This window comes from Aquila chrysaetos, chromosome 18 (assembly GCF_900496995.4).
Source record: "Aquila chrysaetos chrysaetos chromosome 18, bAquChr1.4, whole genome shotgun sequence".
Taxonomy (NCBI): domain Eukaryota; kingdom Metazoa; phylum Chordata; class Aves; order Accipitriformes; family Accipitridae; genus Aquila; species Aquila chrysaetos.
In genome coordinates, this window is record NC_044021.1 from 23,327,111 (window position 1) to 23,399,199 (window position 72,089).

General features: G+C 40.0%; 2 long non-coding RNA genes across 2 annotated transcripts; both read left to right on the plus strand.

The window, feature by feature from the left end:
• Positions 1 to 19,803: 19,803 nt before the first annotated feature.
• On the plus strand, positions 19,804 to 24,681 carry LOC115353179. Its single transcript, XR_003927477.1, has 5 exons — positions 19,804 to 19,921; positions 20,003 to 20,075; positions 21,791 to 21,929; positions 24,375 to 24,477; positions 24,593 to 24,681. It is a non-coding gene; the product is annotated as an uncharacterized LOC115353179 (long non-coding RNA).
• A 17,255-nt stretch (positions 24,682 to 41,936) lies between these two features.
• Positions 41,937 to 55,125, plus strand: LOC115353180. The gene is made up of 3 exons (XR_003927478.1): positions 41,937 to 42,075; positions 42,910 to 43,053; positions 54,692 to 55,125. It is a non-coding gene; the product is annotated as an uncharacterized LOC115353180 (long non-coding RNA).
• Positions 55,126 to 72,089: the final 16,964 nt, after the last annotated feature.

A 72,089-nucleotide genomic window follows, 5' to 3' on the forward strand; every position in this document is an offset into this window, starting at 1 on the left:
TTCATTCCTGTGTTTTTCTTGCGTAGTAATGTGCGTTTCAATAGTGCCTACTCTCTGTAATTACTGTGTGGGAGTTGGCTCTGCTAGATGTTACACAGAAAAACCCCAAAGACACTCTTCATGTGCCTTCTGAAAACTGGGAAAAGTGGCAAGGATCGAATGATAACCCCAGGCACCTATTCTATGCATTCAGTCTTATAGCCTGAAGACTGCATTGAATTATGCAGTGCCTTATTATGATAAGTGAAATAAATGTATCTGAAAGGGAAAAGAAGTACAAAGATGTTGAAACCAGAAATATTTGTAAATGGACAAGTGCTCTTTTCTCACAAATCTTTCCTGTCCTAAGATCGTAGGGCTGTTTTTTCATCTACCAAAGGGCACCTGCAAAAATGTAAGCCAATATTTAAAAGAAATACTTAGAAGAACATTAGCAAGCAGAGCAAATAAATCATGCTGTCTTTCGATTCCAAACCACGCTTTAATTTTGCACATATATGTCATACTTTGCTATGTATTCCTTTTATATTTCCAACTGGAAATGAACCTAAATGCCACAGGCTTCCAGTAAGTGTGTGGGATTTCAGGCTTGCTAGAATCTGGACGTTCAGGAGCCTCTCCTTGCAGGTTGCTTGTTGCTGTGCCATGCTCCATGCGCTGCTCCTGAGGTGCCTCTTCTCTGATGCAGAGAGTAAGTGGTGTGGGAATCTGCCTGAACTCATGCCATTTTTATTACGGGGTAGAGAGAGCTTCTCCCCAGGCAGCTGGCAGGAGGAGGGCTGTGGCAGTGCCATCTGTTTCAGCGCTGCCTGCTAGAATTCTCCCCTTGCTTGATGTGCCGTCACCGTCTAATCAAGACATGGAAGTGGTTAATGTTAGAGGGGCTGTCATGAAAAATACTCTTTCTAGCCTGAAGAGCTGTCAGAAGCTGTAGCCATGACTATTCTTCAGCTGCTGGCCCTCTTGGTATTTTTTTCCACACCTCCTTTTTGAAAGACTTTGTTGTCTTGCTGATCTGTGAACCGTTGTGTGTAACTAGAGATCCATACGCTCAGAGAAACTGTTAAGTGACACTTTAGATAGACCCTGAAAGCATAAAATAATCTCCTCTTAATTTTTTTAAGCCTTGTAACAGCTTCCTGAGGTATACACAGGAACTGATTACCTCATGCAAGGCAAATGTGAAATCCCTCCCTCATCTCGCATAAATAATTTTCCACACAACTGTAGACACCGACATAGTTATCTGTGGGCCACAAAGGCTGAGGTCTTTGGCAGCAGCGGCGAGGGGTGAAAAACTGGAGAAAAAAAAGATGCAAAGTTCCTTTCCATCTCTTCCCCAGTTTACAGGGACTCATCTGGCTGCAGGCCACTGAATGATGGCGAGTATGCCCTCCAGGCAATTTGTTTTTTCATATAAGTGAACTACAAACAGTCACATTTGGGCACATGATAAATTCATTATCTTACTGTCTTCTCCAGGTTATAGGGGCCCCAGTTTGTGTATTTGACAGCTAGTTTAATCAAGAAGTGTGCTACAGAAAAGCTTATCGGGGAGAGTAGAAAGGTGTAAGCCAGGGGATTCCTTTGGCCTTTGGGATAGGCAACAGACTACATGGCAAAGTAGGGATGGTTGTCTAGGCATCCTTATACCCAGTAACCTGGATGTGGGGTTGAAAGTCAGCCTTTCCAACAGACCAGTCCTTTGGACTTCCTGGCAGGACGTGAGAAGACGGTATCACCTGCAAAATCAACAACACTGATGAGGAATGTGTTTTTTGCAGCCTCACATCCTGAAGAAATCGGAATATATCCATTATTGGGAGTGCAGTATCTGTGAATTCTTATTACGTTAATGACTTAAGATAATATGTGTCCAATTCCGCTTATTGCCGAACAACTTAGGCGGGACCTTCTGTGTGACAGTGTAGCATAACGTGATATGAGCATGGCAAGGTGGCTACCATTGGCTAGTCACTGCTTTATAATCACTAGCAACCATCAGGTGAAAAATACAAATTTTAAAAATGTAGCTTCCTTTCCAAGGATTAAAACAAAGAGCATGCCACTTGCTCTACTGAAGTTTTGAAAAGAAAGTGGAAACTTTTTAAGCATGAGGTTTTAGTACTGTCAGAACCTCATCACATCCTTTTCACAACATTAAGCCTTTTCCAAAGATGCCAAGTGGGACACCATCTGAGATAAAATTCACTAGTTTGCTGTACCCCTTCTGATTTTCTAAAAAAACACCCAGCAATGAACCAAATGAACCCAACTTTTTTTTTTTTTTTTTTTTTTTTAACTGTCTTGCTGACCTGCCTGCAACTCTTGTTTTCAACTTTTTACTGTTGCAACCTTAAATGTAGACTTCCTGCAGCCTTTCATGGATCTGGGCAGCAGGTGGACAGGAAGTCATCACTGAGGAACGGGAAACAGAAGCATTAGGAAACAGCCAAGGTCTACTCAGGCGTGATGTTAAAGGCAGCTACAAGTGTTCCCCAAAGTGAGAGGAACTTGTATCTCAGTGGGATCACCTGGACAATGTCATGGCAGTTAGAGTGCTGTGCAATTAGGCTGAGTCACCAGGAAAGTGTATTCTGCAACTAGGGAAATCTTCGATAATCATCACATTTTACCAACGGTTATCTGCCAGTGAGCCACACACATTTGTCGCAAGGCAGATCAAAGTGGAAAGGAGGTACTTCATGGTGGTGGAGAAATCTGAGGATGCAGGATGAGGATTTTGAGAGCTGTTGCTACAGATTGCAGGAGTTAAATTTGATCTACTCTTGATGTCACAGGGTCGTCATTATGAAATGCAGCAAACCAATTCTAATAACAATTTTCTTTTGTGCTTAACATCAATCCAATTGCAGTAGAAACCTTCTAGAGAGAAAGGTCTTGGTCCTTCTATGCTTCTGGTTTTTGTAAACAGAGTCACTTTTCTGTTGCTTTCAAGCTACTGTACCAAGTGGTTTGAGTATAGTTCAAAGTTGCTTGCGCGTAACATACTACTAAATGCCAGAGAGTTAAAAGCATTGTAGCATCATCTAGAGGCCAGACATAAACTACAGTGCATTGTTAGGCTTTGAGTTGAGTAAAGCACACAGATGGATGTTAAAAGATATGATTACAAGCAGGGTTTTCCAAAGAATATAAATACCAGAAAATAGATGTTTCACAATGAATTCCTTACCAGCAGAGTTACAGTGCATAAACACATATACCATGTATTAGTAGTTGTGTTTGGACAAATTTGCATTTACCCCCACATGTGTAAATAAATAATCAAAGGTGGTAGAATAATTTATAATCTGAGTTCCATCTATTTACAAATTTGATGGACAGCTGACAACTTGGATGAAAAGACAAGTACATATGCCCTGTTGTGTAGTTGCAGCATGTGACAGATTCGATTTGTGTAGGAACTATGTGACCCAAGATTCTCATTTTATTTAATATATGAAGAATAAACTTCCTTGTTTCCATTTGCCAGTTGGAAACTTTGTCTTTTTCTGAATGTATTTAATAGCCAGAGTACAAATGGCCTGTTTGAGAGTTTTATGAGGAATGTCTTGCCAGCAAAGTGCAGAGGCTTGAGAAGTTTATCAGAAGCGTGTGCATATGTGTGGGCAGGAAAAGTGACTTCAACAAAAATGCCTGAAGGATTTAGGTGTTCAACTTCCACTGCCATGCAATGGGATTTGGAAGATTTTCCTGAGGCTCATTTGAAATTTGTTTAAAATAAAATTTTAAAGCCAGCCTCTCTTCATTCAAGTAATTGAGAGTGCCTTACAAATGTCAGAAAGTTATGTCATTTTCCACTTTGCAGAACTGGAAACTGAGCAGTTTGCTGATTTAGTCGAACTGATTTGCTCAAATTGATACAGTGAATGGGCAACGCTGAAAGTGAAGATAGTTCCCTTGTGTCTTATACCCGTGTACTGAGTGAGGCCTGCTGGCCCCTCAAAGAGAAAGGTTGATACGGCTGACCAAATTAATTGTCTACAGATGTATATGAGACTAGAAATACAGATGCAGGAGTACTGGACTGTTGTACAGATTTACTGCCCTTTAAAGCGAATGTTTCTTTCTGGGACATAATGTCTGGCTCAAAGCAGAAAATCTCATGAGAAGTCAAGGCTGCAGATTGTTACATTGCACTGGCAATCTCCTGAGAAGATGGGCTTTTCCTTTTTCAGTCTGAACAAACAAAATAGGCCAGTTGAGATAGCAACCAATGAGCAATTACCAGATACGAGGAACTAGGGAGAAAAGAGGCAGACTAGCTGAAGTACTCTCCTAAGCACTTTTTGCTTTGTGTGCTATTGTAATTTCGGTGAATACCTCTGACGGGGTCAGTGGCAGGGGAGGTTCTTCTGCCTAAACCTCAGCAGTCACTAGGCATGTCAGTGCAGGAATAGGATTTGGGTTCTTTTGGAAGCCAAAGACCTGTCTCTGAAGTATTCTCCTCTCTAAATGCACAGTTTTCTTCAAAACAAATCTCATCAGCTGACACTATGTCTGCATCTCCCCAAAATGCAGGGTCCTGGGTTCAGATTTCAGATGCAAAAACTTTAATTTGAGACTTATTTCCCAGCAGGGATCTGTGCTTATGCCTGTATGCACGTTTGTTGAGCAACAGAGATTTGGTTTATATCTTGTGTGATGTTAGTTTGCCTAAAACTATCCTGTTTCAAGTATTAATACAAAATCTCTGAAAGCACTAGAATCCAGCAAAGTGAGATTATTAAACAAATAGCCATAGTTAAACTGAAGAGTTCGGAAGCCTGAGTTTATGAAAGATTAAGAGAATTTGAGCTTGTTACATATAATTACATCTATTTATAATTAAAATGATACATGCAAGTCTTTAGATATTCATGTTTAATCAGGTGTGTAAATATATTAAATAAAAGCTTACTTAGGGTTCTTGTTTAACACATGCTCTGTTTTGCTATATGTGGAGTGGCATTCAGAACAGTAAAAGCATGTGTTTATTTTAGAGATGTTTCTCCATATGTAGCGTTAATATACGAGTACCTTACAAAGAAAAATTAGAAGTAGAAATTAGATTCTAAAATTAACATTTCACTGATTTTATCCCATATCTTTTTCTTTCCTTGGGACATTCCCTTGGAAAATTCCATAATTAACCCTTTGCCATTTCAAATTAGATTTTGTACTAAAAAGCACAATATTAAATTAGAACAATTAAAGTGATAAAGCTTATCCAATAACACTTCCTAGACTAAGAATAGTAAAAGAAAGATAATGCAGAGAAGCTAGGCAATTAAAAATGTATATGCATTGGAAGTCAAGTAGTAAGAAGTACAGAGAGAACTGAAATAGCTGTTGCTGTTTCAAAAATACATGCATATAAATTATTACTTTCAAAATTTGGTGAGATCCATTGGTTTGAAATCGTTAACCCTCCAGTATGAAACCTCTATGTGGAAACAATGGGATGGTCCAATTTCATGTCCCATTTTGTACTTCCTCTATCACTTTTCTATTAGAGATGGACTGTGATTAGATTCTGGAGTAAAATTCAGATATTTGTCTGTGATGGCAGTTTGAGCCTGTTTTTATGATGGCCTTAATCCCACTGTGAAGCAGTCAGCTTGACCTTCGTGGAAATTATTGATTTGCAGCTTAAATTTCTGCCTTGACAGTTTTGAGAAGATGGATGCAGGATTTTGGTCTCAGTGTTCAGATTTCTGTGAAGAAGGATGCTGAAAACCCATTGGCAATTGGTTTTAACCACAAACTTTACAATTGCCACTGTATGTTACTGAGATGAGTGATAGTTTCGGAAGTGCCTGAAGCACTGCTCAGGTTCAAGGGTTTCTTCTTGTTGGTTCCCTCTTGTGGGTTTCCTCATTAGCAGCTCCATGAATGAGTCATTAGCAGTGTCTAAAAATTTGGTCTCGGCACCAGGCCCTGATGTGACTTTTCCTCAATCTACACAGGCATTGTTGAAGTCTCCTCATATTATTGTTTCCTGCCACTCCAATTTATCTTCTATCTATCAAAGTCAGTAACGTCAGCCTAGTGGATGGTCAGAAGGCTACTCACCTATTTGGAGCTAAAAGTTAGATGAAAAATACAATGATGTGCAAATATTTTCATTGTTTGAAAAATAAATGAGGAAAGGAAAGAAGCACGCACATTCACGCACAAGCACATGTGTATGTATATATCCATACATGTCCACACATGTACAAAGTAAATCACAAGGTTATACATTCTGTACCTAACAGTGCAGCTTTCGTAGGAGTACAGTACCGGTGTACATTCTTAGAAAAGAACTGACTTCACGTTCAGTGAATGTGACTTCAGTGAAAAAGTGCTTCTCTTTCAGAAATGAGACTCTAATCAGCTGGTGTCTTTACTTAGCCTTTTCTGATTTTATTTTAAAATATCAGCGCCAGAAATTGTCATTGGGTACGATGTAACACATTGCTGATACAAGCAAGTACTACCAGACCCAAGGACACTAACCTTCCAGAATAGAAACACAGTGTAAACTCTCTGTCCCAGTTCCTGCTGGCTTAACTGACTATAACACTTTTATTTGCCTACTCTAATATTTTTGGCCATCTCATTTTTGAATTCTATGGAATCTTTCTTCTCTACCATCTCCTAGGGTGTTTCTTTTTGCAGAAATTACATTCCTTAGTTTTACCACTTCAAATCCTACATCAGTTTAGCTAGACTGAGACTTCCTGGAAACTTGAATAATACTGGGAGGTCCTTGAATAGGTATGTATTTGTGGTGATATTTTTTTTTTTTTTTTTTTTTAATATTAGTGTAAAAGGTAACTCTGAAACATTCTTTAGGACCTCATTACCCAACAGGCTAGAACTGTAGAACATGTAAATATATATGTTAGTTAAGAACAAACTTTCCAATGTTGTTAAAACAATTAGATTAATATAGAACAACTGTAACATTGATGTGTTGAATGGCATTGATTCAAAAATGTTGTGCCAGACCTTAGATGGTTATAAATAATATTCCCTTCTATACACACACACATACACAGAAAAAAAAAAAAAATAGAAGCAGTTCCAATCATTGGAGTATTTGGTTAAACAGCACAGACATATGCTACTGTACTTAGGGTGTTCAAAACTCAAAGGACTCATAAAACATTTTCTAGTCTTGGGAACATTTTCAGAAAAAAGTGAATTACTTCAAATTGAGAGTGTAGCATTTCTCTGTTTTCATCTTATTTTCTAGACATTTTATTTTTAGAAGTCCCTGCTTCCCTCTTAACGTAACTCTGCCGTCTCCAGCTAAATATAATACTTACGCAAGAAATGACTGTCCTGCTATCTGAAGTCCCTGTGCAACAAGTTCAGTATAAATATTTCTCTTGCTGTGCTTTAAGAGCTGTAAAACTTGGCTGATGAGGCCATAAGCCAATCTTTAACTAGAATACATTTTCCCTTTGGGCACAGTTGCTTACTGGTAGCTGCTAACAAATGGCCAAAAAGATACATGCAGCTGAGTCTAAGTGAATTTGAAGTAGGAAACATCTTAAAATTTTCCTGGTTCTTTCCCTCCTCTTTTTATTCCTGGACTTTTGAGCACTGTGTGGCCTGTGCGTAACAGGCTTGGGCATTGGTAACACTCCACCCCATGTACCATTCATGGTGTCTCAAGCAAATAGACAGAAGCAAATACGATACAGTGTATGTAGGTTATTTTAATGAATGTGGTTTTGAATGGAGCTTTGCACTGGATGCAAGAGTTACTTGTGTTAAAATGTGCTTGGTGGTTATAGTCAATATTTGCAGGTATTGTCTTAAATGAGACCGCTCATATGCTTAAGCAGACCGTGTGTTTGGGCCTCTTAAGAAAAAAAAAAAATGTTAGGAATCATGAAGAAAGTTTTAGGTATGGGTGTTGCATAGGGATGTGTCTTCCATGCCTTGATACCTGGTTTTGTGACACTGAAGTCAACAACACTATTATCCATGAGAGCAGAAGTGGAATGTTTTAGTGCAGTAGCATAGTATCATAGAGCAAGACTAGTACTGTGAAGGATCCATCCCCTGTTACTCCTTAAAAATCTTAAACAGTATCTGTGAATAGGTGATGTAGCTGTTTAAATGATACCTATAATTGAGATAAATGGATGGATTGATACATTCCATTAAGTATCAGTAATGTGTAATAAAGTAAACAAAATCAATATCTCAAGGTACTTCCATTACTTTATGACTAATGCTGAGTTAATAGAAAGTGTAGTAGCACAGGAAAACTAGATTGTGCCTTGTGGGAGAATAACATCACCTGAAGAATTATGCTTAAACTCTGATTTTTATAAGTTGTTAGACTTGACTAATACTATGTTTTGCAATATCTAGAGAATTAAATAGAGGCCTCTTAACAATTAAGATAAAATACATCTATTAGAAAAATTCTTCAGCTGAATATTTTAAGAGAAAAATAAAATTGGAAGAGAATGGAACCAAAACTGTTTTAAATACATGAGCTGGATCATGCAATGGAAAACTACATAAAAATGGGGTCTTATTGCTACATATCATTCCAGACATATGCTTTTTCCATTTCTGAGATTCGTGTAATAAAATATTAATGGGGGAATGAAGTGACTCCTTGAGGGAAAGGAAGGACGTTCCGTATGAGAACTAACTTTACAATGCTGTGAGACCTTGGGGGCAGTTTTGCCCCTGACTTCACATGAGTAGGTCATGGACAAAGCCTCTCCGAGGGCTGCTGAGCTCAGGAATCTGTTCTGCATGAAGCAAACTACAAGATCATGAACCTTCCCTAGAAAAATGAGGAGCAAAGTCTGCTGAGGTTTATACGCATCAAGAGAGGCATAGGCTCTTTTTCTCCTAGATCCTCTAACAATGTATACCAGTATAATTTGTATCTTAGTACTATAACCCCTTGATCTTTTACTTGCCTGGGTTATTCCACCCATGGATTTGGAAGCAGCTTCTGTTGTCGGTGTTCTTCATGGAATTGCTAGTGTTTAATGAAGGCACTCACTGCAGAACACCAGCAAGCTTCGAGCTGTATCAGCATTCTCTGACCGAAGCTCCACAGTGAGGTAGCTGGCCATGAACACTTACATATTGGAGCATTCTGAAAAAGAAAAAATTCCCCATTCCTCTGGAATGCCATGTTTTTACCTGGGGTTTAAAGATCTCTCTTTTTTTAATTTTAGAATCATGTGAATATCTTTATTGAGATCTGTTTAATCAGAAGATGGTACTAGACGCTTTCAGATTTTACTGACTGCATGTTGCTATGCCTTCTCTCTGCTGTAAAAAAAAAAAAAAAAAAAAAAAAAAAAATCAAGACAGTTCCCATGGGAAATGAGATGTAAATTAGCAAGAGTGAACCACTGGACCAGATTATACAAATTTACCATCTTTTGGAATTCCTAATATGTTCCTAAAAGATAAAAAGTCTATGGAGATAACTCTAGTTCTAGTCAGTTGATCATAATTGTCTCATTATCATAATATTCCCTACGAGGCCCTACAGTAGTCATAACCTGCGCTTTCTGTAATACAAAACTTGCATCCCTCAATGGGTAACTTCTGTGTAGAGGTGGCACTATATCTAATCCTTCATCTCAGTGCATTCAGCATTGGAGGATGCTCCCAGACCTGCAGTATAATGTGAAAAAACTTTGAGGTCTGAAAATGCTGTTATCAAACTTTTAAATAGGAAAAGACATTCAGTATTCTAAATTCTTGAATTGTGCATTCTCATTATAGAAAGTAGGTATATGAATTGTACTTAACTCAGTGATTATTGTTTTAAAGAGATTATTTCTTCAGTAATGGTGCCCTAAAAGTAATTTCTTAGGTATAAATAGTAATCTAATTATACTGAGGAGAGATTTATAGCTCTGATTACTATCACTTTAAAATTTCAAAGGGACTGACATGAGCAATCAACACATCCCATACTGTGAATTCATCTTGCTATTGTAAAAACTACCTGCCAATTGCTTGTCTGCAGAATGATATGCCATGCTGCACATATTATTTCAGGAATTAGTGATACATGTGCATAATGTATGCATTTTGTTCAATGCTAAGGCATAAAGCCTGAATACTCTGTAATAGAAGAGCTTATATTTCCAGTCCTATAGTTGTTTCTTTTGTTTTGTTTCTTCAGATGGTTTTTTGGTCTCTTGGATTTGTTGACCAACTTATTATGCAGGGCTTGGTGTCCCTATATGAATTACACAACGCACAGACAAATGATGCTAAAAGCACATTATTGAAGTTTCCAATACAAGTACATTTATTTGGAAACACCAGTTCTGAAGATGCTGCCCTATGTATACATGATGATGTTTTTTATTTACATAACACAAACTTTTTGCATGGAGTTCTAGTCTTATTGGCTACACTTATTCTACTAAATGAAACAGTGAAAGTATATGAGCTTAAGCATGGGATTACGGGTCTCCATACTGTGTAATTTTTAGCATGACCCCCTTGGTGTGTTTTTTTTTTTTTTCAGGCAGCAGAACACCTGCACAGTCAATGCCTGGACACAAGCTGGGGACCCAGGTCATTTCCTAAAAGATAGTTTAGATGCAGCTAGTCTGTTTTGGGGGTGAGGGGAAGAGTTTAGCCATGTAGATCTGTACTGTGCTGTCACTCACTCTCAGCCAAAGAACAGTGCCTGGCTTATTTTTTTTCAGTAGCATAGGCACAGGTGCACACATTATTTTGGGGAATTAACAAGGACTGTTACAGGAAAAGGGGTTTGTTCATAGAATTCTGCCTCTCCTCCTCTGCATTTGCTGCAAGAGTAGAAAGTGAACAGGAAAAAAAAGGACAGAACAGTCAACTGCAGGAAACAAGAAATCCAGGAAAAAAACAAAAATGTTGAAGAGTAGTGTGTTAGTTCAGAACTGATGCATCCTGATTCTGGATTAAGATAAAGGCAGTCTGCAAACAGTATATGTTTGTCCTAATGCATCTGCACGAGAAGCTTATACAAGATAGATATAGCCTTGATTCTAGCATTTCCTTTTTCCTAAGTGTTTGACTTTGCAAATTTAGCAGTACTTACTGAGTATTCTTTGTGTACATGTATCATTTGTCCTTGTTTTGAAACTAAGAGCAATGGTCTTCTAGAGTGGTTAATCATAATGTTTTAGGTGAACTGCTCAGATTTCTGCTGCTTGAGTTAAGGAATAATTGATTGTAAGGTGTTGTCCTGTGTGAATGGTCATCCCTAGATGAGCATAAGGTATTTTGATAATGTCATTTGTAATGGTCAAACGAAGTGGGATGCCGTGCTTCATTTCAGGCTCTGCAGGAGCACATTCTCTGCTGGGCACAAACTTTTCTACTCATTTCCTTTCCAGCTTGATCCCTTTTTCTCTTTCTCCTCTAAACTGCTTCTGTCATGTCTCCATTTCCTTGCTAGGCATCTTCTCCAGACTCAAACTCTCTTAGCTCATGTGAGTAATTTTCTCCATCTTTTGCTTCCCCACATTCTCCCAGTTCGTAATATATTTGCCTAGACATATCTTTATGCCTGTTTTTCTTGTGCCCCACTCCCCTGGCTTTACTACTCAGTTTTTCCTCTTATCCTTCCTGCATTAGAATGAGATGGTTTCCTGCCATATACTGCTAGCGGGGGGATTAGTGGGAGGGGTGGAGAGACAGGTTCTTGGTCACAGTTCCAGCCATTACAGTGAAATTCTGGCTCTGCCAGCCACAGCAGCCTTGGGCTGGAGCGTATCCGTTCGGGATGCACATGTGCAGCCTGACGAGCCTGGGGAGCTCTGAGGGAATGGAACATACTCACTCACCCTCAGGGGGAGGCACATTTGCAGCCTAGGAAGCAGTCGCTACTGGGAACGGTGAGAGCCTCAAGCACATTTAATGCAGAGAAGATCTTCAGGGATTTTTAGCTGAGAGAATCTAAAGTTTCTAACTACCCTGTGTAAGCTGGGGTTTTTCTTCTCCCTCCATCCCTGGGCTTGTATCTTTGTTGAAGCAACAACAGAGGGCACAGCACTATTCCAGTGAGTGGGGCCCTTTTAAAAAAACTGTATCCGCAGGATTTTTTAATATTGCAAATAAATTTCTTCATTGCTGGAAGCAGCTAAATATTTTTAGGGTAGGTTCCCATTCCCTCCTTCCTGCAAGTAATATGGCTGGCCTTTGCTGCATTCCATTTGGGGAAAAATTTATTTCCTGGCCTTGTCAGACCATCTCATAAACTTTTAAAGGGATTTAATTAAGTAACTTTGTTCTTATAATAAAATTACCTAACTTCCTTCATGTCCTCCCATCTAACTTCAGTGTGCTCTCAGATTTCTTGTGTGCTGCCACTCTTTGGGCTGTGTGGTCATTAGGAGAGGTGATGTATTGGTATGATTAAGTGAAATGCACATAGTTGATTAGCTTTTCATTGGGCAGCCACCCAGAGCACTGAAACTATAGAGTGGGAATGTAATACTGAGGAAAACTTTGCCTAGATATTCCAAAACGGAGAAAAGGAGCTGCCAAGTGTAAATGAAAACCATTTGGTCTGAATATTGGGGATAATTGTCTCCTTCATTCACCAGGTTTAGATAGAGTCTGCATTGCTTGGATGTTTATTTTGTATCATATTCTGGTTCCACCATTAGGCCATTATGTGCAAGTCTCATTGAGCATGCTTGTTGAATAGTCTTACTCACCCTTGTGGAACAAATCTTCAGATCAATAGTTCTTCATATATTACTATAATCATACAAAGATTTGTTTCTCTTGTCAGGTCAGTTTTATATTGCTGTCATTTTGCTGCATTCAGTGCCACGTGTAGATGTAAATGAGACAAGAACTATGCCAACTGCCTTTTCAAAAAAAAAAAAAAAGCCCCTTCACATTTACATTTGTACCTCTCTAAACCTGCGGTACTTTGGGAGAAAAAGGTGGGCAAGAATACCAGCATTAAAGCATCCCTGGATACTAGCCATCCTACATGCTCCAACCCTTTATACTATTCAGGCTCAGTGGAGGGAAATCTTTGTTAAAAGTTTTTAAAACTAAATTTCAGATAGTTAAGGACACCACATTCACACGGGAATGTGTATAAACACAGGCTTGTACATGTACATGCATGCATGTATGAAGGTATGTATGTGCTCACACAAAGTTATGTGAGTGCACGCACACACACACTCAGTCAAAGACTTGGAGAAGCTGCCCGTCTGCCAGTTTTTATGTTAGCTTCTTCTATGACTAGCAGAGGAGCTCTTCTACAGCCCTTCTGACAAAAGATACAGAGGACAATTCTGTTCTCATAGACTCAGAGACACAACAACAGAAAGAGACCATAAGATCTTACTCGTTTATCCCAATCCTAAGGAAGGATCTTACAGTGTTCTCGCCCTTATTTCTCTTTTTTTTTTTTTTTTTAAACACCTTATTATTAGAAACATTTTCTTAATGTTTATTCTGCATCTTCGCAACTGGAGTTCAAACCTCTTATTTTTGTCCTAGCCCTGGTGGATAAAGAGAACAGCTGGTTCTTTTGTGGTAATTTTTACCATATTTTAAGACAATCACGTTTCTTCATAAGGCCCTCTTCTCCAGACTGAAGAATCCCCTTCTTTCTTTACAGTGCATGTTGTTCTCCTCTGGACACTCGGTGGCTGCTGTCCTGCTAGAAGAGTGCTCCTACAGCTGACACGATGCCCAGCTGTGGGACTAGAAAAAGTGAGAGGATTCCTTAGGTTGCCTTTCTTATAATGTTCCTATTTTTACATCTTTAACTGGTGTATGGTATGTTTTTGAAACGGCCTGACTTAGCTGACTCATACGCAGTTTGGAATCCCCCAGCTCCTTTTCTGCAAAGCTTCTGATCAGCTGGATTTTCCCCCTATTATATTTATAGAGTTGTTAATTCTGATTTAAGTACAGGAGTTTGCACTACTCCTTTCTGACCTTGTCTGTATTTCAGAGTATTGCTCCAGTGGACAAAGATCTTTTCCATTCTAGTCTTATTTTCAGAAGTGCCTGTTACCCACCCTGTTTGATGCTGTTTTCAAAGGTGACAAAGGTTTTCTTTACTCCATTTGTTAATGAAACTATATAATACAATGGACTTCAGGAGGTCATATTTAATAAATATGTCCTGTTTGACTGTGAATGCTGATGACCACATTTTAAATACAGCTTTCAGCTAACTGTGCACCCATCGCAGACTAATTTAATCTAGGCTGTATTCCCTAGTGCACTTGAAGGAGTTTAGTAAGAGATTGACAAAGTTCTTACCAAAGGCGAGATCTGTGGCTTTTCACGGGCATTTGTTGAGACAGTGTCTGTTGCCTGTCCCGGTCCATCAGACCCCACTGATCTGTTTGTCACCAAAGGGTGGGTGCATTACAGAAGACTTACATTATTGATAGGGGTACTTTAATAGCCTCATTGCCAAAGCTGGAAAAACAGTTTCAGTGTTTATGCGATATCTGTGTCTGTTAATAGAACCAACCTTGAGGTCTCGGTATATGAATGCACGTGTTGTTTCACATTACAGACACTGTTGGGCACTTTTGTTGGCATTCTGTTAGCAACACTAAATTGACAAACACCTAGCTTTGAAATCATTGCTGGATTTGATCCAGTCACTCATGGAGTACCAGCATTGTAGAGTGGTCTAATTCTTGCTGTCTCTTCAAAAATTTGTGGTAGGGTTAGCGATGTAAATACATCAGAGCGTCACACGAGGAACTCCTGCTGGTGTCACTGACTAGCCTGTCTATGGAGAACTCTCAGGGAAGGGCCTTTTACTTGATAAGTCAATTAAGAAGACTTCAGTTAGGGTGTGCTAAAAATAGTCAAAAAGTCACATTAATAGGGCGGGAGAGAAAGAGTATTCTGCCCATGCTTAATGTCTCCTTTTTTCTTTTTGAATTAACAACTGAAAAACTTAAGATACTTAGAGGGGCCTATGAAAGTACAAAATGTAAGCACTAGATATTGCAGAAGAGTGGGGTTTTTTTTTTACATGATGAGGCTTGGGGTTCACTAGTTTTGTTCACATTGAAGTTCATTGCTAAATTATGTTCTTGTAATAAACATTCTTCTATGCTGATATTAATGATTGCAGGTGGCAGTGAAACTTCTTTGGCTTCAATTTCTTATGCAGGTATAAGTGAGAAAAGAATGAGACTGATTAGTTTTGGTTTTTTTTTTTTTAAAGCACTCGCTTTTGCTGCTGGGCTTATGAAATGCAGGCCTTTTGTACTTACATACACAAGTAACACCTGACACTTCATGCTGCAGATAACAGAAACCTCTTGTTTGTACTTCAGGTTCATTTGCTGCCAATTGGGAAGTCTGGTTCAGCAAACTGAGACCTTGATTTGGTGAAGTGCTTTAATTTGTGCATCATTTAAAGTCTGTGAATAGGCCAATTTTCCCCAGTGGGGTTATTTGTATTTTTAAAGGATGTTAAGTATGTGTTCCTTCATGTGCTTTGCTGAGGTGAACTATTGCTCTTCTCAAATGAGGAAAGATGCGATTGAAATTAGCCATTTTGTTTATAAAGCAGACATTTGATCGTAGAAGTATTCTCATATTCTTGATCACTTTGAAGTTTGTGTCTCCACTGGCAAAAGGCCAGTTCTTTTTGACGAAATGTGCTCTGGAGGATAATGATGGGATAATTTTAAGTCCTTTGTTTTCTGATCCTCAAATTCTTTGAGTTGGTGCAAAGCCCTTTCTTGGTTAGTTCTGTGGAGGCGTAATCTCTAGTGGGGAGGCTTAGTTTTCACATGCTTTACTGTATGTCCTCACTTTGCAACTTACTGTATACTGAGCCCATCACATGGCTGGTGGAACAGTTTGTTTACATTTGTTGGTTCCTGGGACTGGATTTCAGTGTGACTCAAAAACGCTTTGTCTGCGGACTTTGAGTCATGGATACTTTTTCTTTATGTCTGGCACAATGTTAAATTCCATTCTTGACTGCTGGCTCAGTATTTTTGGAGAGCTAGAGATCAAGCACCAGACATAAATTTTAAATGATCTAGAGGTTTGGGATGCAAGGCCTAGTAGTATACTTCCCGCTATTCATAAGATTAACGTGTGCATATGGATGATGTCAGTATTTTAAATCTCCTTGACTGTATTCCCTCATTTCGTGGAAGCACTACTGAACTGGTGGGATTTTCAGCTGCTGAGCTTTCCTTCTTCCTCAGTGTGCTGTATTCATAGAATCATAGAATAGCTTGGGTTGGAAGGGACCTCTAAAGGTCATCTAGTCCAACCCCCCTGCAATGAGCAGGGACATCTTTGACCAGATCAGGTTGCTCAGAGCCCCGTCCAACCTGACCTTGAATGCTTCCAGGGATGGGGCATCTACCGCCTCTCTGGGCAACTTGTTCCAGTGTTTTGCCACCCTCAGAGTAAAAAATTTCTTCCTTATATCTAGTCTAAATCTACCCTCTTTTAGTTTAAAACCATTACCCCTTCTCCTATTGCAACAAGCCCTACTAAAAAGTTTGTCCTCATCTTTCTTATAAGTGCCCTTTAAGTATTGAAAGGCTGCTATAAGGTCTCCCCAGACCTTTTCTTATAGGAGAGGTGTTCCATCCTTCTGATCATTTTTGTGGCCCTCCTCTGGACCCACTCCAACAGGTCCATGTCCTTCTGATGTTGGGGGCCCCAGAGCTGGACACAGCACTGCAGGTGGGGTCTCACCAGAGCGGAGCAGAGGGGCAAAATCCCCTCCCTCGACCTGCTGGTCACGCTTCTTTTGATGCAGCCCAGGATACGGTTATCTTTCTGGGCTGTGAGCACACATTGCCGGCTCATGTCCAGCTTTTCATCCACCAGTACCCTCAAGTCCTTCTCCACAAGGCTGCTCTCAATCCCTTCATCCCCAGCCTGTGCTGATACCCAGGAGTGCCCCAACCCAGGTGCAGGACCTTGCACTTGGCCTTGTTGAACCTCATGAGGTTCATGTGGGCCCACTTCTTGAGCTTATGGGATTATTTCATTGCTTCTCACACCTGAAATAAATTAACCTCAGAAAAACCAATATATTTTTATATTGTTTGGAACAAATGGAACAAGCCATTTTTCTATCATAAAGAGGGATGACTACTGGTTTCCTAGTGATAGCTGAAAATTCTTCATCTTACTGGAAGCACTGGATACAGTGAACAGCTAGCACCTCTTCTAGGGAATTCAGTGGCAGCCTTGGACAAGTTTTCTTCTGAAATTCAGTCAGCCTTAAAGGCTCTTAGTGTTCTTGTTCTATGTTATTTCTAAATAGAAATTCTTGCCTTGTTACAGCCTTTCACCTTCTATTCCAAAACTGTTTAAAGATGAAAGGTGTTGCCACTCCTGTTGATGCAAAGTTGTCTTTTGCACTGCTCTTCTATTCTCCTTAGAACCCCAAGCTGCTGACAGTGTCAAAATGCCCTAAAATCTAGCAAGCATATGATGAAGTTTCTGTTTTCTTCTTGTTTTCACCTGAAAAATGAAAGACTTGTCCTCATTTGGCTTGCCAAAATTGTTTTATTTTCATATTTGGACCTAAAGTTATTAAGAAGACAAACTGAAAGGTCTGCTCAAATGGATATTGGATGCACTACAACCCCAAGTGGTATTAAAAAAAGGACTGGTCCTTTTGGTAGTGTTCAACCATGTATATGGAAGAGTCATTTGGTTCATGAGATCAGATGAAAGTAAAACCCATGAACTGCATACAAGGTAGAGGTGTCAGCAGTGACAGCTTCAATTGATTTTCTACTCTGTCATATCACTTGCTAACATATAGCTGGTGACTGGTGCTTTCTTGTTCTTGGAAGCTCTTCTTTTTGTTGATTAAATCATGATATTACCCTGATACCTCTGAGAACCAATAAAGTTCTAATAGCCACCATCTTTTCCTAATAGCCACCATCTTTTCCTAATAGCCAAGTACGACATACTTTAGCAAGTCCAAATTATTTGAGGCTGCTCACATGTATCAAAAATGCTTCCAACAAGGATCACGCAAGGCATAAAGTGTGAGTTAGCTTTAGCCGCTGTCAGTTAAATCTATTAAACTTTCAGGTGCTCAAATCAACTTTGTCAAGATTATATCGGAGACTCTTCTTTAATCTTGTATTCTTGTCATTCCCTTTGGTCTCACTTGATTGATCTCTTTGAGGATTCTTCATGAAGTTCTTAAATAGTTCATTATTCATGAGGGTCAGACAGGCTTCTTCAAACCAGAGAGACCCTGATTCCAGAACAGACGATGCATACAAGCATTTTTAAGTGATACAGTAGTGGTTTTTTGTGTGTTGGAAATTAAACACCATTTTATAAGACACTGCTGTAGATGCTTTGCCCTGTTTTAATCATGAAAGATGACTATGGCATGCTTTCTACATTTGAGTTATAACAAGATGACTGTTACATGTCTGGACTAGGTAGTATACAGGACAGAACTGGAGCTTATAAATTTGTGATAGGGCTCACACTGTGCTGGGGCTTAGGCGGGAGGATGTGTATCTAAAGTAGAACAGTCATACAGCTTTCAAAGAAGAAGGAACTGGCTGCCCTACTTATGACCCTTCCCTGTTGGCTGGGTGAGAAGGAAAAGAAACTTATAAAGTCTACCTTCCTAACTTCAAAGTAGAGAGGAACTGGGAAAAGGACAGAAGAAGGAAAAAGAACACAGGAATTAAGGGGAGCACCCAAATATATTCAAAGTGCTGATCCCCGCCTTCGGGAACTTGTTTTACTGCTTTGGTTAGCTGAATCATGAGGTTGTTTTTATATATTCCCCCAAGACATTCAAGCTCTTAAAAATTCTTGGCAGAATGCCAGTTATTCTCCAGAAATCTTTTCCACTCTGCCTCTAAGATTTCAGCATGGGATTTGCTGTCAGATTTTTAGGGCCTGATTCATAACAAATTTTCACATTCCTTACATAGGACACTTTAAGAATTTACCCAGAGAGAGAGAGTGGATATATGTAGGGTAGCAGCAGGAGACAGACATTTCTCAACTTCGTTTAGAGGAGAGAGGGACAGGGAATATTCATAAGAAATCATTTCTCTAATGACTCCATGTATTGACTTCTGTACTGCTCAATACCTGTGCAAGTCCTCACCGCACAGTGAGTGTGCAGTGCCTTAATTGCCTTGTTAGTGAAGAGAGGAATCTCTCCACAGCTGAAAAGCATGAATTCTTGCAAGCATCTCATACTATATTAAAGGTATTGGATACCTTAGTACTGTAATTATTTGCCTTGCCTGCTTGAAGGCTCACTAATAGGTTTTTCTTAGATAACTCAATCATTCTGTACTTTAAACCTCACATCAAGTTCTGACATGGATGGTCTGAACTTGCAGTCAAACATCTGCCCTGGAAAGCCATCAGTCTCATTCTCAAGTATCTTAGCTGTAGGTTCATCTGTCTTGTCAGAGTTCAAAGGAGCACCACGTTGTTTTTTTCCCCTTCTTGCTCTTGCCTCACCTAAAACCCATTCCTTGTAATTCTACTTGAATTTTTGACTCTCTGACAGAGGCTCCTGATATTGTCATCACAGTCTTTCTCTCTACTGTATTTCCCCAAATAAATGAGAAAAAGGAACCTGGAGGTATTAATCTAAAAAAAATTCCAAACTAGCTGTCTCTGTGACTCCAGACTACTGAATTTCATAAATGTTGACAGAAATACATAATAAAGCTTAACTGAACATTTGCACCTGCAATTCTATGCTGAATGCCTTTTTTTGGTTCTGTGTAACTGTGTGGGTTTTTTTTTTCTTTCCCAGTGACTGCTTTTTGGAGGAACAATATCCTATATGAAGCACACAGATAGACACAGTGAAAATGTGTACTTGCATGTAAACCCCAAGCAAGAATAAAAAAGTGAAGAAGTAGTCTGGATTTTATATTAGAGTGTAAGCTCATTCTCTGAGGACAACATTGCCTCGGCTTTGGGGAAAACATTCTTGTAAATTCATTGTTTCTTCACTTTCTAGGGTCTTTTATACCTACCTGGTGAAGTATCTCCAGAGTTTTCTTTGATGTGCATAGAAAAAATTCTAAGATAGGGTAAGTAGAAGTTATGTCACACATTTCATCATCACTGTCCTTAATAGACAGTGGTGGTGGGTTGTTTATTTTACAAACAGGGAAGTTATACAGATCTCTCTCCACACACTGTTCCCATGTCCACACCTACACAAAATCTGCTGTCTTGTTTTGACCGGGAAATGTCAATTATCCAGTGGTTTGGGGCTGGCAGTTCATTTGAGTTGTCAGTAAATTACAGACCACTAGTATACTACCAGCATAGATGCTTGCCAATCCCCATCACAAACCACACACCCCATCACACCAAGCATGCAGAAATTAGGGGATAGGTGAGGGGTCACTGTTAGTGTTAACCAACATGCATCAAGTTTCTACAGTTAAAAAAAAAAAACAATCAATTGCTTATTCAGTGGTATCTACTATGGTTTGAGTTACCCTAAAGTTTCCTACCTGGCTCACAGCGAGGTTGTTGTAGATTTCTTTCAGCTCCTGTGCAATGTCTGCTATTCCTATCTGGATGTCTTAGACACCCTAGGACATCTTAAATGTTCTAGGCACTATATGCCACATGTGGACAATTGAAGCAGGTCCTTGGTGTTCAGATTTCTGAAAATACGAGAAATAATTTATTTAATGTATTACAGGCTTAATATTATGTGTTAGTATATAAGATGTATCACTCTGTAGGCTTTCAAACCCTTCTGGGAGTCAGTGTACTTTGTAGCCAGCTCAGGCTGAAACATGTAAAGGTGTCAGGTGCCATCTGAGGCATCCTAGCACCTGAAACTTTCCCATGGGGCTGACAGATGAGGTGTCAGACCTACGAGAGACCCCCGCCCCGCAACACACACACGTTTTCTGGTTTGGCAGTGGGATGCCCTTGGGCATCTAAAATGGCACCGTGTTTAGGCAGCTGGATCCCACTGCGCAGCTTAACTTCAGGAGAATTCGGGTCCCCGAACTGGGAGTCATTCAGAGGATCCCGACTGTGGCTGTGTCGTTCAAAGGATGGTACGGTGCGAGGAGCACCTCATGCCCCTGGGGTGCCCTCCATCTCGGCACCCTCAAGGAAATGCTCTGCCTTCCTGGATTTCTAAGAAACTCCCCTGGTAAGGACACAGAAAGGAATTTCTGGGTCAACGGCTCTGGTGCCCTGCTCACCCGAGAGCACAGCGTTGCAATCCCTTTCCAAAGCCGTGCGGTCCTTTTCATGGACCAGAGGAAGCATTCCGCATCTCTCTTCCCGCTGCCCCGTTCAACTGTGGCCCACTCCTTATCTTCCCACTCCACTCAGCTTCCTGGACTCCTGCCCCAAGACATTTCCCCCCGGTCTCTTTAGCAGTTGAAGTCAGAAGAAGGTCAGCTCACAGTGTAAATGTTTACACAATAAACTTTGCTCTTTCTGTACTTAAAGATAACTCTCCACGTTTTTAACCTCCCAGTGAACCTCTCAATACTACTAAGAAGTCTGTCTTCTCAGTGAGGCCTAGAAAAAAGAAGAGGAATATGTATGTAGGTCAGGCTGGTTTAGAGAGCCTGTGAGCTCAAGCAAACAACTACCTCAGGCATCAGTGTAAGACAGACCATTTTCCAATTCTCCTGCACTAGAAAATCTGATTATTTGCATCGTGAGGTTTGTGGTATTTGATGCCTTTGTTAAAGTTTTCCCTCCTGGAGTCCTGTGATGTTGCTTTTCATTGAAAAATAAATTAACTTCTCAGCTTTTATTATAGAATGGGAAAGCTGGAAGACATGAAACTCAGAGGTTCGAGATTTTGAAAGGAGATTGAAGATATAACCTATTTGTTAGTATTTTGTGAAGGGTGGAGAAGAGATGGAGAAGATTGAGTCAAGATTTTTGAAAGCGACAAGGTAACTCTGTTCCCCATACTTTTCTACTAAGCCCACCCAACAACTTTTTTTTTTTAAATAGAAATAGCCACTATATATTTTAAACATTTCTGTGTTCCATTTGCTGGCCTTTTATTTTCCTGTCTCTGAAATTGTCTTGCTTTTGGGTTTTTTTTCTTTTGTTTTGTTTTTGCTTTGCACATCATAGCACAGAATATTTTCAAGGTGAGATTTGAAAACAGATAATGCGTAAGTGCTGTTGGTGTTGACAGGAAGTCTCTTATATGTGAAGGGCAGCATAAGATAAAACTGTTGTTTTTTTCAGTTTCCAAACAAGTGGCTGATAGAGGCTAGTCTCTCATATTGAAGGGAAGTAGTTGACATGATTTTAAAGCAAAGACGGGGGATTTGGGGCTCAAGATGGAAAGCTGTGTTTTAAGCACTCTGAGATTCAGTATAGCTATTTACTGACTGGGAAATGTGAGAGGGAAAGCTCAAGAAGAGAAAAGGAGAAGATCCGGGTTTCCCCCAGAAGACTAATCTAAGTTAACAGCAATCAAAAATTGCTATCAGAACAGAATAGCCAGTTGGCCTGGTTTTGCATCTGGAGGCAAGCGTGTGAACAGCTACCCTTGCAATGGACTCGGGGTGGCTGGGAGAGGGCTTGGGGGGAAGCAGAGGGCACGCACCAGGGACTGTCTGTTAGTTCATCGAGCTCATTCCGCAAAGGCATGGTTATGGAAGTCTCTGTTCTCTTGACTGCGTAGATAATATCGGGATTTGAGCTTCCAAGTCTGCCCTTCCATCGCTTCCCATGAACGGTGTTTTCATGCAGAAACAGGTGAAGAAAAGTCAAAGAAGCCCATGCACATGTGTATTTGCTTATGGGTAAAGCTATTTTGAGTTAGTTGTTTTTCATGGGTAAGCAGGATATCCAAGTTAGTTTTCTATGATTTATAGTGGGATTTTTATATAAAAAGCCACACTATTTCTGTAAAGTATTATACATTTCCTTTAGGGAAGGCTAAATCACCCATATTAATTCAGCTAAATTCAGACTTCTGTGATAAATGAGGGAAATATGTTTTAGATAGTCATAGGAAATCTGTCCAGCAGTGTTATGATAGTCAAATGGACAAATAAAAAAAAATTGGTTGAAGCTGAATAATAGAGAGTCTGTCACAGCAGTATAATATAGTGGCAAACAAGGAAAACAAATGTGTTTATTTTGAGACGTTACTATAAATCACCAGTAGACCTAGAAATATTTCTCTGAAGAGGGCACTGAAAGAAGTAAGGTTGTATGAAAACATATGCATAACAGGTTGAAGCAAATCAAAGGCTTTGAAGCAAAAAGGAGGAGCTCTAGCAAAGCCCCAGGGAATTGTTACCCTACTCTACTCTCAGTTGTTTCTTGGACCATATGGTTTTATACTAAGGCATCGCTTCTGTATGTGCTAATGCAAAACCTAAAAGAAAATTTGAAGCTTCTATCTGTGAACACATGACAGCTCAGACATATGAATATGAAAGCTCAGCACAGGAAGGAACACCAGTGTAAAGCTACTACAATATACTCACTGTTAACTACTGATATAAGAATGCCTATTTTTTGTTGTTACCAAATTTCAGTTTGTTTCATTACATGTAAAAACATGTGTAATTGTCAGAAAGCTGATACAGTTGATACACTGGCATCTATGAAATAATCTTCCGTCCGTTCTCACCCCTTTCGTCCAGCTGAACACCTTAATAAGATGAAACTGAAGTTTGTTAAATGGAGCTTTTATTGTTTGCACCGATCTCCAAAATACAGTTTTACCACAGTTATTTTTTTAGTATCCTCTGTGTTGCAACTGCAGTTAACAATGACACACTCATGTTATGAATCTACAGTGGTTTGTCATTTCTACAGCAGCAGACTTTGGTAAAAACCTATTTGTGGTGTTTACAAGAATTACAACAGCACCAGGGATTTGGACATACAAACCAGAGGCAGATAGAGTTTCTTAGACTGGCTGGAATTTAATTTCAAATAACGAACAAAAACATTTGGTGTTTTTAATGGGTTGAATTTAGCAGAGTGTGTTTTGAAGAAGCTTGCATCAGCTTAAAAGAATAGCCACTGCAGTCTTCCTGATGCAGTTTTGCTACAGCATACCAAAAATCCAGCATGGTATACGGAGTTATACGTTAAAAGCGGAGCTGGAACACTGAAACCAAAAATGGTGCCAAAATGCAAGAGCTCGGTGTCTGTGGCAGTGCCCCTGGCAGCACTGTGGGCTCCCCAGGCTCCATTCTCACTGGAATTTCCCTTTGCTACCAGGTGGCTCCGTTCTGCCATCCTGTGATGGATATTATGGGTTCACTAGTGGAGATACTGGGGGAATATGGTTGTATAACACAAGGGTGGTGGGCGATACCAATCCTGGGCTGCTAAAGTGCCTTAAAATTGTTTTATTCTAGTTCTTTGCATTTTCTGTAAGTGAAGTCGTGAGGCCCTAGTCCTGAGTGTGCCATAGCCCATCAGAAAAGGAAGCTTGCCTGTTCTTTCACCTGCGGACACCAGGTATGTTTCTAGAAGCACTCTAGAATAAGCTGACCTTGTTCTCCTTCCGTGGAAGCACAAGTTAGATCCATTTCTTCTGTTTCTATCCCTTCCTTTTTATTAATCTCTCTCAAAGAAAAAAAGAATAAAACAGTGTTGACACATCTCTTTGGCTTTCCTGGAAGTACTCAGACACAGCATATCAGGACCTGTCATGTGGCTGTCCCATTACTGGGTACCACCACATGACCAGTTGAAGCGTATCAGGTCGTACGATGGGAGTGTTCATACGTGTGAAGTAGTGTGTAGAGGCTGCTCGAATGTACTATCGTAACAAAATACAGGGGGTGAGTGAGATTAATGCCTTTTACGTGATGTGCCATGCTCATATACTCGGCTACGTATATGTACACAGCCTTGATAGAAAACAGCAAATGCCTGCCTTTTGGTCACTGTGACGGTAGAGAGGACACGGGGCTTTTGGGAGAGAGAGTGCCAGGCGGCGTATCAAAGGCTAGTTGCATAATTTTGGCAGGTAGGCTTTGGCCTGCAGGTTAAGCACTCCTGGTGTAAAACGTAATGGAGAACTGCAAGATTTAGAAATGGGAGGTTTCTAGGTAAAGCCTGAAAATGGAAGTTAAATGAGAGCAAAAGAGCAAGTTATAGAACTGGGGAGCTAGAACAACACGGGAGGTACAGTTTCTTAATGTTGCTTCTGGAGACAATATTTATTACAAATTAAACCCCAGTCTCTTGGTACTGAATTTTGGTCAAGCAGGGGTGGCTGATATCTATAAATCCTAAAGCTGGTAAATATCTTAAACCGGCAATCTGCACGTTATTCAAACTTCAAAAATTTCCTTGTTGCACTTTGAAATTTTAAATGACTCTGTAGGCTAGAAAAAAAAGCAGTGTGTAGGATGTTGCCTCAGCTGTAAGTCCCCACTCTGAGTGAAGCAGAGCTGGCATTTGCAATGAGATGCTCCAGATAACTTCCCTGAGCAGCCTGTGAATAGCTGCTCTCACTGTGTGCAATGGTCTCCTTTACTTTGAGCAGATGCATTGTACATAGCTAAAAAGGTGTGGTCCATTCCCACGGAAAGTTTTGGTTCTGATGAATAGAAATTATCCCCACAAAAAGTAATCAAGGAAAAAAAAAAACCACCAGAAAACATTTCCTGAGACTTTTCCCAACTGCCTCTGTGGAGTAGTTTTAATTTCAACAGTCCCCCAAACTATTTTTAATTTGTGCCACCCAAGAAGGAGCACAGGAAGAAGAAAATAGCAATGGCTCTGTCTGATGCATGTTAATAGCTAGAACGTCCCGGGCTTAAATGTGGAGTCTGAACAATGTGAGTATGGAGCAACGATATAAAAAGCTGGTTGTTATGTGCTGTATATTGATGGCATTAAAATGAGCCACAAGAAAAAGAGTTAGGAGCCTACAGGAGTTAGGGAAGGTTTGTGTTTGCTGCATGAGAAGGTGAGAACTTTCCACACAAATTGAACATGATGCAATAACATGCAATTTACCTCTACATACTTAGACTTTGTCCTATTTCATTTCTAGGGGTAAAGCTTATGTTTTCTTTCTGAATGCCCAAATATTTTGAGAAGAATGAAGATTAATTGCAGAAAAATGTTTTTGGAAAGAGACATTGTGGCTGAAATTCCACTCCCTTGGCCTAATGCAGTTTCTTTGCATGGCTAACACAGCTAGCAGGGAGGTGAGATGTCTCCTAAGTGTGCCCATCTCTTCAAACCGTGATTGCAGGTACTTGTTTGGTGGCAGGATACCCTGGTCACTAGGTTCTCATATATTCTTTGGCTCCCCACAGACCTATTGCTGTTGAGGTTCTCTATAGACCCAGCATGTGCTGGGACCTTTGCTGTAGCTATGTCCCAGTAATCACTGAACTGGCCTTCACCACTGCAGTGGAGGGGGAAGTGAAAGTCCCTCACAGTCGGCATAGCTACGCGTGATGTTTGAAAAGTGTTAGTGTTACCAAGTCTCATGATTTCTTAGCTCAAATCCACTTGGAAAAAAAAGTGAGTCTGTAGCCTTGGTGTTTGTGAAGGAAAGCTTCAAAAACATGACCTGAACTCACCCTGCATTAAAAGGCAAATAAACCACACAAATGTATTTATTTATTTTTCAGTAACTCATGTTACAGCTAATCTCATGATGTTTTGTGGCTTGACTCACGGTTTTCAAAAGCTTGAGGTTGGCAATAGTGAGTAATACATAGAATGTCACATACAAAGCAAAACCAGCTTGTATTTAACTTTTTTTTTTCCTTTTTTTTAATTCAAGGGTTATATAATGCCAAAACCAGATTCTGCTGTGGGCTCTAGTCTGCTGCCGTAGGATCTGTGTTTGACAGTCCAGGCCTCTGCCTTTGGTAAGAAGAGCTTGAATCTCAACAACTACATCCTATCCTTAAGTAAACAGTTCTGTAAGCCACGAAACTAGTGAGCTCTGTTTCCTTATGAATTTTTGTCTTCATCTTTGAGGACATCATCTTCATCATCTTTGAGGCTTCCCTTCAGGTCTAACTGAAATTGGCTAATAATTTAAAAACACATGGGAGAGATGCTGGCTGTATATACATCTCATTTTATTCGGAAATGTCATAGTTTAACCCCAGCCAGCAGCTAAGCACCGCGCAGCCGCTCATTCACGTCCCTCACAGTGGGATGGGGGAATCAGAAGGGTAAAAGTGAGAAAACTCATGGGTTGAGATAAAGACAGTTTAATAGGCAAAGCAAAAGCTGCACATGCAAGCAAAGCAAAGCAAACCAAGGAGTTCATTCCCCACTTCCCATGGGCAGGCAGGAGTTCAGCCATCTCCAGGACAGCAGGGCTCCATCACACCTAACGGGGACTCGGGAAGACAAACGCCATCACTCCCAACATCCCCCCCTTTCTTCTTCTTCCCCAGCTTTATATGCTGAGCATGACGTCCTATGGTCTGGAATATCCCTTGGGTCAGTTGGGGTCGGCTGTCCCGGCTGTGTCTCCTCCCAACTCCTTGTGCCCCCCCAGCCTGCTCACTGGTGGGGTGGGGGGAGAAGCAGAAAAGCCCTTGGCTCTGGGTAAGCCCTGCTCAGCAACAACGAACACATCCCTGTGTTATCAACCCCGTTTGTAGCACAAATCCAAAACGTAGCTCCATGCCAGCTACTATGAAGAAAATTAACTCTATCCCAGCCAAAACCAGCACAGGAAATTAGACTAAAAATAAAAGCTTCTCTATATAATATATGTGAAGTCGTCAAAACCGGGCAAAGGATAAAAAGTTGAAGCCATTAATTAATTAATTAATTCTGTTGCTTGTCTCTTGAGGTATATTTCAACTATTGTTTGTTTCTGTTTTGCCCTTTGTATTTGCTGCTTTTGCACTGGGATTTTATATGGGAAGAAGGGCAGACAAATATATTCTGAAAGGAATTCTGAAGTATTTAATAATTACTCATTTTCCAGATCACCTATTATGATTTCATTAAATCCATGGCTCACTTTTTATAGCACAAAGAAAGGCTTTCAGCATACAACAATGATGAAAGAGCGAATTAATTTTCTTAGCAGCCATTATGATTCACTTAGTAGTACTAATTTTGATTTTCTGCAAAAGGATGCATTAACACTATGTTATTATCACTACTAGAGGATTCTCAATCTGGACGTACAGAGGTGTAAAACATTACTGTATTGCCACTGGTTATTGCAGTGTGTTGCCACTGATCATTTCCAAATTATTTACCCCATGGGAGCATAGCACCTTTTGTGAATCCCCATCTGTGCAGCCAGAGAAGGGCTGGTTATCTCATGCTGCATGCAGGGAGCATAATTGTCTCTCGGCCTATTTGCAGGGATTAATCCCCAGCCTGTATCTATAACTGGTGAGATAATTAACTCTTTAATTATTGATTCACACTTTGTGCCATGCACACATACAATAATTACCTTCATGTTTTCTTCTATTCTGTTGTCACAGATTGAGGCTGCTTTTAGCTAGCCAGTGTCTTTCCCAGCCCTTCAAGAGAAGGGACTCTGAATACTGAGATGTCTGTCCCCCGTGAGCCCTACTGATGTAAAAATCAGCTCCTTTTTTGCTCCTATCAGTAAACATGGAACATTAGGTTGGTGAAAAAGGCTGATTATGCAAAATTTCATTACAGTTGCAAAGCAAAGCAAAGCAAAAAAAAAAAAAAAATTAGTATACTGTTGGGAAAGTCCTTCCTTCAGCCAAAATATGACATTAAAAAAAAATATGTTCATGCTTTTGTTATTAAATATTTAGAATTTTCTGCATTTTTGCTACTAAGAATAAAATTCTGATGCATTTTTTATTTTTAAAAATCTAACTAAGCTCTACTGCTAATTAATGTTATCAAAAGACATAGCCAGATTATTCTGGTGTCTTTTTATCTCTGCATGATAAGTACCTTCAAATATCCTCCCTTCTCCCATTAACAGTTGGATGTCATTTGAAAACTGGGTAATAACAGTAACTATTCTCAGCAGAACTGTTGAAGCCCTCCCTCTGGAGGCTGCTATACAATAAAATATGCATTCCACATTTCAACTGTAGAGGTATACATGGCTAGAATTTTTTTTCCACGGTAATTGAAAAGCTAGGGATTTGCAGGCAAAGATAGCTGCAGGATGTCTTCTCAGGTTGAAGAGGTTGCAAAGGTTGGTCGGAGGTCAAGATCTCATGGACCTTTCCAGACTGATTTCTTAATGTATCAATAGGAGATTTATCTTGTATAAGTTCTGTGTCCCGTCCCGTCCCTGTCCCCTCCCAAAGCATTAAATCTTAAATTTCTTGTTTTGGTATCTGATCACAACTCCCCCTCTTTCCCCACCTCATCTTTTTTTTTCCTGGTAGTGATAATGATACACTCTGCATATTTCATTTTTGCAGTGTAAATATAAAGTAAGAAACCTACTTGTATTTGCAACAAGGTAGGTCTGTACTCTTTATTAGGTTGCTTGTCTATTATTGCTAATATAGTCTACATGTCAGTGGTTGACTTGATTGCGGCTTTTCTCACACTCACACAAGACGTATGTTGTGCATCATTACGCATTTAACCGTAAGTCTTCATGCTTCTAATGGAAGAAGTTAATATCAATTTCATGTGTTAGTTTGACTTTTTGAGTATGATTTTAGTGGATAATCAGATGCCAGCTGTGGGAATTATGGCTTTGTTCTTCTTTTTGCAGGTATTTTGGATAGAATATATTATAAGGAGCCCATGTACTTTAGTAATTTTTCTGTAAGGCTCGGCTTGAGATTTCTACTTCACCATCCCTGTGGACACCTATGTTAAGTAGCAAACTTTCCACCATTGCGTTTGCACAAGATCTCTTGCTGATTTCAATGGAAGGAGTATCAGATGTTTCTATTTTTAGTGTTATCGGAGGCTTTTAATAATCCAGCTTGACAATATCCATGGTAGTTTATACAATTAGCGGAAAAACATTTTCAAACAGTCATTTTCCCAGTTGTCTGCTTTCAGCTAAAATTTTTGTTATTGCTGAATGCACAGCCCTTGTACTTGTTAGGTAATTTACAGTAAACACTCGTCCTCTTAATTACATCATAGTAGCTTAAACAGATTTGTAGAGCCATTAAAAAATCAATACTTAGCTTTTAGGTGATGAATTAATTAATGGAGTGTGAATGCTGAAAGTTTGCTTTATCCAGCATGCACTATGTCTTTTCATAGCTTCAGCATCAATAGGGGGAAGTGCAAAATTGCATGAAGTTAATACATTGAAAATACTTACGAAAATGTATCACTTTCTGTCTGGCCTGGTGACAATTCCTGTACACCTTTGTGTTAGTCCAGAAAACTGGTGCAAATTATTTTATATATACATATATGTATAATGTACATACAAATCTATTGCCCCCTGCTTTAAGGCCTATGTTTTTAATTTTCTCTTTGTGCTAAACCCCAGTTGAAGTCAAGGTGAGTTTTACATGAGGACTTGGTTTGTAAGGGTAACTTGATCAGCTTTGCAGCAAGAAAACACAAACTTAAAGCAAACTTAAAAGGTATATCTAATACAAGTTCAAATACGTAAGAACACAAACGAAGTGAAAAAAGAAACGTTTTCATTCTTTTTTTCCAGTCTTCTTGTGTTACAGCTAGATCTAGAAGCAAAAAAAGCCAAATGTTGGGAAGAATAAGTGTGTTCTCATATTGTTTCTAGGCTGATTATGGATTGATTTCAAACAGCTCTTTAAAAGCATATCATAGGATCATTTATAAGTTTGTAATTGATTCTTTGTTCTAAACTAAGATGAGATGATAGAAAATGCTGAGACTGGTAATTACCATTTTTTTTTCTAAAACTATTCAGCATTGGTTAAGATTAATAGGCTACAAGACTGTACGAAATAAAAGCTATACAGCTGGCATTACACTGACTAGCTTGTAATTCTCAGGAGTCTAAGTAAGTCTACATATTCAAAGTCCTACATATGTGATAAAATCCTTGCCTATCAAAATGCCTATTCCTGACTTCTGTTACTGTCCTATATTTATGCAGTGAAGTCCCTTTAGAAATTTTTTTTTTTTTTTTTGTAAATGCAACTTCAGTTTCATGTCCTTGATCTGTCGTGACACAGGAGAAGAAGCAGAAGTGAGATTGTTCATTGTAAGGAGAGCGTTCAATTGATCCAAGTAATGCGTTAAATGGTTACACCAGGAAAAAGCTGGAAATCCAGAAGCATGAAGTATTTCTAAATTATGCTGCTGAATTAGTTCAAAATTTAGTTTTGATTCTGTACCAAGAAAATTCCACACTACCCAAATATACAGAACGGCTGAAGATGAAATAGCAGCTGACAGTAGTAGCTACTTCAGCACAGTCACTAAGATACATTTGATGTTTATTATCTGGGATTTATAAACTGTCTAGCTATTTAAATGCATGTCCTTGATACACAGCAGATCTGCTCTTCAAAACAGTTTAATTGTTTAATTATTAACTGCAGTCTTCATTCTGTGTGTGTGGGGAGTGTTAACATAAATATGGAGTTAATTTAAAGGATTATTAAAAAGAGTATTCTGTTGTACCACTTGGTTATATTTTGATAATACATTTAGCATATTCATACCTGTGTCAGAATTTCAACAAGGAACTTAAAAGAACCCCAACAGGTGTGTCTTTCGTGCTGGGCTTCTTATCACTTAAAGTCCCTTGAGCAGAAGTAGGTCAACTGTGCTGTAAAAGGGGATTTTTCACTTAGCTTTCAGGTGTGGGAACAAAACATGCCAGCTTTGAAGTGTTCAGGCTTTCATTTGTCTCTTGGAAGGCAGACCACTCTTTCCTCATTTGGCTGGAATTCGTGCTTCTACTGTATATACAAATAAAATAGAAAATACCTGAACCGATATTTTATAAGAAGTGATGGCAGAACTGGACATGTGGCAGCATTATTTGATTTTAAAGCTGTGCTGGTGATTGGCATACTACATTGCATTTGAAGTCTCTTCTCTGTACTACTGGCTGTGGTGCATATATGCTTCCTATTGTTTTACTCTTAGTTCACTCTTCTGTCTTGTGTTTAGAGAGATTCTTCAGGAATAGGGAAACCTGCTCAGATAAAATGTGAACTGCCACATCCTGAGAATAGCATTTTCTGACATTCAAGCTTAGCGTTAAATACATATTTTTTTTTTTTTCATATTTGGGATCAAATAGGAAGACAGGGCACAAAAGAAAAAAAATATTTTGAGATATTTATTTTTGCATACAAACGAGGAAATCCTAAAAACACACTTTTATTTTTCTTTGTGGATGTTCAGTGCAATTTTTCACACTCAAAGATTCAGCTAAGATTTTGTTAAAAACTAGGCTTTAGAGTGCTTGTGGAAACATAACTGAACTGAACCAGATTAAATATTCAGTATGTGAACAGTGTTTCACATTTCAAAGGACTGTAACTTATTTTATCTCTTCTTGCTTCTCATTGAGCAAAGACAGTGGAATAAACTCTCCTGCTCCTTCCATCATTTTCTTCTGTCTTTGCCTTCTCTTTACACCAGTTTTTAATGTCATGTGACAGTTAAGGTCTTGTACAACTGAGCCATAGCCATCATCTCCAGGGTACTTTTTATACAAGGATCAGAAAAGAGAAGCCAACATGATTAAACCTTCATATCTGTGTCTATAACTAGGTGTCATCTGACAGCTAATACTTTCTATAGAGAAACTTCCCATATTTTTAATTTGCAGTGTTTGCCTGCATCTACATGCTAATCTTTCTCTTTTTGTTGCATAATATTAATCTAGCTTGTTTCTTTCCCTCTGCAAATTTGCTTTTACCTGCAGCTCTTACCTTCCTGCCTTCTTTTATACTGTCCTCTGTTTTCAGTGACCCATCAGCCCTCCCACAGTACAGCTTGCCAATAACTTCTCTGCTTTGGTATTCCTCCTATAGGTTCAAGTCTTTACAAACTCCTTTTCAATCCCACTTTCACTCCAGTCAATCCCATTTTCACTCCTGTGTTTTATAGGAGGAAGATAAAAGAATATTTCAATTCTCAGCTTCTCTCACTAATACCTCTGAAAAAATAACCAGTATATTGTGTCTTTCACATCAAAGTTCATTTACATCACTCCTTAACAGAAAAGTATTGCTCTCAGCAGAAGTAATAATAGCAGTGATCTTTCTAACCTGTGTTTATGGAGTATCCTTCCATATTCTGTGAAGCATTTGTCTTCTTAAAAATGTAGTAACATCTCTAGGAATGTAAAAATCTGAAGAACAATCACTCAAAGCTTAAATATAATACAGTATGTAGCATTTGTTTCTTCAGCTCCCTTGATTCTGCTGTGAATGAGGGAAACAGCGAGAGGCCCATCTCCATGTAGGGAATTCCAGGATCATGAGACCGCACTCTCCAAAGCAGCAAAGGGTGATGTACACACCATCTCATTAAAAGATAAATTCCTTTAGTTGAGACTCTGTTGTTGTGGGCCCACATTTTTCTAAGACAGGAGTTTTCCTTTCTGATAACTGGTTCATCCTTTCTCAGAAATCTGCAACATACTTTTTTTTTTTTTAAGGTATCAGTAAAATTTATGATAGTAATAACCAAATTCCTATATTTCTGTGGTATAACTGTTTACAGGCATTTAACTAAGTTACAAATAATAATAAGCCAGGTAAACAATAATACTTCTATGTGACTCCTGTATTATTCTTAAGCAGTAATATTGGTTTACTGTTGAAATGTTAGTCATTTTTGTAAAGCAGCTTTCAAGATGTGTCATCAACTTCTATTGGGAAGACTGGAATGTGTTCTGACACAGTTCTGTTCTGATGGTACTGAAAGGATGAATTAAAAGATGAAGCCACTTCCAGCTCTCCAAATAGAGTTTGCAGTTCGCTGGTTGACTAGTAAAGCAATCATTTGGTAGTAGTTTTCAAAACTCTTGTCATGTATACTTATACATTCTTTCAATGTGCAGGAGCCATTTCGTGCTCAATGTGGAAATTAATGAAAACGGTTATTGCATATTTCACATTCACATATAGGAGGGGAGCCTCCAGTTTTGGGGGAGTGGGGGTGGTTTGTTTGTATTCCCCCCCCAGTGTGTAGTCATGATGCAGAGGGAAGAATTTCAGTGTAAACTACTTTTAAAAAGCCCTATAATTTTCATTTTATACCTCTTTTTCACTGTGAGGACATGGCTTCCTATTTCTTTTTCAACTTCAGACTTACTAGCAAATGCTTCCTCAAAGCCAGTGTAAAACTGGAGTCTTAAAAGAACTGGTGAGGTTGGGATCCATGTCCCTGAATTCAGTGACGCCAATGTCAACAAATGCCAGGTTCTCAGCAGACTGGCTATGTGCTATAATGGAAGCATTTTTTCCACTGAATGTCTGGCAAATTTATCTGTTGAAGAGAAACACATCTCATGATTGAAACTGTAGCCTCACAGCAGGCTGAGCAGGACTTCAGAATAAATCGAGCTGCTGAACACGCATTTATTTTTATGCTCTGTGTGATTAAGTTGCTCCTAAATAAAGCACACAGCAATTAATCTGACAGAAAGGAAACAATTTACAGTACCTTTTTCTAATAGTTACACATGTACACAGCTACCCACTACAAATTGTCCCCTTGGAAGGACAGGTGACAGGGAAGAAGCAGACCTTGACCCTAACATCCTCTGCTTGAACTTTTCCTAACGTGTACTGCAGACTTCAGCACAGAACCATTTCCCATCCATCTTGTTCGCTCTTCAGCTGCCACCTCATTGCTGTTTCAGCTGCAGAGAAGGCAGAGCAGGCAGCTGATGCTGTTTCTGCCGTTTGTTGGGGCAGGCGGGTGACACTCTGTGCCTTTTAGGTTGGTGAAGAATTGCTAGCGGTTTCTCTAAATTGATAGCAGGAACCAAGTAAGAGAGGGCTAGAGAATTTATAGTTTGAAGAAAAGAAACAAAGAGAGAGGAGTAGAATCTGTTACTGTTTTTTTTTTTTTTCTTTTTTCTCCCCCTCCCCACCATTGATCTAGTAAAGCTTATATTTTAGTGTCAGAAGAAAGGGCTTTTCTTTCTCTGATGTTTTTCCATTGACATGTGACCGTGGGCATTGCTTTCTATGTTTCACATGGCTAAACAATTTGGTTTAGAAAATGAAAATTGTGATTGTCCTAGCTGGATTAAAGCCCAGACTGAAACTTGCTTATTGTTTAGAAAATAGGAGAATGCGTTAAAGATTCCCTGCCAGAGAGCCATGGGGATGGCATATCCACAGTGTTTTGTCTAGGCTTGAGTTTGGTGCTCTGGGGAGAGCCCTTTGGCTTACCTGACTTTCCCACTGACGGAGGGATCGATGTTGAGGAATATCCAAAAGAAGGTTTTTGTGACTACCAGCTCTCTTGGGTTCTCTATAAGACAGGGTCGTCTGCCCTGGAGTGAGCATGACTGGCATACAAATAATGATGCACGGCACTCCCTATATATGGATCTACTAGGATGACAACAGCCTGGAGTGGGGAAAAACAAAATTGGTTGAGGATGCCTGTTTCTAATATTTAACAATCCCTGAAGTTTACTGCAGTAACCTATGGGAAGCAAAATGGTATTCCGGTTCCACTTCTGCTCCCCATATGTAATGGCAGGACTGCTTTTTTATTGTGCCAAAACTTGTTTGTTTATGCTAAATAATTTTTATGTAGGTGAAAACACAGAAAGTGTCTTATCTCCCCTGTTGGGTGTTTGTAACTTTAATTGTGCAAGAGGCTCTCAATGTTACATCTTTACACTTTATTACAACCCTTTCTTTCATGACACACCTTAATGCTTCCGTTTCTTCTGTAGTTTTGAAGTAAAATAATGTCTTTGACACCACTGGGTGCCATTGCTTTGCAGCTTTGGTCAATACCAATTTTATGTCCCTGTGGTTAGTTAGCTTGTAGGTCTTTTCACATCTTCTTTTCCTGCTTTGGTGGCTGTTGCTTTCTGATCCCCTCTGTACTCTGCTTTGATCTAAGTTAGTTGCTGTCAGATATGTGCATAACAGTTTTAAGAACAATGGCAAGCTCAATTTTTCTACTTGCATTTCATCACATGTGGCCCATTTGCTGGTCTCTGTGTTCTGATTAAAAGCAGTAGAAAAAAAATACCCCTAAAACTATTGAATATTACTAAATAAGTGGACCTCAAGATCTACTTTATGCTGCAATCTGCTCTGGCCACATAATGTCCTAGTGATTGCATAGCATAATAGTAAAATAAAACATATATTTTTCAGGTGGCACATAAAGACATGCTTCCTGGGAAAACATTTAGTATTTTTATTTGAAATGGAAATTTAAAACTTCTGTTCTTTCTTTGTTGTTGTTGGGTTTTTGTTGTTCTTTTCCTCAGCACCTCTCCCTCTTCCTCTGCTGTTCCTCTATTTTGAATTTGTTGATTCCTTTGTCTACAACCTGAGCCAGAGTAAGCATGGCTGGGCTGGAGCTCCAGCTGATGTGGAAAGACTTGTGTCAGAACACAGAGTGGGAAAGTCTCCTTTAGTAGGTTTTAATATTTTGTAGCTGCCAAGATGGGTGTAGTAGCAGAAATAACAACAAAAATTGCTCTGCTCATCCCGCTGTTTCCCCAGCTCACTGTGCAGGTAGTGCTTTCTTCACAGGACATCTGTAAAGCTAGATCTGAGTGGTGTCACCGCTCCCACCCTGCTCTCTACCTGCCCATCTACCCTACTTTTCCCCTTTGAGACTACCTTGCATTTTTAATCAATGTCAATTGATTCCAGATTAAGTGTGGCTGTGATGCTCAAGATAAACAAGCAGTTAAAGGTGAACCGTCTGTGTTTGAGCTTTCTGTATGGATTTCACTGTCACAATCACTTGAAACAAGGACCATCGGATTCTTACCTGAAAAATAAGACTCAGGAAACAGACTCGGAAAGAACTGTAGTGAGAAATGGATCGTCTGATGAATTAAATATCCAGTTGCTTGATGAATTAGCACCACAGTTGCACCAGGTAATGAATGGCATTTTCTATCTTGAGAGGCTCATAAAGAGTTTTGCCTATCAGCCGGTCATTTGTGAAAGGAAACAAAGAACTAAGTCATATGGTCAGAACCCTCTTTAATAGTTTTACATCACTTCATGAATTACCATGCCTAGCCTTTGTGAAACATTTTATGTGTAAAACCCTTTGCTTTAGTGGCAGACAAATTCATATCTCATACTTTTTTTTTTTTTATGATACAACTCACAGACCATGAAACTTGAAAAATTTACTTTGAAACGAGACTTCATATTCAATCCTAAGTTTGGTATGATGTGGGTTGTCATGCCAGCAGTATCTCAAACTCTATTTTAAAGGAAATATTATGTTATGTATTTATACAGCCCTTTCGTCTAATTTTGTGGCAGTGTTTGATGATATTCTCAGACTCAGAGCCATCTTCACTTCCATCACAGGAGTGACAAGTCTGAAATCCTAATATTTCCATTCATCTCTTCTGATGAACAGCCAGAGTCAGATACTGTTACGCTGACTTTAATAGCACATTTATTCTGTAAAATACTGTTTACACGGAGTAATACTTTTGCAGTGCGGGTCACCAGTTCTTTAGCTTGTGTTGTCTGTGATTCTGGTACAAATAAAACTTCGGTTTGTAAGGGTAGCTTTTATGTATTTTTATATATTGGCCCAGCAAAACCATGGGGAAGTGGCATAAAATCACTCTCTGCTATCTTCTGTGTGAATAGTAGCCTATGTCTTTTTCCACTGCTTTTATACTGCACCCTGACCTTCTACAGATACTGTTGATGAGCTGTCTTTCATCTCTGCTGCACCTTGGAGTTTATATTTATCATCTGTGCACATAAACATATCCTGTTCCTTGCCATCCTTGAACACCCACCGCAAACTTCCTCTGCCTTTGTCACTGCCAAGTTCCTTCAAACAACCACTAGCTATTTTAGACACTTATAAAACTTATTTTTGCACAACCTGACAGTGCTCCTGCTTGGTCTATTTCTCATTAAAATGTTCCCACAGGGTTGGTTTGATTTTTTTTTTTTTTTAAATTCTGATTCTTGATGAAGCAACTCCTGCCTGTCCTTTTTGTTCTTCTCCCCCTGCTCCATGGGCATGGCGTGCAAGTGTGGTACTGCCTTGGTGGTAGATCTGTCCCCCCAGTTCTCCAGAGGGATACTAGAGTTACGGACATAGAGTAGAATGGCAATGCGTAGGAAAAGCTAGGAGATGCCTGGTGCTACTACAGGTATATGAAAGTATTCAGACATCCAACAGACAAACCACAGAAGCACATCCTATCCTTCTATGTTGAGGAGCTGGTAGCTATGATATGAAGACTGGCTTAATTCTATGTCCTATCCCCCACTGTCTGGAGGACACTGTTTTGGTAAAGGTCAGAAGGTAGAAAACTCATAATCTTCCTCTGTGTTTATTGTTTGCTATTGTGATCTACTTCTGTGGAGCATTTAGAACATCTGACATTATCACAGGACTCTTTCAGATGAATACATATTTCCTTAGAAGGACTGTCCAGTGCACTTCTGCATAACCTTCAGTATAGTTTAGATGAGTAGCTACATTCAACTGCACTGCTTAACCAAGACCTGAAGATAGGAAGAATAACAGAGCACTTGGGTTTTCAGAAGTTTTGTCTGGGAGTGAGGGAGTTGATATAAGGTAGGATTTTTTTCTTTAAATTTGCGCATGCTTTTTTTTTTTATATATTACCTTAACGAGATGCCAGGTCCTTGTAGTGCTAGCATCACTGAAAGTTATCTGAGTGGCCCAAGTAGTTCACCATTTTTCTTAGAAGCTATTTCATCTCATGTTTTACCGCTCTCCTGAGTTTCCCAAATGTCATGTTATTCAGCTTTTTTCACACCCCTGGCCAACTCACCAGCACAGTCATTATCCAACCTCTCGAGCTGATCTACTTAACACCTCATTAAAAAAAATATGTTCAGCTCATCTCCTCTCACTGCTCTTCACTTGTCAACAAGTTCTGTTTTTTCCCCTTTTACATGCAGTCCTTTTGGTGCTTAATATTTGTCAATCATTAGTTTTTACCCTCTGGTGCAGTTTTCTCAGGCTGCTCTTACTAACCATCTCATCTATATTATATACCACTGCCTTTTTAGCTTACAGTTTATATTTATATATGGCATTTTTGTTCTTGTTTATCCTTAAGCTTGAATGCTAAAGCCAAGGCATAATAGCATATTCAAAAAAATCGTCTGCCATTGTTTCTTTTAAAAAAAAGTATATTTTATAAACATGCTGCTATCACTTTGTTGTAGTTGTTAGAAACTTTTTGGTTGAACTTTTCTGTAGAAATAGTTTTCTTACTTGGCTGGATGATTCAGTATTTCTTTAAAGAATCCATAATTATTTCTGAAGGAAACTTGTTAAAGTAAGCTCACAAATAAAGCTACAGACCAGGGTTGGTTTTTTTTTTTTTTTTTTTTTTTTTTTTACTGTGAAGCAGTTAAAATCAGAAAGTTAGCAGATAATTTTTCCAATTTTTTCCTCAACAGAAAATAATTAGGATTCAATGATATGGACCATGCCATCCTTGTAATTTATTTTAAATATGTAAGTAGCTTTTTTAGCTGTATCTGTGCTCTTTACTGCATTTCACTATGACTTTACTATACTATGCAAAAAGATGTGTAACCTGGACAGTTCTTGAAACTGATGATAAGTTAGTCTCGTGATGGAAGTAGGCACTTAATGATGGTTTTGACCATTGGGGAATGATGGGCAAGTGAATAAAAAGTGACTTTAAAAATATTTAACAGTCACATGATTTCTTCTGTACCACAATTGTTTGATTTTTTTTTTTCCCTATACATAAAACAGTGACCGTAGTTTTGGGAAACACCAGTGTGTGTTAACTACAGGTAAATGCTGACTTTGTGAAGCTGACCACTGTGTGTTTGAGTAGCCAGAAAAATAGTGGTGATGTTTGTGCTGTCACGTGAACATAAGACCAATAAGTTCTCTGAGGAATTGGAATTTCTTGGTACCTGAAAATGTTCAGTGAGTATTGACAACAATTTATCTTACCACTAGCAGCTGGAAACCTGAAGATATTACTCCCCATCCCCCAAATATCAATGCTAGTTTTTGAAGATTACAAGGGCATAGCGAACAAAACTGAGCATCGTAGGGCTAGATAAGAAAAATCACAAAAACCCCAAAATATTTCAAAGCATTTTCAAAGAGATCCAGGGCTTCAGTAAGCTGGATATTCTGGTGGCTTCTTTGGTTCCTCCAATACTTGGTCTAATGAAGTATTTTCATGCAGGCAGCTTGCTTTTCAAGGAGATACCTTAAATGTTTCTGCATTTAGTGCACTGAAATGTTAAAGCTGTGAGATTCTAAACAGACTGCAGTCCTGGATCAAACTGCTGAATTCTTAGGAAAAGTTTCCTTCAGAATCAGCTTAGCCGAGTTCAGTTATGACTGGACTACAGTGTTCTCATGCTGATGTTGCTATGAACCTCAATTTTAAGTTCAGGCCTGTATTACCCCCATTAGCCTAAGCAAGATAGAGCTGCTTTCAAGTATACATAGGAATGAGAAATGAGGAGGAAGAAATACCATAGTACACTCTATACCCCTGCTACAACCTTTTCCTTTTTCTCTCTGAATTTTGGCTAGAACTGAAAATCTGGTCTTCATTTTGAATACACTGGAGAAAGGACAGCACAGAAAATCTGACTTCAAGGAAAGTGTTCTTTCATTATTTTCCATCTCATAGGCTGTTATCTGTACAGGTCCTGAGCAGGAAAACATCTAGATAAGGAGGAAGTCCCCAGGCAGAGGGTGCTTGGAGTTAAAAAAAAATATCTCACCATAGTCAAACCAACACTGGAACCTGCTATGAAATCCACACAGTGCCTGAAAGCAGAATATGATAATTTGATTATGATGACATGAGTGTGCCTTTAAATAATTCCCTGTCATAGTTAGAAAGTGAAGAATAATGAAAAAGGTGAATGGGAATGATGGAGGACAATACTCTGACTACATCCATCACCTCTTAGCTGTACCTGTCTGTTTATGCATGCCATCAATGTCATAACAGCAACTGTCTTCAGAGAAGCTGTGCCTAATGAATCCTTTAGGTTTACAATCTATGAAGGTAACTTTGTTTTTCTTTCTTGGTTTTTTTTTTTTAAAATGCACTTAAGGTGGCTGATGACTCGACTCTTATGCTTAGGGGACTGTTAGCTGCACCAGCATAAATAGTTCATTACTATAACTATGCTGGGGCTATGAAAAAGAAGAGGAAAAAATATCAGCACAGCAAATGTCTTGAGGGCTGAATTATTTTTTGCTTCCCTGCCTCGCTCATGAGTGGGAGCTACAAAGTACTATATTGCTACCGTTGCCATCACCTCACTGAAATAGCTACCATTATTCATAGGAGGGCAGCTGAGGTCAATTCTATGCGCTTTGTGCAAGGAACCCTACTATTCATCCCTTACAGTCCTCTAGACTGTGAGCTGTAGCAAATGGATTAGGGAAACAGTCTATTCCATCTCCATGAGGTATAGATTTGAGTTTGAGTTGTCCTTGTGTTTTCTAGTGCAATCGTATGTATATCATGAGCAAGACTTTTGAGCAGCCTTAAAAGCATAAGATGAAACAGCTTTTCTTTTTTTTTTTTTCATCAGATTAAAAAAAAAAATTAAAAAAAAGAAGACCAAACATCTGCTTGATTGTGGAAAGCTTCAAACGCATTTGTAGATGACTAAAGCCTAAGGGCTTTCACTGAAATTGCAATGTAGTTTATTCTTAGCAATTAGATGGAAACTGGCCATGCTTCAAATATGACATAAAAATGAAATGTCCTCCACATCAAACTGACATCGCAGTCTTGGAATACCTGGTGGATTATGTGCAGTGTTGTTTTCTTTTCTCTGTCTTTTCAGCCTCAATACTCTGATCAATAAATGCATACCTAGGCATACCTAGGCAGCCATGGTGACAAAGCACGATGTCTTTCCTTCAGATATTTGATGCTGAATAGAATGCATGAAACATCAGCTAAATTTGTGCATCTTCCATTCAGTGGTGGGTACATTTGAGCTCTGTCTTTCCTTAGCTTCAGCTTAATAAAGGATTTGCAGGGCAGATGCAGAGAATGCTTTGTACACCAAAGGGAATGTCCCTGAACTACAATTAATCTGTTTAGTTATGAAAAAGTTAGGGAGATCTTGGGCTCCTTAATTGAAAAGCTGTAATAATTTGATTTTACAATGTATAGAATAGAGGGTTTGCTGTGATCTTTTTTGATGGGGTGATCTGGAATACTTCATGAATGCAGTGAAACTATAAACAAGATGAGTTGGGTTTTGTTTTGGTTGGGGCTTTTTTGTTTGTTTTTTTTATTCAGGACTGCAAAACATCTCATTCAGTCAACAAAGTGAAATGGCTGATAGAGAACATGCAAGCATATTTCGACGGTAACAACAAGGGAGGGAATTTCATAGCATACTAAAGCTTGCTGAACTGTTAGTTTTCCTAGAGCTGTTTTAAGTTCCACAGGGGCACTGCTTCTTTCACTTTGGCCACATCTACTTGGCTTTTCAGCAGCAATGCACTATCCTGTATCCATTACACCTACCTACATTATGCTCTACCCTTGCATTGCATTAAAACCCATATGAAATATTCATTAGAAGAACGTGGAAAACAGACACACAGGCACTTCTTAAAGCAAATGGAATTCTACTACCTCATCTGGAATATATGGTCCTATTAATCCTTTACTCCTTCAGATATGTCCCTGCATCTCACTGAATCTGAAGGTATAGGAGGATTACCCTTCATTTTTAAAATGTAATAAATAATTTGTCTTTGAAACAATTGATTATTAAATTTATTCTTAAAATGTATTTTTCCTAGGGAAAAAGAAGAAAAAGTCTGAGGCTGGATATCCACACCATCCAGAGAGAGAATGTCCAAAAGGTGGATTAGCACTCTGACACTATGAATATTTTAGAAAGGTGGAAGTATTACAGAGGGAACTATCAGAAGTTAAAATGCCAGGTATGGTTGCTTCTGTGTGATTTTGTTCATGTAAGAAGTTGTGATGTATTACCTTTCAAAACGTAAGTCTTGCTTCCACTCTCTGTCTTGGTAGTGGAAACTTTCTTTTAAAAGTAAGTACCATTTACTCTTGAACTAAGCCCCCTCCATCTGGTTCTTTCACCATGGAGGCAGTACAAGGGGCCTTGCAGCCTCTATGTTATGTGCCTGAGCACGATGTTAAGATCTTTCCTTTAGTGGAGATCCAGACCCGTGTATTCATTTGGTATTGCTGAGCAGCTGTACAGGTTTACCAGCGTGAGTCCGGGAGCAGTATTCAGTATTTTCAAGTCTGTCTATTTTATTCCTTGTCCTGTCTAATCCGCATTGGTGTCCCTGCAGCAACACCGCTAAGAGTTCAGGCTCTGGATTTAATGCAGGTGGAAGTGACTTGGTGTTGACTGTTTCCATGGTGTACATATAACCTCTATTGTCCTTGGTATACAGGACAATTCAGATCAAATACTTCACCTGACTAGGTGTGCGGTGTTGTATTTAGTGGTAGAGCAGATGGCATTTCCCCTCCTGAGCTGTGCAGCAATTACTGTATACCTTTGCCTTTGAGAATTTTGTCACTTAAGGCTAAGACTTTCCAGTGCGGTGCTGGATGTACTTTAAGTCCCTCAGTAACTGGCTGGGTGTGCATATGGCTAATTTGCTTTCGGCAGTGCAGTGGAAAACCATGTTTTTCATTTTCTTGTAAAACCATGGACAAGTTCATGTAGCATGTTTCTTCTTGTCAAGTTATTTACAATATGTAAGTTAAATGATGCCTTTTGCATTTGAGAAAGAAATGCAGTAAGTGCTGCTCACACCAGGAGTAGTTGGGCTTATTAGAAATCTTCCCATAGTGAGGAAGAAGGATAACGTATACACTTGCTATCAGGAAGTATTAGTATGTTAAGAGAAGTAAATGCCAATATCCACTGAAATATCCATTGAACTAATGCATTGATTTTTATCATTATCTTACTATTAGATTGCAAAACTGATGTTTAATGACACATAATTGTTTATTTGGTTGCATTAATAGACCTTATTATTATATATAAGCAACATTCAACATAGTGTATCACATTAACCTGTGATCACTGATACAAGAACTTGTCCACGTGTGGAAATCTACAAAATAGCTGCTCTGAAATGAATGCTGCAAAGAGGTGTTAAGATTTTCTTTTCTTTTTTCAGGGGTGTAAGTGTGGGTTGTATAAACCCTCTGTGCTGATATTCTTATTCCAGAAATAGGTGTTCACACGGGCACTTGTTCTAAAAGAAGACACTAGTAACTCTACTTACTTCGACGAGCAGCAGGAGTCAGGTTGTTGCTTCTTTCTGATAGCTGAAAAAAGACTTCATATATAGTTTTTAGAATCTTCCTTACTATATGTGGTCACATATCAGCTCATTGCTTTGTTACAGAGCCTGGGAATTTATGTCATGTGTTAATTCAAATCTCGATTCAGAAAACAGGAAACATGAGGGTCGCGCAAATGTTTTTTTCTAGTGGCTCTCAACAGCCATGTCATATACAGTCACATTAATGAATAGCTTTTGTACCATGAGAAAATTGAAGTACATGCACACGCACACACAGAGATTGTATAGCATTCACTTGCACCTAGCAATGAATTATAAAATGTCCTGTCCCAGCAGTGATGTTACAGGATGGTTTTGGACGTTAAAATAAACTTCTGTGATTGTCTATTGGTTTATAGATAATACTATAATACATGCTACTCTATTTGCTTTATGACCTGGTCCCTAGTAATATCTAATTAAATATTGTAAAATTACTAACTTGTCTCATGAAAATGGACAGCTTTTGTCTCCCTCTGTGTCACAGCTTCTTGGGCTTACCACTGCAAATTGTGCTGGATGCTTAGCATTCAACACTTAATTGAAATTGATACAAAATTATTAGCTTCAGCATGCAGTGTTACCATATTCATGGCCTGCTCTTCTGCCTCTGAGTCTTGACTTGGAGACAATGCCTGCTCCCCGAGTGCTTCATTCTTAGAAATGTGTCAGCCACAGTAGTAGATGCAAATTGCAAATTTGTTTCAACTCCGGGAATTTTACATGAGTGAGGTCATCAGATTTAACTTTAAAAGACTAAGTGGTACTTTTATACATAAATCCTCTGCTAACAGAATCCCAGAGGAAAGCTGGAAAAGAGTCAACACTTCCATGTCTTACTGAGAGAAGTAGTTTGCTCAGTATTAAAGTTTGTTCAGTATTTTTACAGTATTATTTACTACTGTCAGGTGACAGTAGTAGTAGTAGTGTACAACGCTTGTTCCTCATTGACACGAGTATCATATGTTTTAATGATTGACTTGTTTTGGAAGATGTTTTCTCCATATGCAAGCTGGATAAAGCAATTTGCAAAGCGAAGTGAAAGAATCGTGATGTCCTTCCTATTGGTCAGTGGAAAGGTTTGACTCCTTCAGATCCTTCTGAAGGCTCTAGAAATAGCTTTGGTGACCTCTCAGTTTACTTGTTTGTGACACAGAGAGCATGATAAATTTCCTGCTGGAACATGAAATCATCTGGCAGAGACATCTACAGGAATGTAATTGCAAGATATGTTTATCAGTGCTTTCCCTGGGCTCCTGAGCTGCAAGTCTTTTACTTTTTCTTTCTTTTTAAAATAGAAGTATCATTTTTCTGGTTGGAATAATAAATCCAGCTTTGATACTTCCTTATCTACGCTACTGGTTTTAATGCTCAGGCAGGTGATTTGCCTGGGGTACGAGCCCTAGATAATCTCGAAATACTTTTGTGTTTGATATCGTGAACACTTCTGCATAGGATGTAGCTGATCTGCATGCTGAAGGTTGAGTGATACTAAATTAAGTGGCCTGTAGAGCTGAATACCCTACTGAGTTTAATCCTATAGTTAATGACCTCCCCAACACAGAATCGTGGAATGGTTTGGGTTGGAAAGAACCTTAAAGATCATCTAGTTCCAACCCCCCTGCTGTTGGCAGGGACACCTTCGACTAGACTGCATTGCTCAAAACCCCATCCAACCTGGCCTTGAACACTGCCAGGGATGGGGCATCCACAGCATCCTGGGGCAACTTGTTCCAGTGCCTCACTGCCCTCACAGTAAAGAATTTCTTCCTAATATCTAATCTAAATCTACCCTCTTTCAGTTTAAAACTGTTACCCCCTCGTCCTATCACTGCACTCCCTGATAAAGAGTCCCTCCCCATCTTTCCTGTAGGCCCCCTTTAAGTAAGTACTGGAAGGCTGCAATAAGGTGTCCCTGGAGCCTTCTCTTCTCCAGGCTGAACAACCTCAACTCTCTCAGCCTGTCCTCATAGGGGACGTTCTCCAGCCCTCTGATCATCTTCATGGCCCTCCTCTGGACCTGCTTGAGCAGGTCCATGTCCTTCTGATGTTGGGGGCCCCAGAGCTGAACGCAGTACTGCAGGTGGGGTCTCACAAGAGTGGAGTAGAGGGGTACAATCACCTCCCTTGACTTTCTGGTCACGCTTCTTTTGATGCAGCCCAGGATATGGTTGGCTTTCTGGGCTGTGAGCGCACGTTGCTGGCTCATATTCAGTTTTTCATCCACTAATATCCCCAAGTCTTTCTCCACAGGGCTGCTCTCAATCCACTCATCACCCAGCCTGTATTTGTGCTTGGGATTGCCCCCACCCAGGTGCAAGACCTTGCACTTGGCCTTGTTGAACCTGATGAGGTTTGCACGGACCCACCTCTCAAGCCTGTCAAGGTCCCTCTGGATGGCATCCCTTCCCTCCAGTGTGTCGAGCACATCACACAGCTCGGTGTCATCAGCAAACTTGGTGAGGATGCACTCAATCCCACCATCCATGTCTCTGACAAAGATATTAAACAGTGCAGGTCACCGTACCGACCCCTGAGGAACGCCACTCGTCACTGGTCTTCACTCGGACATCGACCTGTTGACTGCAACTCTTTGAGTGCGACCATCCAGCCAATTCCTTATCCACCGAGTGGTCCCTCCGTCAAATCCATCTCTCTCCAATTTAGAGATGACGATGTCGTGCAGAACAGTGTCAGAAAAGTGTCCCTCAAAGAACCTTCCAAACCTGTGGAGAGAAAGCCTGATGAATACAGCAGGGGACATACATATTGTGATAATGTTTATGTTGCTTTCTGAGTCTGGTGAGACCCTGTCCGAGGAGGTGGAAGCATAGAGGTTTGGGAAATCCAAGTACCTGGAAACAGCAACGCCTTTTTGTAGAGGGTGAACCTGTTCTGCTATAAGCTCTTACTTCAGCCAGCTCCTTATACCTTGGTTCTGATCAGGCTGGAGCTGTGAGCGACACAATGCTACAACATGTCTGAGACATTCAGCAGTGTAGCTTAAGTTATCCTCCCGGGCACCCTGCCTACCTCACTCCCTGCAGCTGGTCCTCCTTGCCTCAACCCACCCTCTTGTCCTCCTGGACAGGGACAGAGCAAGTGGCCTTGAGCCAGCGGTGCCTTTCTCACGCTCTCTGCAATTACCTGATGCCAGGGTAGTCCCGGCAGGTCTCAGCAGCTTTGTCCACGGAATGATCCTGAGCCTGATATTCTTATTTTGTATAGCTAGAAGTACTCATTGTTCAAAATGTTATACTTTTAAAAAGTAAATAACCAAATCAGACAGGGAAAATGCTCTTAATTGCGTGCATACGGGGCTCAGGGAGTAAGCAACACATGGGTGTGAATAAATGACACTGAAGAATCTTATCATAAGATGTGTCTCTTCTAGAAGCCTGGTACTCCCTAAGGCATCCTGGGCCAGCAATTGCTATCCAGAAGAAAATTTATTGGTTTTGCTGATCTCATGAAAAACGATGAGGGTATGAACCTTAACATCTCATCTCTGTGCAAAAAAATCTTGATTTACCTTAGAAGTAGATGCTTCTCGGAACAAATGGGACTATTGCAGTGTCTTACAATTGTAGGACATCAACTGATAAACTGACCCTAGGAAGGGCAGGCTTTCTATTAACTACTGAAACTCCAAACTTCAAAGGTACAGCACTGGATATAGTTATGCTGAAGGGACAGCAAATAATTTGTGAGCCAATGTATACTGCTTGTGCTATCTGTAGGATGACTGAAAGCATTAAAGATACATGATCTTTTAACAAGCAGCTACAGCAGTAACAACATCAAGCTCCAGAATCAGCAAGCAATAGTTTACAGGTTAGTGCTTTGAAATATTTATTTTGTCTGATTTTAAAATGTTTAGTCTGGAACATTTTAAATTATACTTTCCCACTGTATATATTTGGCTTGTGGAGCCTGTCTCTCTGACTCTGGACAAGTATGGACTAGGAGTTACTGTATTTTATTGTTTAGAAAACCAGTCTGTGGTTGAAGCCTAATGTAAAAAGCCAAGTGTCCTTTTGAGAATGCCAGGGTCAAAGTGCAAGGCCAAAAAAAGGGAAAATGAGATAATAGGAATCTTGTGAGATTTCTCTGGTGGGAATAGAGACCTCTGAAGCCCAAACACAGTGGAAATTTATAAAATAGTGCCCGAATGCATGTGCTAACAATAGTAAATCTTCTGCAAAGTTATCATGATTGAGTTCTAAATTGAATAAAATAGAATAATAAAATAGTAATCTCTTAATCGCTTAACTGACTTGGCCTCTGTTGTGACCAATGGGACTTTAAAGTCACTTTTCAATATTTTAGTGAGGATTTGTTGTTTCAAAAAATGTGTCCCAATTCGCAAGGAGACTGAGGCAACAGGCATATAAGTTTATCTTAAAATCCCAAGCTGAGTCAAATAGCTGATTTAGGACAGAACTATTAACTCAGTTTGAATTCACATTTACAGGTTAATAGCTATCAAACTTTTGCTCTCACCTTCCTTTAATACTACACTTCGGCTACACTTTGACTCCCACCACCCATATTCCCTTCTGACAGGTTGCTGCTGCAGAGGAAAGAATTGGGATGCCTTATGGAGAGTGTGTCTGTTGTTGGCCAGTTTTGAAAACCTAGCAAAGAAACTAGATTGCAGAAATGTCCAGAACCAAGTTAAAATGAACATAGAAATGACACAGTAAAGTACGTGGAAATTGAGCAATTAAAGCTGCCTGCTTTGATTAGGACTGGATGTATGGTTACATACATGAGGTAGAAATATATACATTGATGTATATTCTTGATGACCGGATAGTGAGTCATATGGGATGGGAATGAAATGTTTCAATATATGGGGACAGGTTCTTCATTCAATCACAGCTAAGTCAGTAGGAATGGGGGGAAACTTCCTAATTAGGCATCATCAGCTGGAGAAAAAATGAGACAAGTTTTTCTGTGGCCCACTTTTCCCTTTCGTACTTTCCTTAGCTGCTTGCTTTTCTCCAAACTTTTTTTGCTGTCCTTTCTTTTCCTGTTAAGAGCCAACTCTGTTTTCACTTATAAACGAAAGGTACATCTGTTGGAGTGAGAGCAGAGATTGGCTCTGTTCTCGAGGGGTAAGTTATAGTTATGCCTCTAGTGGTATTTTCGCTTGCGGCAATAACAAGTGATGTGGCCAGTGTTCCACACAGAGGGGTTTTTTTAGCTGGATTTAAAAATCTTTTACTGTTTTTCTCCTGAAGATCCTAATGCAAACTCTCCAGGGTACATCACAATAAAACTTACGCTGATGGCAGACCTGCTTTAGTTCAAACTGTGTCCAGCTACAACCAGTTCTCATGCATATTTGTTTTTCAAATTTAAGATGGCCTTCACCAGTATTTTCGGTACTCTTGAGACATGATGACATTTAATCATGAAAAAAGCTTTAGACACAGCATGGGAAAGTGCTTTATTTTCTCTCACCATTTCCCTTCAATTATGATATAAGTGAAACCAGATAGAATGCAAAATAAAATCCACTCGACTGAAATATTTGCAGCCTTCATATACACATATTCTCCCACATTCTAGTAAAAGCCTCTTTCTCTCTATTCTCTCCCAAATTTAACATGACCTTTAGAGCTAATCACATCTCTGAAAGCTTTTCTGTATTATTTCTTTGCGGGCAAATAGATAAGTAACTGCATTATTTAAAACAACTTAAAATGCTCATTAGGGAGTGCCTAGTCTAACAAAGAAGGGAATGAGCGGATACTGTGCTCGAACTGGAAGAAGAGTTATTGTAAAAAAAACGTATCTATGGTTTGGTGATCAGTTTCTGACAGTCTGTTTGGACTAAGAGATACAGTAAAAGTTTGGGTTGTACCCCTGCAGTAGTGCTTTTGCAGTTTCCCAGCGTAGGGAACCTGCCACGTTCCCTGTTGTGTCCGTGCAGAGAGTGTCCCAGGTCACACCAGGAGTGCTTGGCCAGAAGACCTGGATATCCTTCACGTTCGCAGCCGAAAGAAAAAAGCAGCTGGTTGCATGGGAATGCTTCAGGGCCTCTCTCTAAAGAAAACAAGGCCCTGATTAAAGAAATCACTCAGGGTTGTGTATTTACACAATCCACTAACCATGGCAGTAAATGGAGCTTATTCATGAATTTAAAGATGGGTTATTCTTTCTGAAGAAGCTTAGTGTCCCAAAACAGGCTCTCTTGACTTGCAGTTGGGGTCCTAGCTAGCTGTAGCCACATAAATTCACCAGTGCAACTGTGATCAAAGCTTACCACGTTGTTTAAGTATGCAAATACGTATTTAGTTATAAACCAGTTAGGACATTGTAACAAATGTGGCTAAAAGCTGTACTATGGAGAAGAATGAAGGTTTCTGATATGTGTGTTCTTTCCCCCCAGCTTCCACGTCTGAACTACATTAGGAAGTCTTAAAATAGATGGGGAAACATGGACCCACATTTTATTGCCTACAAAGTATATGGATAAGAGATTTGGGGGGGGGTTTATAGATCAGAAATGCCATTATGTATTTATGTATTTTATTAGTAAAAGAACAAGCTGGCAGGAGGTGTATTTGTGACAAGAGGGCTGTATTTCTTTTATAATGGGGATACTTTGGCTTCTCTCATCAAGTATTGTGCAGCCTCTTCGATGTAGGTAGTTATCCACTATAGAACTGAACCCTTTTGTGTTGTTTCTTCCTAGTTACATACTTCGTCTGATGTACTACTTGTTTTTTCCTGGTACAAAACATTTTTAGTTGCACCAGATCAGACTGGGGATAGTTTTTAATGGAAACACAGCAGACAGAACGGGGATATTAAATGTGGGGATAAATATTATCATGACAACAGGACTCTTTGTAGCCATAAGAAGGAGAGTAAGACCTGCCCATAAAGTAGGTTAGCAGTATAGGACCCGTGGAGGAAAACTGAATATTGGGGTAGACACATGGAAGGCACCGAGATGCTCAAGAGTCGTAAATAGATTAGGGTACGTAGAATGGCGCGATTAATGAGGTTAGTTGATAGTTAGCTGACCTAAGTTCATTGCACCAAGACGGGTGACTGTCTGAGGGAGGAAGCTGAAGAGCTCACTGGAAAAAGCAGGAGTAGCAGCATCAGAAAGAGAAATGTCAGATAGTCTTGAGTCTTCAGCATTTTGGCGAGTCATGCTGGAGAGAAGGTAATTGGTGGTAGCTGTGCTTTATTTAGTTACTTAGATACTGTATGGAAACCACCACTTGTTTGTATTAAGAACATGTTGTTTAAGTGGGATTAAGAATTTAAAAGAAAGCTGCCTGGGCAGCCAGCCAAACAGGAGATATCCATTTATAGTTTAGCAATGATGAGCCAACATCGGGAATTACTAGGCCAAGTTCCTCCACGATGTAAACTAATATAAGCAAGCCTGAGGCCCTGGTGCATGAAACGAGGCTATGTTTCCCCAAAATGTAACAGACACAAAAAAAGCTCCTTGTTGTCAGCTTGTAGAGGTTCAGTATTAGCATAAGAAGTAAGTGAATTCTGGCTGGATAGACATTTGCTTGCTGAAAACGAGGTTCATACCAGGAAGGAAAGCTGCCAAGGAGATTGTTTTTTGGTGCTTAGAAAATGAGAACTTGCTAAAAACATGAAGCTCTGCACTGTGAGAAAAGGCAGGGAAATATCCCCTGCTCTCCCATGTTACTGAGCTCAACAGGGAAGGGACTTGATTTGGAACATTTGTTACTTTTTTTTAAAATCATGAATCAGCTGGATGTCACTAGATGAAGCTATGCATTACGAAAAATACCTACAACAGAAAAAGTTTTAACATAGAAAAATGTAAATCTCTCTTTCCCTCCATTCTCCTCACAGTTGATTCCCAGACTTAAATATTTAAATAGCTTCACTAACTTATTTTATATGAAGGCATTTGCTTCACATGTTGCCTCATCCAAAATTAGCTTTAGCTTTTTGCCCACTGATTCCCCAGTATCCTTTTCTCAAGTAAATGAATGTAATAAAAAAGCCATGCAATATTGTTTTTCTCACCATATAAATACAATATGATATCATAACACACTCAACAAATATGATGGTTCCCTTCTCGGCTCTGAGTTTACTATATTATCCTGAACTAATTAATTTTCTGAGAGCTTGAAAGCTCTGCTGTGGATCGCCTAAAATTGTGTAAATGGTCCCAGACACTGGCTGTCAACTGTCTGATGTCCCTACCAGTGGGAAGATGATTTAAGTGCATAAAGTTCTGGACTGCTCTCAGTTTAAAGGAGCTTCAAAGACCTTTGTGGTCTCTGGGGACAGAGTTGCATCCTTGTGACTTGATACACCAGCTGAAGAAAAATTGATATAGCATGGAAATGTATTGTCAAGGGCTTATCCATTATTTACTGTTGATCGATGCTGAAAGTTGAAGTTTGAAAGTTGAGGTCAGCAGTTCTTTGTCTCAGATATTTAACAGAAAACAATCAGAAGAGTTGGAGCTGGGAGGACAAGGGGTCCGTTTGATGAAGCACCAATTGATCACCCGAAGACTTCTCCCTTTGGGAGTGGCTGTGTGACAGAAGTTTGATTCATCATCTGTCCTGTACAGACGGGGAGTAGTGAATGCTTTGTTGTTGTGTTCACCTTTATTTGATTAAGCACTGGGGACTGTTAGGTCATATGGAAGGAGCAGACAGGAGTGTAAACAATTGAGAAGATGCATGGTGTCGTGGCAACTCTCTCTCAGATGCCCCTGAATATTTAGCTCTAAATCTGATTACATAGGATTTAATGCAATATCATGAGCTGAATAATCCCTGTGTGTGAAAGACAGGGTACTCTCTGTATTGTGGGGAATGCGCTGGCAGGAAAAGCAACAGGTGACTTACCATTCTCTGAATGAATCCCAGCCTTCATAATAGCCTCATGCACTGGGAATGTTGTGTTTTGCAGTTTGCTGACCTACTTTCCATAAATTACTTAACTTCTTGAAATGTAAAGTGGTTCTGTCAGGACAAGTGAAAGAACTGAGCCCAGAATGTCTAATGCCATGAAAAAAAGGGCATCTGTGATTATGGTGTGCTTGTAATGCAAGTCTTTGGGAAACGAAGCATGTACAAAACTTGAGCTAGATCGTGGAGAACATGTATTTCAAGAGCAGGCAGGAGTCACGAACCTATTTGGCAGTGCCTTTTCGAGAGAGTGAGATGGTAACTGCTAGGGAACACGTGTGGCTGGGTAGCTACTAGGTACCTGAGAGCTGTGCTGGCTCGCTGGAGCGTTGTCCCGCTGTGCGCAGCACACACTTAGTTTGCCAGCTGCTGGAGTAATAGCAAGAAACACTCAATGAAGCAGCAAAGCAAAAAATCTGGCAAAAATGCTAGGAACAGCGTAGTTTTCTATTTTCCAGGGTCTTGATGATATCTTAAGTCTAAAGGTTAATTAAATGGCTGAAATTATAGGAGAGAAGGGAAATCTTTAATGGCATTTTTTACAATTGCATTCTGCACAACAGAGACTGTGTATTTTGTAAACCTTTGTATTAGAGATTTGAGCATCAGTAGGAATTTTGCAGTGTCTCAAGGCACACTGTTATGTTTAAAAAAGATCAATTTGAGGTGAGATAGTTCTTTTTCAGACAACTTGCCTTAGAATATAGGAAATGTGGCTGAAAATTTGGCATTTTAAGAAACCATTTTCCATTTGGTTGCTGTCTTCAATCCCACAAGGATATTGGTGTAAAAAATGCATGAGATTCTGGGTGCTTCTTAGGCCGATCTGGCCCCGCACATGAAATCATAAACAAAATTGCACTTTGAATGCTATAATAACTTATACTCCTGTGCTTGCTAATTTTTGCAAAATTATGCCCTTGAGAAAGAGTGAAGTTAATCGTATTTAGTTTAAGGGACAACAGAAATTCATGGCTGATACTGGAGTTATTAATGATGTCTAATTAATATACCCATTAAAAGTTTGCAAGATTAATCTAACAAGTAAATTGTAACCAAGTTTAAATTGGAATTTTCTCTAAAATTGGTTTTCCAGACTTTTAGGAAGGATTTTAAACAGAAGTGCTGTAGTTAATAAGAAATCCCAGGCAGCATTATTTATATGAAGTAGCAGGCCGAGGGATTGGTAACAGGATACTAAATCTTTTTTCTTTACCTTACCACTGTGACTGTAATCCTTAGTGATTTTAATGAATAATTCTTACAATCTGTTGACTGTTTGCTAAAATACATTAAATTACTAGGTCCTGGATTTGTTCAGCTGGGCAGCTGGCCACGCTGCAGAAAGAGCTGATGTTATCTGACCCGGATCGCTCATGGAAGGAATGCCAGCCTCCCCAGAAGGTCGCGGAGGAGAGAGCGAGGATTGAAGGGAAGGAGAACAAAGAAGATCACCAAGATTGTGCCCGAGCTACTCAATAAAAACCAAAGCCAGGTGGCATTGACTGGGTTGTATGCGCCCTGTTTGGGGATAACTCCCTGTAGAGTTACATAGCATTTTGTTTTGTCTCTCTTTTGGGCATCATAGGGTACCCTCCTGGCCTCGTGACATCATTAGTATTTTTCTGTGTCATTTTCTTCTGTTCAAAGATCTGAAAAAACTGGGGGGGCTTTGTTGCTGCCAGTTACCAAAATGTTTCTGTAGCACGAAATTGAAAGTATGTGTTACATGTCTGGATGTGGCTTGTGGGCACACAGGAGTGTTTCGGGGAGCAACACCCATAAAGATTGGGATACCCTGTTCACAAATACATATGGTAATCCAGACATCAAGATTCTTTGTATAGTGAACAGCGAGTATGTTATGTGTCTAGGCCTGGCATGAAGGAGAGGCTGCTTAAGCGAGAAAGAAACACTGAGGATAGAGGTGGGTTTTTTTTTCAGATTTAGATATTTGGGGGGGGGGGGGGGGGGGGGGGGAGGTGCTGAGCCAGGCATGTTGATGGGATTTTCAGACTGAAAGAGCTTTTTGGACTGAATTACTCAATTTACTTCTTTGAGTATGAGCCCCTGATTCACTTTTTTTTCCTCCAACTACTGAGTAGTTAGTTTCACCTGACTGATAAAAATGAGAATTACAAATTAAAATGCTCTTTTGTACATAAAGACAGCCATGGCACAAGACTAATTTGTGAGGTTCCAGGCATGGGAAGGAGATGGGTTGCAAGACTTGCAGCTTGGCCAGAATGGCTTGTGGGCACGCACAAAGTGATGTGATTTACTTTGGTGGCTACAGCGCAAAAGCCTGAAGCCTCTCAAGTGTTCAGCTGGACTACCAAGGGAATGCTTATTTGTGCTTAAGTACCAAATTGGGTTTATGTTGGGGTTTTTTTGGCAAATATAAATTTTGTGTACGTGGCCCCATGTGATGTGGTTACAGTTGCACAGAGAGTCTGTCACAGAGACCTGAATCCCTTCCTAGAGGCATAATTACTGGGCTGTATCTGATTAATCTCTAAACCCACCGAAATCACGTGAATCTCTTTTTGTGTTAGACAATTTTGTGTTAGACAATTACAAGCAACTAAGTCACTGTGGTTTAAGCAATTATTGCACCTTCTGCTGAATGTTATTAATTCTTAAGTGAAAAAGCTGGTACAATGGGCACATTCAGAGTCTAAGGAAAGGAGCTGGCGACATGTCATTGCAGCAGTTTTACTTATCGTTGGTTTGGACTGGCAATGCAGGCCCACGTCGCAGCTGAAAGAGTGGTAACATGCAGTTGTCAGCAGGAACAATTTCTTCACATGCTGTAGATCAGCTGCTTGAAATGGTCTTTACAATACATTAAGGTGAAGTTAGAAACATTTAAAGTTATCTTGCCAAAAGTACCACATTACAAAATTTCAGAAAACTTCTCAATTTGTAGATGTACAAATGGGTGAAATGAAATACAAGGAAATCCTATGAAGATACTCATATTTTTCATAAGACTATTTTATTAGCTAGGTGCTGGCAAGGTGTAATAGGCTAGAAGTGGACCTTTTTGTAAATGCAGAATTCCCCAGGTATTTAGGGAAGATTACCATGACTTCTAACAACCTATATTTTCTCTTACTCAGGTCCCCACTAACACAGGCATTTTGTTTCAAGCAGTGCACCCTCCATGTCACATGTTGGTAAAATTGGATGTAGGACTGCATTTACGAAATTCCAGCTTTTCAGCTATTATGTTACGCTGTAACAGTATCTGGGACAGAAAGTGATTCATGCTTAGGGAAATAGTCTTTTTTTACCTACATGTCTCCAAATTTCCCTGGAAAATCTGGAAAGAATTTGCTTTGAGCATGTACAGTTCTCCTTCAACACTGTATTTTTAAATCTCTGTGTACCTAGAGACCTCTGTTATATCATCATTATTAATGATGATACTACTGAATGGTTTTTTTTAGAATTAGTTAAAAAACAAGAGGAATTAGAAAGGAAGGAAAAAAAAAAATCTCTGCAGAGAGACATTCTTTGTGTAGTATAATTCTGTAATTTAAAACTATGGCCAAATTTTGTTTTACAGTGATTGAAAACTGGAATATATCCATGGATTTTGGAAATAATTTTTTTGTAAAATCTTAACCCAATGATCATTAATATCAATCTAAAGACTTCAGTGTGAATTATTTGGAGGAATTGCAAAAATTGATGTGTTGCACCTGCTTTTCTTTTCATTGTTTTAGTATAACTTATTTAATACTAATTTAAAGGTGGGAGGTGGAAGGTAAAAGGTAGGGGGTATTAGAGATTTTCAGAAGTTGTTGGTTGATTTTTTTTAACAGCAGCTGCCTCAGTGAATATAAAACACTCTGTGATCTATATTGTACCTGAACATCGATTACATCATGTCAAATTGAGTTTATTTTATTAGGGAAGATGACAAAAGTAAGTAACTATGTTCTTCTCATATAAACCCTAATCAAACATTTCCTTGTAATTGCAATGTATCTGACACAGGTCTAAGTGGAAGGAAAGATAATAATTTGCATATTTTAATCTGGAGGTTAGGGACCCCTGTCAGAGTAACAGCCTGGTCCGGGTCAGCCAGGAGAAATAGAGAGGAGAAAAATAATTGAAAAAGCAGTTCACAACAAAATGAAATTTATCTCATTGTCACTTAAGGTTGTCTTCATGTCTGTCTGTAAGAGAGAGGTCAGCCTGGAAGTGAAGGAGGGAAGGGAACAAATATATCTCACTAAGGACCAAAAGACAATTTTCTTTTCCTTAGTAACAGGAGCAATGGTAATATATATTTATGAAGAGGACTAGGGAAGAGCCCACATGGCATATACCCATTACAAAACACCAGGTGTCCTTTTACTAGCAGCACTGCAGACAGCAGGTATATCTAAAGGTTGTCCTCAAAGACAAGCTCTGTGCAGAGCGTGAGGAGTACTTAATGAAATAACTCACTACAACATATTGATTTTGAAGGCAAGAGGGCAGGAAAGGATTTTCAGCAAAATTAAGATTTCTCAGTTGAAACAGCTGCAGTGGTGGGGCTCATAGAAGCTCTTTGTCAGGATCAAGGGCAAGCTGTAAGTTTTTTCCTTTCCTGAGCTTACTAGGATGTCAAATGTAAAACTGCAATGTGAACTTTTGTGCCCGGACCAGCTATAAATTCCACCGTCCCACAATATTGCTGAGGGGACAGTAACCTCTTGGAAGACCTCCGCATTAACTGTGGTTACTGTGCGTACATGTGTGTGTTTAAATTCTTCTCAGTACCGTGTGTTTTCAGTGGAGTTTTGCATTAACCAGACCATGGCAACAGCAAGAGATGAGGGCAGGGGAATGTTAGTTTAAACTGAGTAGGTTTTAGTGAAGATTATTATCTTGGCCCATCACCTCTCACAGGAAACAGAACTCCTGTTTTCTGCACGAACAGGTCGTGGAAGCAGCCTCTGAGTGTTGCAGGATCCCGCCTCTGAAAAAGATTGGAGTGATAAGCCTCACTTCAGAAAGGATTTGCTTCCCCTGTTGACACCCCTGCTAGTCATAGAAGCAAAGTGTCTTTGCTTGCGTAGCGTGTTTTTTGTGGAAGTACAGGCCATTCAAGGGACACCCCCCCCTTCTGCTAGACCCTCATTTAGGTCTTTTCATGAGCAATGAGGCAGAGCAAAAATTAGCAAATGTATCAGTGTGTGGTCTTCTAATCACAAAGGCTCCTGAATTATTATAAAATGCACTATGTTTTAGGGTCTCCACTCATTCTTGTACTCAGAGAAGGACTTTCTGACCGTATTGTACCACCGATTGGTTTGAAAAGATGGAGTGGATCCTCAAAAGTTGTGTGTCTAAACAGCAGTATTAACAGGGCAAGCAGTTTCAGCCTTCCTTTCCACATTAACTAATGAAATCACTTTACATCAGCACAGAAGATTGAAAGACGAACTCTTGACTGAATATGCTGAACTGGGAAAATATTCTGGAAAAAAGCAGGAAGGCAGGCCTTGAATTCCATAGAACAGCAATGTGGAAGTGTTGTTATTTTGGAAAATTTTCTTTTGGACATGTAATTGCACAAAAATGTCTGGTGAAAAGAGAGCATTGCAGCTGAGCGTCCAGCTCTCCTGTGAGATGTATTTCATTGTATATCTGAGTCGCTTCTGGGAAGCAGAACTCCATTTGCCTCAAAAAAGGGTGCTGTTAGAGTAAAAGGAACAATAACACGTTCTGTGGCAGAATGAGACAAGTGAGATCAGGGTGCCATTGTGTCAACCATGGCAGAAGTACAGAGCATTGGGTCTGGCCCCAAATGCCTATGGTTGAAATATGACTGATTACACACTAAGTTGGCAGTGTATCTTTAACAGTTTAACCTATCTGTACGAACAAGCAGCTGACAATTTTTACTCTTCCTTTCCTTCCCCTGGTAAAGGGGGGAAGTTTTATTCTCACGGTGTTCACCCATACCCAATTAATGCCCTTTGAGAGATCAGAAATCAGTGGCAAAGCAGGAACTGTAGCCTTGGTCTCCAAGGGATAGTGCCTTACCTTCCTCTGTGTGTGAGTATGTGCCCGTTTACAGTTTAGGACTGGAGCAAAACTGATGGGATTCATCCCTGCACAACGTGAACTGATCAAATGAGCTGAAAAGCAGGACCCTAGTCAGCAGAAACAGCATGAGGATGCACATAGTGCGCTCTGTTTTGCTCTTGCAGTAACATAAATCAGTATTGAGAAGAGAATTGTATTGCTGATGAAGTTATCATCTTCCCTTTTCCCTCTCCCCCAAACCCTTGCTCCATTTTGTCACGCCACAGATAAATAGTGGACTGGCTCACAGGATTAGCAATGGAATGCTCAGTTTAGGCAGGCTGCTCTGTTTCGGTTTTACTTAGTAGAACTGGAAGCTGTTGTTTTCTGCTGTCTTGTTCATCAGCCTGTTGCAAAATGAGTTTGCATCATTTTCAGTGCACAGATTTCCACGTTGCAAAGATCATCCCTGGTAAGTGCTGGGGTAGATTATGTGCACCCATGAATCACCAAATGTCTCCTGTATGTATCTAATATCTTCCTGTCTTGCTAAGCTGCACTTGTGTTTAGTTCCATTTCAGGACAAGTCTGTACTAGGTCCGAATAGTTATATCAGTATGTTATGATGGCAAATGCCTTCACGTTTGCAGTGCTTTTACACAGGCAGAGCTGCAGCACTGCCAAGTCTTATTCAAGCTTCCCCAGCACTCCCCTGAGTATAGGCAGTTGTGCTAGCCAAAGCATGCTTTTAATAGCATATCTTCATAAGAAGTTTTTCTTGTACAGTTTTGTTGGTAATAGTATGAAGAGGAGAAACCTTTGACCAACTGTTCTATGCCAGCAAAATACGTACTGTAAATCTGCCTTTATCTACAGGAATCATAAATTAAAAGTAACTTTTGGGATATAGAGTAGATAATGGCTTGTGTAGGTTTTTAAAACAGTGGCAAGGCATTTACTGTATTCATGTAAGTGTTACTGCGGTGCACAAAGCATACCTCTGTTTTTAAATTTCTCCAGTTTCAAAATATAGGCCTTTAGTTTCGTTTCATTGCTTTACCTCTCTGCTCCAGCAAAACCAATACCAAGCCTCACACTTCCAAATAAGCAAATACAAATCCAGGGGAAAGCCCTCAACAAACTGCCTCTTCAGATTTTTGTCTTAGGCAAAGACTGCAGGTTTTCAGTGATGGCAAGCTTCACTCTAGAAGGTGGGCTAAGCAAACAAGTGAATTCTGGTTTGACCATAATGCCATGAATCTACTGGAAACACAGAGAGGTTAGCTTACATTTAACCAAAGCTGCTATCAGCAGGAGGCAGCATTCTAAGGCATTTATGCCTTATTTATTTACGAACCAAATGTTTATATTGCACAACTTTCTTCAACTAAAAATGTGGCTAGTGACGCTCAACTTCAGAATATTTATGTCCAATGAATGATGTGGCAATAGAGCAGTCTCCTGGCATTTCACCACTTCAGATGACGTATTTATAAATGGGAGTGATACGGTTCAAAGAAAATGTGTTACAATAGCATAAGACCTAACATATGTTCTAAGATGGAAATTAAAAAAACGCCTTCATGCAGGGAGTTGCAAGAGATTTGCTCACTTGTTTATAGCAGAATGTTGCTTCAGGGTTAAAATTTCCACATTACACATTGCCTTGTTGGCTATACTTCTGGTAGGAAATTCTAGCTCAGCTGCAAATTCCTGCCCACCTCCCCACCTCCCTCTGCCAGTAACAGTGCAATTAATACTATTTGTGTGATTTTGGTAAAAATGAGTATCTGACCTGTTTGTTTTCATGCTATACTGTTAGGATATCCCATCTATAAGGCTCCCGTGAGAGACTTTGCGGTAGGCATGCGTACATCTGAGGGATGCAGAATCTGATGTGAGTTCTTGGAATGGAAGACTGGAATTAAGCGCTGCGCAGAGGAGCTCGCGCTACCCTGCGTGCAGGAATTATCCAGCAGGTGAGGGTGGAAACCGGTTTATTCTGAAGACATGAACTAAAGGCTGGAGAGACTGGTTGGGTGGTAATTGGTGAAGTTCAAGTCTTTTTGTTATTTTGATTCTTATGTATTTCAATAAGCAGAGCACTTAAGAAGTTAACAGAGCTTTTAATAAAGACACTAGAACAGATCAGCACATTCAGGTGATACCTGGCTCAGTATCTGCCCAAGCTAAGGCTACAGAAAGATAATCTACTGGAGCAAATTGGAAATTCCTTGTGACAGAATGGTTTTCATTAGAAAACGCCAGCTAGTCACAAACAAAAACTGTACCTCCCCCTCTTCCCCCAGTAATGTGTCAGTTTTAATATAAAACTTCACTGCTTGGCTACAGGGTATAATTTTGGCCCAAAATAACAGGCCTGGGATGAAAAACCTTATGGTTGGTAGATTTTCTGGTTTCATGCCTCATGAACTGAATCTCGAAACTGTTTATTAGCTGATTCTGTTTTCCACTCCACAACAAATGAGTGGGAGTCGGTTTTTCTATAAGAGAGGGAGTAAACAGTTTCTTGTATTCAGATACCCTAACTGGAATGCAACCTCATGGTAGTCTATGGCGTTCAAATGCAAAGGAAAATTAACTCTGTGGTTTGAAAAACCAAAGCACTCCCTGTGTAATGCACTTTATAGAGGCAGATCCCCAGAAAAGCCATATGACCCCACTTACCATATTTGTGGTGAAGACCAGGATCTAAGATGATGAGATGGACAGAACATATATAAAGGCAGATGAAGGCAATAATCTCTCCATATGGGTTTGTTTGTTTTTTTTTTTCATTTTCTCTGTAACATGCAATACTGCTTCCCCTAACATCTTCATAGAAAATGAAGGTAGTATGGGCTATGAGATGAGGAAAATGAAGGAAATGGGTTGAAAACTGGTTGAACTGATGGGCTCAGAGATTTGTGATCAGTAACACAGTTCAGCTGGAGGCCAGTCACTAGGGCTATATCCCAGAAATCAATCCTGCAGCCAGTATTTCATATCTTCATTAATGACTTGGATGATGGGACAGAGCATACCCTCACCAAGGTTGCAGACGACAAAAAACCTGGAAGGAGTAGCTGATACACCTGATGGTTGTGCTGCCATCCAGAGGGATGTAAACAGGCTAGTGAAATGGGTGACAGGAACCTCATGAAGTTCAAGAAAGGGAAACGTCAAGTCCTGCCCCTGGGGAGGAAGAACCCCATGCACCAGGACAGGCTGGGGCCAACTGATTGGAAATTAGCCTGGCAAAAACGGCCCTGGGGGACTTGGAAAGCACCAAGTTGACCATGAGCCAGCAATGTGCTCTCACAGCAAAGAAAGCCAACAGTGTCCTGGACTGCATTGGGAAGAGCATTGCCAGCAGGTCAAGTTGAGGTGATCCTTTCCCTCTATGTTGCCCTGATAAGATGCATCTGGAGTGCTGGGTCCAGGTCTGGGATCCCCAGTGCAAGAGAGATAGGGGCACACTGCAGTAGGTCCAGTGAAATGCCATGAAGGTGATTAAGGCCTTGGAGCATCTGACATGGGAGGAGAGGCTGAGAGTTGGGAGTGTTCAGCCCAGAGGAGAGAAGGCTCTGGGAGATCTTATCAATGTGTATAAATACCTGACTGGGAGGACTAAAGAAATGGAGACAGACTTTTCATAGTGGTGCCCAGTGACAGGAAGAGGGGCAATGGGCACAAACCGAAGTAAAGGAAATTCCATGTCAACCTTAAAAAAAAACCAACCTTTTTTAACAGTGACGATGGTCAAATACTGGAACAGGTTGCCCAGAAACGTTGTGGAGTGTCCATCCATGATGACATTCAAAACCAGACAACGTCCTGAGCAACCTGCTCTTGCTGACAACCATCAGGTGTATCAACCACTCCTCCCAGTTGTGTCATCCACAGTCTTCCTCAAAGCGGGGGGTTGGACTAGGCAATCTCCAGGGTTCCCTTCTCTCTCACCTCAGCCATTCTGTGATTCTATGGCAAAACTCTCCACTGATACTGCCAGCCATTAATTTCCTAACTGTAGTTAGGAGATAAGTGAGGAACTGTGGCAGAGACAGTTTTTGAGAAGGCAAGAAATCTTGTCTTTCACAGAAATCGTTTGCACTTACTGTTCTTCTATTAGGTACCAATTCCCCCTCCTACCCTGTATGCACGCACACGTGCCCAGAAATATGCATGCACACACGCTCCTTCCCTCTCCTCTTACACAGAGAAATACACAGTGGAAGAGATGTGTGTTTGTGTGTGTTCAGTGTGGTCTATCTATACGTACAGGTCTTGGGGTTTTTTTACTGTAAGTAAAATAAACCGAGAGGGTGGTGTTTTTCCTCTCTCATGGCCAATTCAATGGCCCTCTACACTGCTGGCAGTTTAATGTGAGAGTGGAGCAGACAATAGTTGTAAGGAGAAATGGAATTACATTTTGCTCCCCTTTAGTTTAAGCAAATTTTCAAAATTAGGCGTTAAAATGCAAAAACACTGTAAGAATGAATTAAAATGCAGAAATTGCCACTCACAGGAAGCCTGCACAATTCTAATTCTAAACATCCTTAGAAAAAAAAATAACATTCTGTGTCTAACGATCTTTTTTCAGAGAGGGGGGTGGAATGGTTAATTTGAATTACAAAAAAGCCTTGATAACCCCCCACACATCAATTTACCTGTGAACAAAAAGATTCACACAGAGAAAATGGGACTTGGGACTATTTGATAAATTACTGCAGACTGCTTGAATATTCCATTAGCAAAATAATAGCTCGTTATGGAACCCAGAAGAATGTGGTATAATTATGATAGTACCATCCCCCCCACACACTATGGGGTAAGAGGAATGCAAATGTTAGAAATGATAGCTACTTAACCACAGCTTGGAGATAGGCCTGAAAACAAATGGAAGGGTTACATGATCTCAGGCATTCATAAGGATTTCTCCAATGTCAATGCCTTAAATTGCTGAATACATTCCAGCTAGCTGAAGGTCATATTATTAATAGTCATCTTTATTGTGGTAGAGTACAAGAACCCACAAAGAAGGAGGAGGCCCTTTTGCAGATGAGATGTAAACAAAGAGCAATTGAGAGCCTCTGCCCCAAAGTTCTTACAAACTAGAGCTAAACAAACAAGGCAAAACAAAGGGCTGCTGCAGTGACACAAAATAGCATTTTAGTCCCACATCTGGTTTTGTTTGTTCGGGGCTTGGGGGGTCACTTTGGAGGTAAATGGAATGGGAAACCAACCAGACAGAATGAGAGACCACAGAGGGGAGCAGGGTGAGGGGGTAATCCGTGATGAATAAAAATCATTTCAGGTTTAGAAACTTCTCTGAATCTTAATTACTTTTGCACTTGTGCCAATGGCCAGAGCTCCTGGCATATGTAGGCAAACATGGTGTACTGCTATTGCCCCGTGCCCAGAGTGCAGGCTGCTTGGCATATGGTGTAAAGAATGAAAGGGGGGTCTCTGTATAATTTACTCAGAGTTTGACCTTGCTGCTCCCAGCTTTGTAGTTTGAGCTCCTCCAGCCGGCAAGCTCCATGCAGCGCCCTCACCCCTGTGCTCTGTTGTGATGCAGATATAGCCCCTCCTCTGTGGGCATTTATATGTGTATGTGAATGCAAATCGGGACAAATACAAGATCTGGTTTTTAAGACCAGGTGCCTCTGAATTCAAAGATACAATTATAAAAATTGACCGCACAGAGCTCACATCGGCTCCGTCTGCACAGGAACACCTTTCAGTTGTTATGCAGGACCTCAGTCTTGGCACAGGGTGAAATCTGTGTTCAACCTTTACCTCTTATTGTATTCTACTATTAGCAGTTGGAGTCTACATAATCTCTTCTCTCTTTCTTCAGAGTAAGTAGCTGGTGGGTCATCTTTGTGTTTTCTTGGAGGTAGAAAACTCGTGAAAAGAAATCTTGTAACATTTTCTAAAAAGTCCTTAAAACATTAGAATCTGGAAAGGTGTTGAAGAACATGGATTCAATTGATCTAAACTGATGGTTTTTTGAAAGCACTTTCAGCTAGTTAGGTAGCTACCCATGTTCGTTCTAGACTTTAAGAGTAGGAGGAAGAAGAGAGAAAGCTGTTTGCAAACTCTTAAACCCACAGCCTGTGTGTTAAGGCTAAGGCTGTTTTTTATTTCACAGCAATCCCACACCAGCCTTCTGGCTTTAGATACTGGTCCAATGCCAACATTGGGATGGCCATCATCTGATGGTTGGCTCAAGATTCAGTTGAGTGGAGAGCTTAATGATTTGGGTGTTAGGAAATTTTAAAGCACCAAACTTGGCGCTATCTTAACCAGTCACTAATGGAGCGGCGTCAAAGATCTCTTATGGTGAATTATTGATTGTCTCATGAGCATAGGTACAGCAGTATCAGCTGCACCAAAACGAAGAATTAAGTGCTCTTTATCCACTAAAGAATTGTGTACTTCATTGCATTCTTTTCTATATGCTTCCAAGAAGGTAGAAGAGTTAGAAAAATCATGTGAGAATATTCTGTTGACTCCAAGGTTTCCACAAATGTCTGTAACCCTCCCAGTCACTGTTTTTATGAATAAATTTCCAGGAGGCATTTCCAAAAGAGCTAAGTATCAACATTTATAAATAAGATACGGTCTAGGACAGGCTGTGTGTTTGTGAGAGTGTGTTAAAGAATAAATAGAAATGTCCAATGTGATGTGTTCATAAATATGTAACAACTGCCCTTCTCTTGCTCTCTGGGAAAAAAAATAGTCATATTTCTTCAAGGCTGCAAGAATTTAGCTTCATCCGTGAGGTGCCAGAATGTTAAATGTGACATTCAATAAACCACCTAGGAAAAGCTAAACAGTGCTAATCAAGCCATTTAATCTTTTAGAGTTAAGAGCTGCAGTAGGAGAATAAAAGGTATAATTAATAACTCCAGCTGGGAAAGTAAGGCAGAGTAAAAACAGGAGCTAAGGCAAACATCTGGTCTTTGTTTCATGAAATATTTACCATGAAATCAAAACTTTTTTCCACCCTTGTGAAATGTGCAAAATTTCCTGAGTTGTAAGCCTCAACACTGGAAAAAGTTTGCACCTGCAAATAAAACTGAGCTTTTCACATGCACCTGAACTTGCACGTGCAAATAAACGCATGGATATGTGTGTGTGTGTGTGTGCGCGCCTGTCTGTCTCCCTGAGTCTGTCCTAATGTAAACTCTCAAATGATATCACTTTTTGAAATTCTTACAAGGGTGTCACCTGCTTATTAATTCATAGTGCATCTGCCCTCATGAACAATCGAAGTTTAATATGCAACAAGACATTTAGCAAACTGGTTTAGCTGCCTTGTGCTTGGCTACTTTTCTTGCCTGGTTTGTCCAGCTGTTAGTATGGTGACTTCTGAGTGCTTTGCTCTGTGTTGGGTATGTAACTTGTCCTGGTTTCAGCTGGGATAGAGTTAACTGTCTTCCTAGTAGCTGGTACGGTGCTATGTTTTTGAGTTAGGTATGAGAAGAATGTTGATAACACACTGATGTTTTCAGTTGCTGCTAGTAGTGTTTAGACAAGTCAAGGATTTTTCACCTTCTCCTGCCCAGCCAGCGAGAAAGCTGGAGGGGCACAAGAAGTTGGCACAGGACACAGCCAGGGCAGCTGACCCAAACTGGCCAAAGGGGTATTCCATACCGTGTGACGTCACGCCCAGTATAGGAACTGGGAAGTGGGGCGGGGGAATCGCCGCTCGGGGACTAGCTGGGTGCCGGTCGGTGGGTGGTGAGCAATTGCACTGCGCATCATTTGTACATTCCAATCCTTTCATTATTGCTGTTGTCATTTTATTAGTGTTATCATTATCATTATTAGTTTCTTCTTTTCTGTTCTATTAAACTGTTCTTATCTCAACCCACAAGTTTTACTTCTTTTCCCGATTTTCTCCCCCATCCCACTGCAGGGGTGGGGAGCGAGTGAGCGGCTGCGTGGTGTTTAGTTGCTGACTGCGGTTAAACCACGACAAACTTCACAGAACTTTCTTATAAAATAGGAATGTGCTGACCCCTTTTTGTAGATGGCAATCTGCAGAAAGGCTAATACAAAATATCTTGTCAAAGGTCACAGAGGAAATCTTAGTTGAGAGAAGGATGAAACACGCTTTAGGAATCTGACATGATTTATGGGGCATTAAAACCCTAATGAAAGACTAGAAGGTGAGTTACACAGTCTTACAGCTGGAGCACGCTGAGCTGATACCCGTACAGTTACCAGTGGTAACTGGCGATAGCTGGTTGCGCAGTCACCACCTGGCTAGCTGTGCCATCTGAGCACCCTATGCACTGGATTATCCTTCCTTCTCATCACTGTTATCATATGAAATCTTGCTGATTAAATAGTTCAGTGGCGTAAAGTCCTGCCCATCGACACAGTATTTCTAATATTTGTAGCTCTCATCTTTGAAATTTTTGCTGATAGTATACAGATTGCCAGAATTCAGTGCCCACTCGAGCCTACAACTGCATGCCTTCTCAGGAAATTCTGTGGTCAGCAGAGCCCTAGAATTTATGCAAATGCTGAACATGCCTTTCTTACTCTTTCAGTTTGTTGAGAAAGCTGTCTGTATGTTTGTCACACTTGCACAGCAGGGAACGATATTTTGATGTTCCCTGTATGGGCTCTGCATATTCTTCTGAGAAGAAGAAACGTAGCATTTCCACTGTAGTTTGGGCTTTGCCTGTCTGGGAAACTGTGGGGTGTGACAGAAAAAACAACATGCATGACAGTGGCTGCGGAAAGATGAAAGTCCAAGGGCATCTGTGTTCTCACAGCCACATGTTGTACATCTGACGGACAGTGCAGAATAGGTTTTATAATTACATCTCTGGGCAGAAGATGGAATCTAGACTCTGGTCAAATTAATGAAAACAAATACTTTTGTATTTTAATAGGGGAAACCTGGAATATATTTCTGTGACAAGTATTAAGAATCCAGTGATTTCGGAACTCTAAAGATAGCCACAGTTTGTGTTCCCATCCTAGAAGTCCAATTGCAAACTGGGATGAGATGCAGCAGAAGGAAGGGAATGAGTATCCAGAGTGAAAAAGCACTGTGGTCATCATTAAGATCTGTATGGGGTAATCTCTTGAAAGAATCTTTATTAAATTCCTGAAAGGATGCAAAAATCAGAAATGTATCAGAAATAATGTGGCCAGCAGGAGCAGGGAAGGGATTGTCCCCCTGTACTGGGCACTGGTGAGGCCGCACCTCGAGTGCTGTGTTCAGTTTTGGGCCCCTCACTCCAGGAAAGACGTGGAGGGGCTGGAGCGTGTCCGGAGAAGGGCAACCAAGCTGGTGAAGGGTCTAGGGAACAAGTCTTAGGAGAAGGGGCTGAGGGAACTGGGGTTGTTTAGTCTGGAGAAAAGGAGGCTGAGGGGAGACCTGATCGCTCTCTACAACTACCTGAAAGGAGGCTGTAGTGAGGTGGGTGCTGGTCTCTTCTGTCAGGTGGCTGGAGATAGGACGAGAGGAAATGGCCTCAAATTGTGCCAGGGGAGGTTTAGGTTGGATATTAGGAAAAATTTCTTCACGAAAAGGGTTGTCAAGCATTGGAACAGTCTGCCCAGGGAAGTGGTTGAGTCACCATCCCTGGGGGTATTTAAAAGACATGTAGATGTGGCACTTAGGGACATGGTTTAGTGGTGGACTTGGCAGTGTTGTGTATACAATTGGACTCAATGATCTTAAAGGTGTTTTCCAACCTAAATGATTCTATGATTCTATAAAAGGCATAGTGAATCGACCAGAGGAATCAAGAAAGCTCAGTGGTACCCACGTTTTTCAATTTGTTGTGTTTCTCAAGTTTATTTTCCTCTGTAACAGGATAAAACCAGAAGTATCAACAACCTTTTAAATTTAAAATTCTTAAAACAATTAATTTAGGGTTTCATGGCACATTAAGTTACAAAAAACTCTTAAAAATCAAAATATTACTTTGTTGTTTTGTTTTGTAATGTAGAAACTAGAAATAAAAATTGATTTCAAGAGAGAAAAATGAAACAGGCTATTCTGAACAGGTTGGATTGGAACATTTTGACCTTATCAGAAGCTTTAAAAACACTTTTTTCCTTTGGAAAGTATCTTTCTCAAAGACAAAATATGTCATTTTAGGTGATCCTATGATAGAAAGACATTCTGCTGGTTTTTTTTCTAACCAGCTCTGCTTTGAGTTTCAGAACAAAATAACTCAGTCAAAATTCTTGCTGTTTTCCAAGGAAGTTTGCAAAGCAATGAACTCGGATATCTTTGGATTGGCAGAATTCCTTCTGCCTGGGTAGCCTTTATGGGCCTATGCATCCATTAGGGCAATTCTCTCTCTTTGCACTCCCACCTCCTCCGTGGCCTAAAACGTACAGATGGTGGGAACTTCAAGACAGAGACAAGAACACCAGTCTTGCCAACAGAGGCTGAGTCCATTCCCTGCTCCTTACCCCTTCAGTCACATGGACAAGAAGCAGTGCACTCAGCATCCAAGGGGGATACCCACTGTCTTCAAAAGAAGGTGATCCCCAAATGACCTCTGACTTCTGCCTTACCAAGAGACACGTGCCTTCCACAGAGTTCCTCCACTCTGAGTCCAGACCAGTCTTGGAAATGTCTTGGTGTATCCTTCACTGACAATAAGGCAGAGAAGGAGACTGACCGGCTGTCCCATCATGTCTGCTGTCTTGGGAGGTGGGGAAGCAACTGTGGAAGGGATGAGAGCTGGGGGCCTGTTGAAGATGGCAGTTATCATGCGTTGGATGGATAACTATGATCCCACATCACTGGCATGCCCAGAGTCAGCTACCGTAGACGAGCGGATTGAGTGAAGTCCTGCAGGGTTATAGGATAAGGTAAGTATGAAATTCCCCCTAAAATACAATACAGGCTTCCATATACCAGTGACCCTTCTACTCCATCTCCTTCTTTCCTCAGTCCTGTGGGATCCAAATCCAGTTTCACAGCCAAGGTTTTCCCACTATACCTCCCAAGGCCTTCCCTTTTCCACCCAAGAACAGGATCTGAGGGTGTCCCAGAACTGAGTTTTGTCCTCTTTTTGGGCCACATACTTCAATTTTCCTTACACTGCTGAGAAGCCTTAAGATGGCTCTGTTATTAGCGCCTTTTTTTGCAATTGTCCTTGGGTTGCTTGATCGTCTTGTTATATTATACCAGTACTCACTTTTTGTAAAACAGTCCAGGTACTGACGAACATAATTTCTGCAGATATTCATGGTCTGGAAAAAACAAAAGTCTATCTTCCCTAATTAGTAGGGATTAGTCAGATAGCAAATTATCAGGGGTAGGTATCAGCCTCCAAACTGGTATTACCGTGAATTCATGAATGACAATGATCCAAGAAGAGTTTAGTTTACAATAAAAATGATTCAGGAGAGCAAGTCAGAAAGAAAGTGATTCGTAATCAAGTCATCTCCACTGATCATTAATTGTTCACCCTCCAGTGCTACAGGAGAATAAAGGCAGAAAGTGCCTGCTCCATGAAGGTCCTGACTTTGTTTTTGCAAGCTTTGGATTGGACCCAAATACTCAGTCTCAGCTGGATTTGTCCATGTGATTCTTTTACATTACTTAGTTATTCCTACTCTGGATGAAATCGGATGATTTGCTTTGTTTCTCAGGACTCCCAGCAAACACTCAAAAAACACGGACAGCCTCAGTTGCCATACTTATTTTTGTAGTCGTATTTCACAATGAATGGGAAGATTGGGTGGATAGGAAAATAAGCTGTTACTTTTAACTTTACAGAACTATTTGTGATAAAGTAAGATCAGATTCACTTGAGTGAAGCCTGTCCTTCCCTTGACTCCAGCAGACATGGAGTTTGCCCAGCTGAGCAGGACTGCGTGCCTCTGAGATTCACTTGGATGGGCACGGAAGGGCTGAAATACTGCAGCGGAGGTGAACCTCTCCATATATCCACACAGCCAGGATACCCTGCTTCTTTTTTATTCCTCCTTGCCTAGTCAAAATTATTCCTCTTCGTCTTTGAGGGGTATCTACATGAGGATTTTTGTCTGGCTGAAGTGTACCCTCTAGAAGTGAATCTCCAGATTGTACCCTTGTAGTTCTTGTGCTGTGCTTGCCATTGCACAGAGGTCTCAGGCTCCATAACTGGATTATGTTTAAATTAAACTAAACCAAAAGATGTATTCGATGAGCACAGACAACTAACTTCCTTCCATCACTAGTGGGAGTTCAATCCGCACGAGGAGTAAGTATTCAAGATAAAACTCCTTGAAATATGTATACTGTGGGTTCTCAGAACAGACTGTTGCTATGATCTCCTATTGGTCCACACTAAATCCAAATATAGACATAGCTTGTAGACATGGCTGAGAAACAAGTACCCTGCAAGCACTGCCAATATCAAGATTACCATTTTCATTAGCAGATTTGGAGAACTTCTAATTTCCCCTGTGATTGCTGGGAATTTTCATAATTTTCATTTATAAAACTCACGGGACACCAGTTTCATTCAACAGCTGCAAGTTCCAAGGAGTTTTCATTTATGGAAGATTGTATTAATTTTGATGCCTTTCAAATCAAAACAGATCATGAAAAAAGAGATGCCTTTTTTTCCTGTGTACTAGCCATACTGCTTTTTTGGCAAGCTAACTGTTTTTTGGTTTGGCATCTGCAACCTG